Source organism: Primulina eburnea, chromosome 12 (assembly GCF_022965805.1).
Source record: "Primulina eburnea isolate SZY01 chromosome 12, ASM2296580v1, whole genome shotgun sequence".
In the NCBI taxonomy this organism is placed as follows: domain Eukaryota; kingdom Viridiplantae; phylum Streptophyta; class Magnoliopsida; order Lamiales; family Gesneriaceae; genus Primulina; species Primulina eburnea.
Window position 1 is genome coordinate 18,337,006 of NC_133112.1, and position 72,089 is coordinate 18,409,094.

At 38.8% G+C, this 72,089-nt stretch overlaps 1 non-coding gene and 1 pseudogene across 1 annotated transcript; one reads left to right on the plus strand and one right to left on the minus strand.

Annotated features, from left to right (window-relative positions):
• The first annotated feature begins 11,049 nt into the window (after positions 1-11,049).
• LOC140806709 (uncharacterized) lies at positions 11,050-52,828 on the plus strand (annotated as a pseudogene).
• Positions 48,045-48,151, minus strand: LOC140808512 (small nucleolar RNA R71). Its single transcript, XR_012112933.1, has one exon. It is a non-coding gene; the product is annotated as a small nucleolar RNA R71 (small nucleolar RNA).
• Positions 52,829-72,089: the final 19,261 nt, after the last annotated feature.

Here is a 72,089-nt window from a genome sequence, read left to right on the forward strand (position 1 = left end):
TCATAAACGAAAAAGGGAAAGAATCGAGAATTTGGGAAATTGTAAGCTTTTGATTTTAGAATTCGATTTATTCAAGATCCAGCCGTCAGAATAATGATCTGAGTATATTTCCGTAATCCTCGTGTTAGCAGCTTCACACGGACGTTAGTTTTGTTATGCGACACCTCTGACCTCTTTAAATAAAATACACAGCGGAAATTAAAATTTTCTTTAAAATATGGAAGGAGTTTCATAATACATTTCTTTAAACATCTTTACAAAATAACAATACATGATCATTCGAATGACATAACAAAATACAAAACATCATTCCTATGATCATGCCAAAATCTTCCTTCCAACGGTGTATGCATATGACCCCCTGTCCACAGTCAACGTCCCGGGCCTCTACTCTGATCTGCATCACATGAAATAACTGAAATGAGAATCAATCTCAGCAAGTGGAACTCTTACATAGCAATGAACATATACTCTGTAAAACATAGCTTTGAAATCATAAATACCATCAACTCTGAAACATGAATACTGTAGCTATAGCATAGCTATAACATAGCAATAAGATGGTATTTCTCTTTACTCTGGTTGGATTGATATCAATAGTAACTCTGCTCTGGGGTGCTCGTATCCCAAATCGATAAAAACCGATAACTCTGAGGGATATAAGCCTATAGTCGTTGATCAACTAATTGCATGCAATCTCTGACTATGTTTCTATCAATCCAATAAAACATTTGAACTCTCTATAGCATTTAAACCATCACTTTAAAACTCTATCTTTTCTCTTATATTCCCTTTTTAACAATAGTGAGACATACAATGCCTCTAATAGATATACAATCGAATCAATACGTAACTATGGATTAAATGAAGGGAATAACACTTTGAAATCATTAGAACACCATACATATATAATCATGTGAGCAAAGGGATGAAATTCCACTTACAAACCACAATAACACCTTGATATAACTCTTGGTACACCACCTACAACAATAATCCATAAATAACACCAACATCAACTCTATATCCAAAAACTCAAGTCAAATAATACATTAAACCATCAAAACATCCACCTATAACATCTCATCTTCCAAAACCATGAAAGAACACAACCAAAAACTTACCTTAGCTTCCTATCACCAAGGAGAACCACGATCTCAAGTCGAAAATCGAACTAGATCCACGAATCGAAGATAGGAAGCAAAATAAATGGAAGAAAACCCTTGCAAAAGGAGAGAAAATCGGACATTGAAAGAAAGGAAGAGGATAAGGTATGGCCAACAACTCCAAAAAGTAACTAAATATCTCGCCCATACCTAGACCGCGGGTGCGCTGCTACAAGCACCGCGGGTGCGCCTAGCTCACGGCACAACACAATAAATCTGGAACACAGACACCGCGGTTGCGGCGCTGCAACCACCGCGGGTGCGGTCCTTGCACTACCGCGGGTGCGGTCCTGCCATGGCTTCCCAACTCCAAAATCATGAATAGTACACCGCAGGGGCACTCCTCTAAGAGCGCGGGTACACTCTTGCCACGCAATGATCAAAAATCAACCAACCAAAATCGATCCGAAACTCTGAAACGAACAACCAACAACAACTAATACCTCAAGACAATAATAACCAAGCCAAAAAAAACAATAATACCAACTAAACTATAACCCATAACACAACTCTAATCATCTATATCATAAAACCCAAATAACAAGTAAAGCTTAAACCGTACCGTACACCGGGCTCGGCTATTACAATCTCCCCTCCTTAGAGGAATTTCGTCCGCGAAATTGACGTCACTGCACGAACAACTCAGGATACTTCTCTCTCATCTCATCCTCTGGTTCCCACGTAGCCTCTTCGATCAAATGATTCCTCCAAAGGACTTTAACAATGCCGATCTCTTTGTTTCTCAAAACTCTAACTCTGCGATCCAGAATCTGAATCGGAATCTCTTGATAAGTCAAATTCGGCGTCAAGTCCAATGGCTCGTGGTGAAGAACATGGGAAGGATCTGCAATATACTTCCTGAGCATCGATACGTGAAACACATTGTGAACTCTGTCAAGATCTGGCGGTAAGGCTAATCTGTAGGCTCGATCGCCAACTCTGTCCAATATCTCAAATGGACCAATAAACCTCGGGCTCAACTTACCCTTCTTGCCAAATCTCATCACACCCTTGAGAGGTGCTATCTTCAGAAACACATGATCGCCGACATCAAACTGCAACGGCCTACGCCTCACATCAGCGTAGCTCTTCTGTCTCGACTGCGCCGTCTTCATCCTCTCTCGGATCACAGCAACAACATCGGCTGTCTGTTGGACCAACTCTGGTCCCAACATCTTCCTCTCACCAACCTCATCCCAATACAAGGGAGATCTACACTTCCTGCCATAAAGTGCCTCATACGGTGCCATGCCAATCGTCGCCTGGTAACTGTTATTGTACGTGAACTCAACCAAAGGCAACTTAGAATCCCAACTACCTGGATAATCGATAGTACAAGCTTTGAGCATATCTTCTAGAATCTGAATGAATCTCTCTGACTGACCGTCGCTCTGAAGGTGATAAGCTGTACTAAACGCTAACCGCGAACCCATAGCTCTGTGCAAACTCTTCCAAAACTCTGAAGTAAACCTAGGGTCACGATCAGACACAATCGACACAGGCAAACCATGAAGCCTAACAATCTCTGCTATGTAATCCTCGACCTACTGGTTCATGGAATACGTCGTCTTGACTGGGAGAAAATGCGCTGACTTGGTCAATCGATCAACGATAACCCAAATGGAATTGAACCCTCTCTGCACTCTGGGAAGACCAGTCACGAAATCCATCGTAATATGCTCCCACTTCCGCTGAGGAATCGGCAACGATAGCAATGTCCCAGCAGGTCTCTGATGCTCAATCTTCACCTGCTGACAAGTAAGACACTGAGAAATGAACATAGCAACATCTTTCTTCATACCTGGCCACCAGTAGAGTCGACGAAGATCCTGATACATCTTCGTACTGCCTGGATGAATCGAATATGGTGCGGTATGAGCCTCTGTCAGAATGTCTCGTCGAATAACATCGCCAATAGGAACACAGATACGGCCTCTAAAAGTCACCAAACCGTCTCCATTCAAACCAAACTCTGAGTTACCTCTCTCCTCTGCTCTAGCTCTCAACTCTGTCAACTGAACATCGTCAGTCTGCTCTCTGCGGATCCTGTCCGTCAATGTAGCCCGAATAACCAATGCTGAAAGGCGAGCAATGGTCCCCGGAACTACCAAAGCAATCTCCTCTCTCTGCAAATCCATCAACAATGGCCTCTGAATCAAAGAACTCAAGGAAGAACTCGACTTACGACTCAAAGCATCAGCCACAACGTTCGCCTTCCCTGGGAGGTAACTGATCGTCACATCATAATCTTTGACAAGCTCTAACCACCTCCTCTGCCGCATATTGAGCTCTTTCTGGGAAAACAGATACTTCAAACTCTTGTGGTCTGTGAAGATCTCACACTTTTCGCCATACAAGTAATGTCTCCAGATTTTCAGGGCGAAAACCACAGCTGCCAGCTCTAAATCATGCGTCGGATAATTCCTCTCGTAATCCTTCAACTGGCGAGAAGCATAAGCAATGACCTTACCTCGCTGCATCAGCACTGCACCAAGGCCTTTCTCGACGCATCGGTAAAGACAACAAAATCCTCTGAACCACTAGGCAGTGAAAGAATAGGAGTTGTCGTCAATCTATCCTTCAACTCTTGAAATGCGCTCTGGCAACCAATGGACCACTCGAACTTCACAGTCTTCCTCATCAGATTGGACAATGGCAGGGCAATCTTGGAAAAATCTGAAATGAAATGACGATAATAACCCGCCAAACCAAGGAAACTGCGTACCTCAGAGACAGTGGTAGGAATTGGCCACTTCTGAATCGCCTATATCTTCACTGGATCAACGGCAATGCCATCCTTCAAAACGACATGGCCTAGAAAAGAAATCTGATCCAACCAAAACTCACACTTCTTCAACTTGGCAAACAGCCTCCTCTCTCTCAACAACTGAAGCACAACTCTGAGATGCTCTGCATGAAGCTCTCTGGTCTTGGAATAGATCAAGATGTCGTCGATGAAGACAATGACGAAGCTATCCAAGAACGGCTTGAACACTCGGTTCATCAGGTCCATGAAAACTGAAGGGGCATTGGTCAGACCAAAAGACATGACGAGAAACTCATAGTGACCATACCTGGTCCTGAATGCCGTCTTAGGGATATCAGACTCCCTAACCTTCAACTGATAGTAGCCAGACCGAAGATCAATCTTCGAAAAGACAGTAGCACCATGGAGCTGATCGAACAAATCATCTATCCATGGCAACGGATACTTGTTCTTGACAGTCACTTTGTTGAGCTCTCTGTAGTCGATACACAGCCGCAACGACCCATCTTTCTTCTTAACAAAAAGAACCGGAGCTCCCCAAGGCGAAGAACTCGGTCGAATAAAACCCTTGTCTAGAAGATCCTGCAACTGCGTCTTCAACTCCTTCATCTCGGTAGGAGCCGTTCTATACGGAGCCTTAGAAATAGGAACCGTACCTGGGGCTAAATCAATAACGAACTCAACATCTCTGTCCGGCGGCAAACCCGGAACATCATCCTCAAACACATCAGCAAACTCCCTCACAACATCAATATCATCAATATTCAACTTAACCATACCATCCACATCCACAATAGAAGCAAGAAAACCATCGCAACCTCTACACAACAATCTCTCAGCCTCAAGACATGAAATAAAAGGAAGGACCAGCGAAGTACCTGTGCTGGCGAGCGAACCTCCCTTATTGCTATCATCTGCAAAAGTCACCGTCTTAGCAACACAATCGATAACAGCACGATAGGTCGACAGCCAATCCATGCCAAGAATAACATCAAAGGCAACCATCGGGATCACAATCAAATCAGCAAAGACCTCTCTATCATCAATACGAACAGGGCATGCATACACAATAGACGTCGGGCACAAGACATCTCCCGAAGGCAAAACAACATTGAACTGGAGGGGAAGAATAGAAGGAACTATACCCAAAGATCTCAAAAACAATTCAGACATAAAAGAATGAGTAGCACCAGTATCAATCAAAGTCGTAGCTACTCTGCCTGAAATTAAAATAGCACTAGAGATCACAGAAGAATCATGATTAATACCTTCCTTCGTCATCGAAAAGATGCGACCATGCACCTTCTCTTGGCTAGCTCCTCTTGGACAATCTCGGGCAATGTGGCCTGCCGTGCCACAACGATAGCAAGAATGAGTGCCAAATCTGCACTCTCCCCTATGATGTCTCCCACACTTGGAACACAAAGGCTTCTCGGGATCAGATGGAGCAACTGGAACTGTCGGTGGTCTAGGATTCGAATCCATCTTGCCCTTCCCCTTGAATCGATCTCTGCCTCTCTGACTCGAACTCTGGCCTCTCTGAGCAATGGCCTGGTGTCTCGCTTGCCTTTCCCGGGCAATGTCCTTCTCGTCCTGCTCGGCCAACAAAGCCGAACTCTGGCCCCTCTGAGCAATGGCCTGGTGTCTCGCTTGCCTTTCCCGGGCAATGTCCTTCTCGTCCTGCTCGGCCAACAAAGCCTTGGACAATCTCCTTGAAAGTCACGGCCTTTGACATGTTGATATCTCTACGAATCTCTGCTCTAAGGCCTTGAATGAAATGAGCGCCTTTATCTTTGTCGTTGGAAGCAATGTACGGAGCAAACAAGCAACCCTCCTCAAACTTCAGAATATACTCATCAACGTTCAAGCTCCCCTGCCGAAGCTCCAAGAACTCCGTAACCTTCCTCGCTCGAAGTGCGTCGGGGAAATACTTGTCATAGAACAAGTCTGTGAACTCTGACCACTTCAATGTCGAGACATCAACTCCAACTTTGGTCGCATTCCACCAAATGCGAGCAGCTTTAACCAACATGAACACAGCACAGCTGATACGGTCTCTGTCCTCATAGTGGAGATGATCGAAGATCGCCTCTAAAGCCTTGATCCACTCTACAGCAACTAAAGGATCGGTGCTCCCTGAAAATTCCGACGGATCCATCCTCTTGAAAGCAGAAAATATGGCATCAGTGCCAACAGCCTGAGCTACTTGGCCTCTCACTTGACCTCTGCCCTGACCTGCTCCTTGCAATCGGAGCAACTGCTGGATCTGCTCACTATGGACCTTGGCCTGCTCCTTAAGCAACTTGCCGAACTCATCGACAACTCTCGAGGAAGAACTATCCTCACCCTCTACTGCTTTCCACTTAGGTGGCATCCTCTACTCTACAATGGCTCACAAAAGACATATCAATATATAACAATGGATAGATGCAAGAAAACATACCCGGACAGTTGAAAGTAGACGAAGTCATATGCATTGGTCCGAAGAACACCGCTCTGATACCACTAAATGTGACACCTCTGACCTCTTTAAATAAAATACACAGCGGAAATTAAAATTTTCTTTAAAAATATGGAAGGAGTTTCAAAATACATTTCTTTAAACATCTTTACAAAATAACAATACATGATCATTCGAATGACATAACAAAATACAAAACATCATTCCTATGATCATGTCAAAATCTTCCTTCCAACGGTGTATGCATATGACCCCCTGTCCACAGTCAACGTCCCGGGCCTCTACTATGATCTGCATCACATGAAATAACTGAAATGAGAATCAATCTCAGCAAGTGGAACTCTTACAAAGCAATGAACATATATTCTGTAAAACATAGCTTTGAAATCATAAATACCATCAACTCTGAAACATGAATACTGTAGCTATAGCATAGCTATAACATAGCAATAAGATGGTATTTCTCTTTACTCTGGTTGGATTGATATCAATAGTAACTCTGCTCTGGGTGCTCGTATCCCAAATCGATAAAAACCGATAACTCTGAGGGATATAAGCCTATAGTCGTTGATCAACTAATTGCATGCAATCTCTGACTATGTTTCTATCAATCCAATAAAACATTTGAACTCTCTATAGCATTTAAACCATCACTTTAAAACTCTATCTTTTCTCTTATATTCCCTTTTTAACAATAGTGAGACATACAATGCCTCTAATAGATATACAATCGAATCAATACGTAACTATGGATTAAATGAAGGGAATAACACTTTGAAATCATTAGAACACCATACATATATAATCATGTGAGCAAAGGGATGAAATTTCACTTACAAACCACAATAACACCTTGATATAACTCTTGGTACACCACCTACCACAATAATCCATAAATAACACCAACATCAACTCTATATCCAAAAACTCAAGTCAAATAATCCATTAAACCATCAAAACATCCACCTATAACATCTCATCTTCCAAAACCATGAAAGAACACAATCAAAAACTTATCTTAGCTTCCTAGCACCAAGGAGAACCACGATCTCAAGTCGAAAATCGAACTAGATCCACGAATCGAAGATAGGAAGCAAAATAAATGAAAGAAAACCCTTGCAAATGGAGAGAAAATCGGACATTAAAAGAAAGGAAGAGGATAAGGTATGGCCAACAACTCCAAAAAGTAACTAAATATCTCGCCCATACCTAGACCGCGGGTGCGCTGCTACAAGCACCGCGGGTGCGCCTAGCTCACAGTACAACACAATAAATCTGGAACACAGACACCGCGGGTGCGGCGCTGCAACCACCGCGGGTGCGGTCATCACCGCGGGTGCGGTCCTTGCACTACCGCGGGTGCGGTCCTGCCACGGCTTCCCAACTCCAAAATCATGAATAGTACACCGCGGGGGCACTCCTCTAAGAGCGCGGGTGCACTCTTGCCACGGCAATGATCAAAAATCAACCAACCAAAATCGATCCGAAACTCTGAAACGAACAACCAACAACAACTAATACCTCAAGACAATAATAACCAAGCCAAAAAAAAACAATAATACCAACTAAACTATAACCCATAACACAACTCTAATCATCTATATCATAAAACCCAAATAACAAGTAAAGCTTAAACCGTACCGTACACCGGGGTCGGCTATTACATGTTACGTTTTGAGACAATTTGAAATTATTGATAAACATAAAAATTGTACATTAATTAAATGTTTTATAATATAAATATATAGTTTTTGTTTTATTAAATGTTTAAATATTATACGTTTTATAATAAATTGTATTAAATAAAAGTTGTTGTGTAATTACAAGTTTTTACTATTTTTTACAGGTTCGATAAAATAAGAATAAATTTGGCGTTTCAAATGTGATTAAGATGATTCTTGGACCTTTAGAAAGTTGATGTGAATATCTATAATATTGATGGCAAGCATGAGATAAAAATCTTCTCACAAGTGGGATCAAATTAAGCAACAAATAAAGTTACCAAAGGAGTGGCAGTTATACCATGCTCTAGTATTTTGACCATATCTCTCAAATTACTTGGTCAAATGGTTTGAAAAAAATACCACAACTAGACAACTCAATTATCCACATGTTTCTTTTTATGTGAAGAAGCAAATTCGGAGAAGAAGATTTTCAAAAGTGATGTGTAATATAATATAATATCTTTGAACACCAATGAAGACTTTTGTGTAAAAAAATAATATTTTATTTGTGGTTCACTCCCCAAATTTGGCTATAAATAGGGATGCATTGTAATGCATTGAGATATCCCTCATTCTATGGACAAACCTTTTGAGTTCATAATATTTCTCTCTATATTTTTCCTTTATTTCATCATTTAAATATAATTAGCATGTTAATTTCATATTCAAAGTTTTACACTTTGAATAATGAATAGCTAACTTCCTAAAGTTGAGATGAAAAGGTGAAACTCTTGGCATGATAATAAGGTTACTAAAAGGTAAGAATCTATGTTTTATATATTTAATCATTATTTATTGTTTATGTTATATTTATTTCTTTAAGCATTTTTATACCCTACTTATAAGTGGGAGTTTTGATTTATTGTTGCTATATGTTACACTAAATTCTTGGAACCATTTAATTGTTAGTTTGGTATTACCAACCATTTAAAGTGGATTCCTTGATTTATTATATATGAATATATTATAATATTAATTTCTTGGTACCATTTAAATGTTAGTTTGGTTTTACCAACCATTTAAAATGGGAATCTTGATTTACTATATATAAATATATCATAATATTAATTTTTTGGTATCATTTAAATGTTAGTTTGGTTTTACCAATCATTTAAAGGGGGAACCTTCATTTAGTGTTTAAAAATATTTATATAGCACAATAAATACTTGATAACATTTATAAGTTTTGGTATATATTATATACTTATAAGATACTAATATATAACATAATATAAATATGATTATTTAATATATTAGAACCATTTTATTAAGTAGATTTCAATATTGTTTGTTAATGTTAACTTTATTAAAATACCAAGAGTGGATCCTTTAATCTCAACTACTTAAATTAAAATTTAAACAATTAAAATTTACCCATTAAAGATTCAAACAATTAAAATTAAAAATGAACAAAAACAAAACAAAACAAAAAGACATTGTAGTGGACTTGTAATTACCTTAGCTTCCCTGTGGATACGATATCGGACTAACCGAATTATACTACTTGTGGAAAACCTGCCCTTGGGAGTGCAACTAATCAGAGTCGCAACAAGTTTTTGGCGCCGTTGGCGGGGAAGTATAATTTAATTTCAAGTCTATTTAATTTCCTTTATAGTTTATTTTTCTTTATTTGAATTTTTATTGCTTTTGTGTGTTTTTATTCTTTTGCATTTGCATGAGCATTTGGTCACGTACACTTAGTGGTCGACTCATTCGAAATAACCATTTATTTTTACAAAACATGGCGGAAGAACCCATCCAAGAAAATGAAGATGAAATTCAATCTCAACATGATCATGATAGACGAAGAACACTTAGAGATCACATGAATCCTACACGTACTAGTGCACCTTCATGTCTAGTTTTTCCCCTTGATGCATCTCATTTCAATTTTAAGCCTGGTATTATCGAACTTTTACCCAACTTTCATGGCTTTGATTCTGAAAATCCATACATGCATTTACGAGAATTCGAAGAAGTATGCAACACATATAATGATCTAAATTGTAGAATGAACCCCATTTGACTTAAGCTTTTTCCTTTTTCTTTAAAAGATAAAGTTAAACTTGGCTACAAAATCTTAGATCGGGATCCATTCGAACTTGGGATGAATTGCAACAACAATTTTTGAAAAAAAAATTTCCATCGCATAGAACAAATTCTTTCAAATGGCAAATCATCACTTTCACTCAAAAACAAGGAGAAACTTTTTATCAGTGTTGGGATAGATACAAAGAATTGCTTAATCTTTGTCCACATCATGGTTTTGAAATTTGGAGGGTTGTTTCTCAATTTTATGAAGGCTTAACACCTAAAGATAGGCAAATGGTTGAATTTATGTGTAATGGAACATTTGAAGATAAAGATCCAAACGAGGCAATTGAGTATCTCGATTCATTAGCTGAAAATGCTCAAAATTGGGACACTATAGGTACAATCGAACCATCAAACAAGATTCAATATCCTACATCTGGTGGAGGTATGTACACTCTCAAAGATGAACATGATCTTCAAGCTAGATTTACCTCTTTGGCAAGAAAAGTTGAGGCACTTGAATTGAAAAAGAATGGTCAATTAAAATCTGTTCAAAAAATTGTGTGTCACATCTGTGATACAATTGATCATTTTACAAAAGATTGTCCCACTTTGCCCTCTTTTAAAGAATGTCTCCATGAACAAGCCAATGTTTTGAACAATTTCAAAAGGCCAAATTTTGAACCATTTTCTCAAAATAATCCAGGTTGGCGAAATCATCCAAATTTTAGTTGGAGGAATAATAATGCTGCACAATTTCCGCAACCACATTTTCAAAATCAACAAAATTTTCAAAATTAAGCACCTTATGTTCCTCCACCTAAAAGGAATTTGTAAGATTTATTGAATTCTTTCATTGCAAAGCAAGAGTCTATCAATACTCAAACTGCTCAAACCATGACAGATTTGAAAGATACTCTTGCTAAATTTGCATCTGCATTTAATGTTCATGAAAAAGGTAAATTCCCTTCACAACCTCTTCCTAACCCCAAGGATCATCATTCACAAACTGGAACTTCTGGAACTCAACCGATGGATCAGGTAAAATCTGTTATTACCCTTCGAAGTGGTAAGGTTGTGGAAAAATCCATTCTTTAACCTTGTGAAGATGATGATAAATCAACTTCAAAGGGTAAGGAAGTGGAACCCATAACTTGCGAAGAGGAGGTTCAACAGACAGTGTCACCACCATTCCCTCATGCATTGAAAAATAAAAAAAAAATCAAATTTGAATTCTGATATATATGATATTTTTAAACAAGTAAAAGTTAATATTACTTTATTAGATGCAATAAAACAGGTACCATCATATGCCAAATTTTTGAAAGACTTGTGCACTGTGAAAAGAAAATTGAATGTGAAAAAGAAAGCATTTTTAGCCGAACAAGTAAGTGCAATCATTCAAAATAATAATAATTTGAAATACAAAGACCCAGGTTGTCCTACTATTTCTTGTATTATTGGAGAACGAAAAATTAAAAAAGCATTGCTTGACCTTGGAGCTAGTGTGAATTTACTTCCATATTCAGTTTATCAAGAACTCAATCTAGGCGAGTTAAAAAACCTACTTCGGTAACACTTTTACTTGCTGATAGATCTGTTAAAGTGCCAAGAGGTATGGTAGAAGACGTGTTGGTCCAAGTTGATAACTTTGTATATCCTGTCGATTTCACAGTTTTAGATACACAACCTATCGAATCTTGTAATGCAATTCCTGTAATTCTGGGTCGTCCATTTTTAGCAACTTCTAATGCTCTTATAAATTGCAGGAATGGAATAATGAAGTTGTCATTTGGTAATATGACCTTGGAGCTTAATGTGTTTAATCTTTGTAAGCAACCACTAACAAAGGAGATGAAAGTGAAGATGAAAATCTTATTGAAACTCTTGTGGAAGAAAACATTCAAGAAGGAAGTACTCGTGACCAATTATATATTTGTTCAATCGATACTGTTAAAGAAAATATTGAAATTGATCTTGATGATTTTATTATGTATCACCCGTTACCAGGATCAGACAAAGAATTTGAGGCAAAATATGATAATAAAGACGAACCACCCATATTGGAGTTAAAACCTTTGCCAGAAGAATTGAAGTATGCATTTCTTGGAGAAGATGAAACATATCCGGTGGTAATTTCTTCCAAACTATAAAGTGATCAAGAAGGTAAATTAGTTGAAATGCTTAAAAGACATAAAAATGCAATTGCTTGGACACTAAAATATCTCAAGGGCATTAATCCACTAATTTGCACTCACAAAATTCACTTAGAAGAAAATGCAAAAACATCTCAACAACCACAAAGTAGATTAAATCCACACATGAAAGATGTTGTGAAAACTGAAGTTCTCAAACTACTCGATGTTGGGATGATCTACCCTATTTCTGATAGTAAGTGGGTAAGCCCAACACAAGTAGTTCCAAAAAAATCTGGCATCACAGTGATAAAAAATGAAAAAGGTGAATTGTTAACAAGTCGAGTCCCATCTAGTTGGCGGATATGTATTGATTATAGAATATTAAATGACGCCACTGGAAAAGATCATTTTCCATTACCATTTTTGGATCAAATGTTAGAAAGAGTAGCAGGTCATCCATACTACTGTTTTCTTGATGGATATTCAGGTTATTATCAAATTCCCATTGCACTCGAAGATCAAGAAAAAACTACATTGACATGTCCTTTTGGAACATTTTCATTTAGAAGGATGCCATTTGGGTTATGCAATGCCCCAGCAACATTTCAAAGATGTATGCTAGGCATTTTTTGCGACATGGTTGAAAATTGTTTGGAAATTTTCATGGATGATTTAACTGTCTTTTGGAATACATTTGATAATTGTCTTGAAAATTTGGAAAAAGCTTTAAAAAGATGCGAGGAAAAAGGTCTTATTTTAAATTGAGAAAAATATCATTACATGATTACTTCTGGAATTGTTTTGGGACATGTCGTGTCATCTCATGGAATTGAAGTTGATAAAGCAAAAGTTGATGTCATTGCCAATTTACCCCCTCCAAAAACCATTAAAGATATTCGCTCCTTTTTGGGACATGCTGGATTTTATAGGAGGTTTATAAAGGACTTTAGTTTAATCTCTAAATCCATTTTTAACCTCTTAACAAAAGACACTGCATTTGAGTGGACTCAAGAATGTCAAAATGCTTTTGATAAAATTATTCGACATTTAACATCAGCTCCTATCATGCAACCTCCTGACTGGTCTTTACCATTTGAAATCATATGCGATGCGAGTGATTATGTAGTCGGTGCAATACTGGGTCAAAGAAGAAACGGTAAGCCTTATGTGATATATTATGCAAGTAGAAATTTAAACAATGCTCAAATGAATTACTCCACGACTGAAAAAGAACTACTTGCTGTAATATTTGCACTAGATAAATTTCGTTCTTATTTGATTGGATCAACGACTATTGTGTTTACTGATCATTCTGCTATTAGATATTTGTTGACCAAACAGGATGCAAAGCCACGACTGATACGGTGGATTTTGTTGCTCCAAGAATTTGACATTGTGATCAAAGATAAAAAAGGAACCGAGAATGTCGTAGCCGATCATTTATCGAGACTAGTAACAGGATCATCTTGTGAAATGACACCAATTAACGATAATTTTCCTGATGAACATCTATTTTCAGTTACTACTACACCTTGGTTTGCTAACATATTAAATTTTCTTGTGACAGGAAAAATGCCACCGCAATGGAGTTCCCAACACAAAAGAAAATTTTTGAATGAGGTAAAAAACTTTTATTGGGATGATCCGTATCTGTTCAAGTATTGTCCAGATCAAATTTTTCTACGTTGCATACCCGACAATGAGGTAAGTAGTGTCATTAAATTTTGTCATTTAGAAGCATGCGGAGGACATTTTTCTTCAAAGAAAACGGCTGCAAAAATCTTGCAGTGTGGATTTTATTGGCCCACTTTATTTAAAGACACCCACGAAATCTGCAAGATCTGTGAAAATTGTCAAAAATTAGGTGCAATTTCAAAAAGAAACATGATGCCTTTGAATCCTATCATTGAAATTGAAATCTTTGACTGTTGGGGAATTGATTTTATGGGACCTTTTCCACCGTCGTTTGGATACTTGTATATTTTAGTTGCAGTTGATTATGTTTCCAAATGGATAGAGGCAATTCCATGTCGAACAAATGATCATAAAATCGTCATCAAATTTTTAAAAAAAATATTTTTAGTAGATTTGGAATTCCTCGAGCCATGATAAGTGATGGGGGAACTCACTTTGTTAATAAACCATTTGCTTCATTAATGAAAAAATATGGTATTACTTATAAAGTAACTACTCCTTATCATTCTCAAACAAATGGACAAGTTGAATTAGCTAATAGGGAGATAAAGCAAATTTTGGAAAAAACTGTTAACTCAAATAGACAAGATTGGTCTCTGCGACTTAGTGATGCTGTAACGCCCCAGATTTGATGACTGTCCTCAGTGTACCAAGACGAGTCTTTTCAGCGTGCTTATGTCCTCACTCACACGCACCCTAGGAAACTTCCCAGGAGGTCACCCATCCCAAAATTGCCCCAAGTCAAGCACGCTTAACTTTGGAGTTCTTATGTGATGAGCTACCGAAAAGAAGATGCACCTTCGTGATATGAGTAGTACAAATCAAATCTTTTAAGCCCTCTTAAACTGTACAGTTCATTACATAGAACAGTCTCGGAATCTCTCTCATTCCCGTGTGGGTCTGTTCATTCATGTTCCCTCCACCTAGAAGCCTGCCAGGAGCCGCTCATTGTCCGTGCAACTGATGGCACCGGTGATCACCCCCCGCCCTCTTCGGCCCCGGGCCTCACATGCCCACCAGCTTCCGCTTGGTTCGTCCCCGAACCACACCGTGGTAAGAGAGGTTGGCTCTGATACCACTTGTAACGCCTCAGATTTGATGACTGTCCTCACTGTACCAAGACGAGTCTTTTCAGCGTGCTTATGTCCTAACTCACACGCACCCTAGGAAACTTCCCAGGAGATCACCCATCCCAAAATTGCCCCAAGTCAAGCACGCTTAAATTTGGAGTTCTTATGTGATGAGCTACCGAAAAGAAGATGCACCTTCGTGATATGAGTAGTACAAATCAAATCTTTTAAGCCCTCTTCAACTGTACAGTTCATTACATTGAACAGTCTCGGAATCCCTCTCATTCCCGTGTGGGTCTGTTCATTCATGTTCCCTCCACCTAGAAGCCTGCCAGGAGCCGCTCATTGTCCGTGCAACTGATGGCACCGGCGATCACCCCCCGTCCTCTTCGGCCCCGGGCCTCACAGATGCACTTTGGGCATATCGAACAACTTTTAAAACATCATTGAATATGTCTACCTATAGGTTGGTTTATGGAAAACATTGTCATTTGCCTGTGGAATTGGAACATAAAGCTTATTGGGTGATCAAAACTTTAAATTCAAGCATGGATGATGCCAACAAATTGCGTAAATTGCAACTTAATGAACTTGATGAACTCAGAAATTACGCGTATGAGAATTCAAGGATTTATAAAGCAAAAATCAAGTCATTTCATGATAAAACAATTCTTAGAAAATCTTTTGAGATTGGTAAAAAAGTTTTGCTTTATAATTCTCGACTTCACATATTCCCAGGAAAATTACGATCAAGATGGACATGCCCATATGTTGTAAAGCACATATATCCTTATGGAGCTGTGGATATTGAAAATCCTAAAAATGGTGATGTTTTTAAAGTGAATGGACAAAGGCTTAAACCATTTTTGGAAAATGAAATCTTTCAAGAAGAGTTTATTTCCTTTTCTGATCCTTAAATTTTTATGTTGCATTTAATTTTGTTATTTTTTATTTCAGGTTTCTTTAATCTTTTTATTTCTCGGTTAAATGGCGGATAACGGTACTCCGTGACTCTCATAGTCGGTTAAATCAGTTTCCCACAATTGCTGATACAAAAAATTAAAAAAAAAATCATTTCTTTTCTTTTCAAAATGTACGAAATTCTCTCAAAAATTTGTAAATATTTTCCCTCTGTTTCTGAAAATGTTATAAGAAAAATTTATGCAGGAAGGTGTGAAAGATTGAGATTGCTAATGTAAAAAGGAATTCCAGAAGATATTCGTCTTGTAATAGAAGCTAAGGTCCGATTAGGAGGAGAAGTTCCACAATCATTGCTTATTCGGTATTTGCCTGGATTAGGAAAAAGCACTTATGCGAAAAAACGAAGGGCCAAAAGTTTAGGGGTTTGTCATAAATGTGCGAGATGGCCTTGTGACAAACGATGCAGATCTTTGGGATGTGTTTCCAATTACAGAGAAGATAAAATTGGTTTCATTACGAATGGGCTGAGTAAGGAGTCTTTAGATAACATCTTATTGACTCTTGAGACGCATTCTAGTGGACATGTGCATATTGAACTTCTCCGTTTATGGAAACAATTCCAAGATGAGCGTCATAGTCTTGGGAATCCGATTAAAAAAGACCCTGTTTTCCAATTTATAAGAAAATTGGATGGGAAGCATATCCTCGACTCATAGAAGGCGTTGAAGCCGTTTTTGGACGTAAAACCAGAGGAAAATTACCAAAAAGAAAGTAAAAACATGGCTGGATTCTCTACACAAAAATTGAAAAATATTTGTGTATTTTGTGGGTCGAGTCCTGGAAAAAATGAAGTGTTTGTAGAATCAGCGAATAATCTTGGAAAGATATTGGCTGAGAGAAAAATTCACTTGGTATATGGGAGAGGTAATATTGGGTTAATGAGATCTGTTTCAACATCTGCTCATCTTGAGTGTAGTCAGGTTTTGGGTATTATTCCTACAGCTTTAGCTGAAGGAAATATTACAAGTGTTACGATTGGGGAGGAATTAAAAGTTTTTTCTATGTATGAAAGAATCACTCAAATGATTGAAAATTCTGATGCTTTTATCGCACTACCAGGTGGTTTTGGTACATTAGAAGAAATTTTTCACACTGTTTCTTGGGCACAACTTAATATCCATAATAAACCTATAGGCTTGTTGAATATCAATAATTTTTATGACAGTTTGTTGACATTTCTTGATAAAGCTGTGGAACAAAATTTCATTTCAGAAAATTCACGACGGATGCTCATCTATGCTTCGACTGCCGACCAATTAATTGATGATTTGGAAGCTTTTGTTCATAAACCTGATCCGATGATAACAAAGATAAATTGGTCGCAATCAAGCAGTAAGAAAAGGAAGTTGGATCATTGATTCAAAAGTCGTGGATTGGTTTGCGTTTGTTTCAGTTTGTTATATTCAATAAATTCCAGGTGATATCTCTTTAATTATGTACTCTTTATTAATAGTTATTTTGACATTAGGGACAATGTCATATTCTGATTGGGGGGAGAACAAACTTATAAAAAAATTAAAAAATTAAAAAATTTAAAAAAAAAAATTTTAAAAATATAAAAATATATATATTATTTTATAATAAAATCATGTTTATTGCTTGTATCTTTGTAATTTTTGCAAAAATATCATACATTACATATTTGAAAGGTTTAAATTAGAAAATGTATTAATTTATTTAAGGATGTTTAATTTTTATTTGAAAAAAAAGAGTCAATTTTAATATTCTGATCAATATAAAAATATGATTTATGAAATCTTTTTGAGTGATTAACCATTGTGATAAAATCAGGTATGAAAGTATATGGCTCAAGATATACCTTATAAGAGTGCCTAAAATTTTAAACTCACACATATTTTGTGAGTGAGTGGAGAGGACTGAGAAAACAGCTTACGAGCCTTTATTGATCATGAGAGAGACTATTTATTGTTTAGATCTTGAGTTCTTATTTTGAAAAAAAAAAATTGATATTTCCTGAAAAAAAAAAGAAAAATACAAAAAGAAAGATATTGAAGATCTATTTAATTTTTAAGTTATATGCTACGACCCATATATCTCTCATAAAAAAAAAGAAGAAAGAGAGAAATTTATTGTACAAATTAAATAAATATGTGGTCAATAAGCATAAACTTAGTCTCATTCCATGATGTTATGAAAAAAAAAAAATATCAGGAAAAAAATATATAATAAGAACAACTAGATTTTGAATCAATGGATTTTCTATATTTTGATTAGTTTGGCTCGTTTGTCTGTCTGCATTCTGTAAACCATTTTTCTGAGCATATATCTGTATTTCAACTCCATGAGAGAAATCAGTTGTCATAAATTGAAACAGTTATTAACCTGTGACGATATGGAGTTGAGACTCTTACTAGGAATTTCTGAAGGTCGTGTACATTTAACTACCGGAAATAAGCTTTGAATTGATCATCTCAAATTATTTCATAAATTATAATTATGATGATTTTGATATAACTTTGACAGTTTTCAAATTTAATTTAAACACTTAGATAGTTCTGATTACATTTCTATTTAAATTAATCAATATGTTGTATTGCTATTAACGCTTAAATTGCTAGGGACTAGCAATAAGCTAGTTGGGAGGTGTGATAAACATAAAAATTGTACATTAATTAAATGTTTTATAATATAAATATATAGTTTTTGTTTTATTAAATGTTTAAATATTATATGTTTTATAATAAATTGTATAAAATATAAGTTGTTGTGTAATTACAAGTTTTTTACTATTTTTTACAGGTTCGATAAAACAAGAATAAACTTTGGCGTTTCAAATGAGATTAAGATGATTCTTGGACCTGTAGAAAGTTGATGTTAATATCTATAATATTGATGGCAAGCATGAGATAAAAATCTTCTCACAAGTGGGATCAAATTAAGCAACAAATAAAGTTACCAAAGGAGTGGCAGCTTTACCATGCTCTAGTATTTTGACCATATCTCTCAAATTACTTAGTAAAATGGTTTGAAAAAAATACCACAACTAGAAAACTCAATTATCCACATGTTTTTATGTGAAGAAGCAAATTCGGAGAAGAAGATTTTCAAAAGTGATGTGTAATATAATATAATATCTTTGGAACAGCAATGAAGACTTTTGTGTAAAAAAATAATATTTTATTTGTGGTTTGTTTCCCCAAATTTGGCTATAAATAGGGGTGCATTGTAATGTATTGAGATATCGCTCATTCTATGAACAAACCTTAGAGTTCATAATATTTCTCTCTATATTTTTCTTTTATTTCTTCATTTAAATATAATTAGCATGTTAATTTCATATTCAAAGTTTTACACTTTGAATAAAGAATAGCTAACTTCCTAAAATTGAGATGAAAAGGTGAAACTCTTGGCATGATAATAAGGTTACTAAAAGGTAAGAATCTATGTTTTATATTATTTAATCATTATTTATTGTTTATGTTATATTTATTTCTTTAAGCATTTTTATACCCTACTTATAAGTGGGAGTTTTGATTTATTGTTGCTATATGTTACACTAAATTCTTGGAACCATTTAAATGTTAGTTTGGTATTACAGACCATTTAAAGAGGATGCCTTGATTTATTATATATGAATATATTATAATATTAATTTCTTGGTACCATTTAAATGTTAGTTTGGTTTTACCAACTATTTAAAGTGGGAACCTTGATTTACTATATATATGTGGGGACCCGGACGCTAATCAAGTTCTTAATCATATTTGGGACTAATTAATCAATTATAAAACAGGGTCTAAATTTTTTTTTTTAAAATACACAGCGGAAACGTAATGTAATTTACTCAAATTACATATAAACATGAACATACATCTCAGTATGAAAGTACAAGTCCTGTACAACATACATTTATTCAACTAGGGTTTAACAACTAATATCAAGTGTCTAACCCTATTTCTAAACCAAGTCCGGAATCACCACAGCTATCTGTCTTCTCTCATCCTCTTCTTGACCCTGATCCAGCCCCACCTGTTGTCATGCACACATACAAAACAAGACAACAGCCGGATAACTCCGGTGAGATATAAATATCCCAGTATAAACAATGTAAACATGCAGTCATATAAAAGCATATACGAAAGCATATATAAGAAGTATTCATAACATGTCTCAAATCAGAAACATAAATTCATATCAACCTATTCAATAATCATGAATGGCATAAACAATGTAAATCAACATGTCATATCAGACTCAACTCAACTGACGCGTCGTCTCAGACTCGACTCCACTGACGCGTCGTCTCAGACTCGACTCAACTCTATCCTAGGGATCCCGATGTCTGAATATAGGTATTATATCGAATCTCAGTCGATAGGAATGAATCAATCCCTAAACGGCATCGATATAATTCATATATCAGTGTCTGGGCGAATCAGCCACAGAATTGACGACTCAGTCAATAACCTGACGAATCAGCCAGTAATTAGGCGAATCAGCCAATAACCAGACGAATCAGCCTGTAATTAAGCGAATCAGCTTAAGTTTAGACGAATCAGTCTATAACCCGACGAATCAGCCGGTGACTAGGCGAATCAGCCTATAATAAGACGAATCAGTCAATAACCCGACGAATCAGCCGGTGACTAGGCGAATCAGCCTATGACTCAACGACTCAGTAATCCATACATACAGTCAGTATCTAAGCAAATCAGTCAATGACTAGCGAATCAGCAGTCATTACATGCAGTAGCTATAAATCAATAGCTACAAATGTCAATCTTATCACAGTAGCTATAAATCAATAAACTACAATCCTAAGTCTGATTAATTGCAAATATCAATGCAATAAGTAAAAGTATGTAATTTAGGGAAACTCGAGTCAAACCTCACTCGAGTTGTGCAATCCCAACTCAACATTAATTTATACCTTTCTTTCTGATATTCTGGCTCTGTCGAAGTCTCGAACTCAAAACCTGTCACTATCGATCTGACAAGAACAATATCGAGGAGTATAATATCAATACACCACTCGAATCAAATCTGTTCTGCTCAATACTTAACTTACTTCAATATCGATGGCATAACGGTATAATATCAATATACCCAACCATACCATATCAATCAGATATTAATTCTAATATCTCCTACTCAATAACAACTTAATTCTGATATCAACTCGAGTCCAAAACTACTCCGAAAATCATAACAATTCCATAATCAGTCCGTTTCTTAATCTGACTTCGATTCTATGATGTCTACTATGTCAAGCACAACATATATGAGTTCCATTCAATTCTGACAATATCATAATTTCAAAGCATGTCAAAACGTAGTAAAACTTACGTCCAGTTGTAGCCTACGTTGATAGGAACTCGATACCGAAGTCGGATTCAAAATCGGACGGACGGATTTCTCACAAAAGGCGTAAGGATTTTTCAATAAAATGACATAACCCTTTCTCGATTCTTTTTTTCTGAATTCTCAGCAATTCACGCATGTATATATATATATTGCATGCAACCATAAGATACGTGGCATTATTTTGATAACCCACGTCTCTCGCTCGGGCAGACATAAATTACCGCCCGGGCGAGCGACTCTCGGCCCTTCTGCGCGATTCAGTCTCGCTCGGGCGGACAAAAACTTCCGCCCGGGCGAGACACTTTCGGCCCTCTTGCATAATTCCGTCACGCTCGAGCGAACATAAACTTCCGCCCGGGCGAGACACTTTCGGCCCACATCTTGGCTCTTCCTACTTCTTGGTTCGAATTAAATCTCGGACTGGCCCGGCTATAACCACATTAAGTCAATTAATCAACATCTGATTACAGTAATTAAATCTCGGCATTACAATATAAATATATCATAATATTAATTTCTTGGTACCATTTAAATGTTAGTTTGGTTTTACCAACCATTTAAAGTGGGAACCTTGATTTAGTGTTTACAAATATATATAGCACAATAAATACTTGACCATATTTATAAGTTTTTGTATATATTATATATTTATAAGATAATAATATATAACATAATATAAATATGATTATTTAATATATTGGAACCATTTTATTAAGTGGGTTTCAATATTGTTCGTTAATGTTAACTTTATTAAAATACCAAGAATGGATCCTTTAATCTCAACTACTTAAATTAAAATTTAAACAATTAAAATTTACCCATTAAATATTCAAACAATTAAAATTAAAAAGAAACAAAAACAAAACAAAACAAAAAGACATTGTAGTGGACTTGTAATATTACCTTAGCTTCTCTATGGATACGATATCGGACTCACCGAATCATACTACTTGTGGACAACCTGCTCTTGGGAGTGCAACAATCAGAGTCGCAACAATTATGATACGGTTAGAATAAGATATGATTGATATATGATGTTCTCGACATAATAGACATCGTATAATGGAAGTCAGATCAAAGAACGGACTAGTTATATAATAGTTATGACTTTCTGAATAGATATGATTGAAATTAGAAAGATTTGAGATTATGATCTATTATCGGGAGGTTTATAAGTTGTATTGATATCGATTATGCCTCGTGGTATTACATCAGTGATGTTGATATTGCTGGGGTTACAAAGACTGTATTATTATGCCGTCGAAACATCAGTAGATTGGTATCGATCAGATTCAGTATTGATTATGATTGTATCGTTCGATCGTGATATTGATCAAAATATGTTTTGATTTGAGTGTTGATCAGAACAGGGTCTGAATTGAATTGTATATTAATATTGTTTCTGTTCGATATTGTCATTGCCAGATTTGGGTATGGATTGATTTGAAATAGAGACTTTGACTTCGTCAAACGGAGAAGATAAAGGTATAAATTGATGTTGATGTGAGATTGCACAACTCGAGTTTCCCAAAATCACATACTTTATGTTATTGCATTGTTAATTGCAATTGAGTGTGATTGATATCTGTGGTCTATGGATTTATAGACAATGTATGTATTGAGTCATAGGCGGATGTGCCTAGTCGTATACAATTGATCTCGTGACAGGGGTGCCTGATTGTGATGGAATCGTCACTGGCCCATTGCACATTGTCACCGAGGTTTGGCTATATCGAAGTGGATAGAATTGGAGTTTCTTCTATTACTGATGTTCGATATAGACACCAGGGTCGATGGCCCAGTCTGTGGCTGATTCGCCAAGATGCCGGACGTTTGGCTATATCGGAGTGGATAGAATTGGAGTTTCTTCTATTACTGGTGTTCGATATGGAAAGAGCCAAAGTCCGTGAATAAGAACATGCCACCACCCCGATCAAGAGTGTAGGTGGGGGTATGTTCTTTTCCGATCGGGATCCCTAGATTAGGACGAGTCGAGTCTGAGTCCATGAGTCACTGAGTGTGATTCATAGTTTGTGTTGATTCATGTGTCGGATTTGATACATGTTATATTCAGAGTTTATATTGATTCATGTTTCTGATTTTGATACATGTTATGAATGTTTATTTCATGCTTTTATAACTATTTATATGAAATGCATGTATACATGATTTATAATGAGAATGTAATTCTCACCGGAGTTATCCGGCTGTTGTCTTGTTTGTATGTGTACTTGACCACAGGTGGGACATGATCAGGATCAGGAAGAGGATGAGAGAGTATAGTTAGCGTGGAGATCCGGGCCCAGAAGCAGAGTAGGATCCAGCACTTGATGTATAGATGCTGAACCTAGTTAAGATAGATATCTATAGTACATGTGTTGTACTTTTATACTGACATGTATATTAAATAGATTACATTACGTTTCCGCATTTATATTTGAAAAAAAAAAAATTATTCCCACTTTTCTTAATTGTTATTTGGCCTTAATAATGATTAAGACATGAATTAGCGTCCGGGTCCCCAGAACAGGTGGTATCAGAGCAATAGGTCCAGATTTGTAGGTTTTTGAAACTGAAATATAAGCTAGTGAGCGCGGTAGATTGAATTTTCTTTCTTTGCATGTGATTGCTAGCATGTGATTTATTATAATGTGGAATTACATTGTATATGCTAATATTTCAGTATGTTGTTACTGTTTTCGAAGATACATGTTTTCTGAATATCTGAGTTGATTTGGTAACGTGTACTATTTGAAACTGGATCAGAACCAATTCTTGATCAGAGGTAAGCTGATCAGGAAGGGAATGAGACTGATTTGTCTCATGTTATTGATAATTCTGGTGATTATAAGATATACCTCCTCGAAGTATTCCAGAACGAGCTAGTACTTCGACTGATCAGCTGGATGTGTCAGAAACTCTGATGGAAACACAGTTGATGAGGTTTCAGTAATTTTAACCGCTGATTCTGTAGGGTACTGAGATGCCAGTCGATTGTGAGAATTGGCTAGATGACATAGAAATGCTATTTGAATTTCTGGGTTTCACAGATGATTGTAGAGTTAAACTGATTGGGAACCAGTTACGGGAAGTCGCAAGGAGTTGGTGGCTGGTAACTATAGAAGACTTAGAACAGCGTGGTCCAGCGATTACGTGGAAAATTTTTAAAGTTGAATTTTATCAAAGATTCTTCCCTGTATCATATAGACAGGATAAAGGTGCGGAGTTTGCAAATCTGAGACAGGGACTGTTGAATGTTGATGAGTATTTGGCCCAGTTCTTCACCTTGCTATGTTTTGCCCCTCACGTGGTTAGGAATGATGCAGCTGTATTTGATCAGTTCTTCCAGGGATTGAATACGGAGATACGTACATTGGTAAATGTGAAACAACCGAATAACTTTGCTGATACTCTGAACAGAGCCAGAAGAGCAGAAACAATCTGACGAGACAAAAGGAAGCCTCGTATGTTTTTCCAGTACTGAGACCACAATAACTGCCTCCCAGAATCGAGATTGGCAGCAGCAGTGGTGAAAAGAAAGAACAGTTGAAAGCTTGAAAGAAATAGTTCAAGAAGTTAGGGAGCGGTTCATCTAGCTCCAGTGGTTCTAGTCCGAGTTATACGGGGATTTATTGCAGAACTTGCGGAGGGAGACATCCCACGGAGCAATGCCAGGGAGTGACTGGTAGATGCTATATCTGTAGACAGCAGGGACATTTTGCTAGAGTTTGTCCACAGAAAGGTTCCCGGAGATTTCATGGAGCAGAATCATCTGGTTTTAGTGACCGAGGGACAGACCCAGGATGCACTTGATGAGATTGTGACAGGTAACTATTTTTTAATGATTATTTTGAGTATGTATTAAGAGATACTCATATATCCTATACATGATTCTGTATGAATTGCATTGATATATGCTTTATCTGTTGCGTCTGTATGTACTGTAGTATTGATTTCTTTATCTTTTGGGGGAAAGATTGATATCAGTGAATTCTGTAAATATCGTATACTGCAGTAAGATGAGACCGAGATTAAGTTATACTGTGTTGTACTTGTGTTGTCTGATTTTGACCGCATTATTGATATTGATATATTGACCAAGTACAGAGTATTGTAGATTTTTGCCAGGAGATGGTAAGATTCGGACCTGAAATGGCCGAATAATGAACGATGTACGGTAAGGATTCTCGATTTTGAATTCCTTTGACATCCGTATTATTTATGACTCGATGATTATCAAAAGGAATGGAAAGATTCCTTATGTATTTAGTTGATTACCGACACTGAGCGTATAATGGACTGATTTGCCGGTAGCAGGAGCGTTGCTAAAGTCGTCTCAGATGAACTTCCGGGTTTGCCTTTAATCAGGAAGATCGACTTCAGTCTTGACATGATATCAGGTACTGTTTTACTGCTAAAACACCGTACAGAATTATATTGTCTGAATTGGAAGATTTGAAAGATCAGATAAAAGAATTACTAGCCGAGAGTTGCATTTGATTAAGTAATTCTTCTGTGAGATATTTCATTATGATTATGGGTTGATAAACTCTATGATTGGAATATTTTGATGATTTTCTGATTAATTGATCTATGATATTCTGGTAAATTCGAAGATTATAACTGATTTTGTTGAATATCTGAGTATTGTATTGAATATTCTGGGGACTGGAAAGTTATACACAGAAACTGTGGAAATGTGTATTTTGACTGAGACAGTTGTATTCAGGGTTTGTGATATCTGAAGATCATATATATCTGTTTATTCTAGCACAATTGAGACCGTGATCAGTTGGCCGAGATCGATATCCGTGTCAGAATTTATAGTTGCATGAGCTTATCAGACTATTACATCTGACTGTGGTTCAAATCTGATTGAGAATTGTTATTTCTGGGAGTAGTATTTGATACAGATTGTATACGGTTGAGACTCGATATTGTTCAAGTTGAACCAGAATTGATTCCGAGAATTAAAGCAGTCTAGGAATTTGATCAGAATATTCAGAATGTGTTATTGATAGTCAGAGGAGGGTATCAACCAGAATATCAGGTATGTGAGACTGCATTGCATATGAATAACTGAAGTGTTGTGCCAGATTTTTTTGATGTGAAGAGACATGTATTATCAGAAATGTACAAATTTTTTTTATTCAACATTTATTCTGATGATAGAAAAATGTATGATAATTTGAAAATACAGATTTTAGGGAAACAAATGAAACCAGTTGTGACAGAATTTGTATTGAAATGTCTAAATTGCCGACAGATGAAGACTGAATGAATGAAACCAGGAGATTGTTTATATAGCTTATCGACTCCTGAATGGAAATGGGATTACATTTCCAGGGATATCGTGATGAATCTACCGCATTCCTCTCGGAATTGAACATTGATTGAGTTAGGAATGACAGACTGACCCAGTCTGCGAGTGCTAGCTCGTACATGAAGACGTACAAATGTGATTATATTGCTGAGATTTCTGTCAGAAAAGTGATTAGATTATACAAAGTGTTGAGAGTTGATTAGATCATACCATGATTTTGGTTGACTTTGCACGTTTGGCAGAGTGTATAGCAAGAGTTGGGTATAAGATTATATTTGAGTACTGCTTATCATTCAACGACTGACGGACGGTCAGAGTGGATGATCCGGATTTTGGAGAATATGCTTAGAACTGTAGTGCTTGATTCTAGCACTAATTGGCAGGATTCATTGCCATGTGGTGAGTTTTCATACGACTACAACTATCACCAGTTGAGACGTTGTACGGTACTAAGCATGGATCTCCTCTTGATTGGAATGATATCTCGAAGGTTCCGGATATTGCACTTGATATAATTAGAGATATAACTGAGAAAGTGAAGTGGATTCAAGAAAGAAGGAAGGCAGCTCTAGAGAGACATACCAAATATGCCAAGGTTTGATGTAAACCATTGGTATGTGAGGCGGGAAACTGAATATTTTTAAAGATTTCTCCTTTCAGTAATATTTTCAGGTTTGACAGAAAATGGAATTGCCTCCACGGTATATTGGGCCGTATGATCTTCTGAAGAGGATAGGAAATTTTGCTTATTGAGTCATGTGATCGCCTTCTTTATCAAGAATACCCGATATTGTATGTATCGGTATTGAGGAGATATATGTATGGTGCTATGCATATGATTCAGTTCGATGAAGTCGAATTGGATGCAACACTGAGTAACTTCGAGAAGCCGATTCAGATCTTTCGATCGTCAAGAAAAACATTTCTGCACGAAGATTATTCTGCTTGTGAAAGTTCAATCGAATCATTATAGCATCGAAGAAGTTATCTGGAAGACTGAGTAGACATGAGACAGAGATTCCCAGAATTATTTTATCAATGTAAGTATTCTTATTTCACTTCTATTCTCCATTCCTTAGGGTATCTGGTGGATATTGAATTCGATACCTGACTGAATTACCTGTGAGTTCGAGGACGAACTCATATCTAGGAGGGAGAGAAATGTAATGCCCGAGATTTTAATTAATACTTTTGAATTATCTTGTATTATGAATAAGGAAATGGAAGAACAGACATAGAGAAGCGACGTTTCAATTTGAGTTTAATGACAACGAGACACCGCACCCGCGCCAGAAACCTTACCGCACCCGCGGTTGTCATTCTGAAATTTTAGGTGTTGGTACAGTAGAGGCAGCGCACCCGCGGTAAGAACAGGACCGCGCCTGCGGTGGATGTACCGAGACAGGACCGCACCCGCGGTGCAAGACCCAGCGCACCTGCTGTCGTTCCTTCTGAATTGTTGGATGTGTTCCAAACGCTCAGCGCACCCGCGGTGAGAAGGCGAGCTCACCCGCGGCGAGACGTGCAGTATGCACATTGAGCCACATGGTTATTCAATGCAATGATATATATACATATGTATACTATATTTCCTCAGAAATGAAAAAGGGAAAGAATCGAGAATTTGGGAAATTGTAAGCTTTTTATTTTAGAATTCGATTTATTCAAGATCCGGCCGTCAGAATTCTGATCTGAGTATATTTCTGTAATCCTCGTGTTAGCGGCTTCACACGGACGTAAGTTTTTTGTTACCTTTTGAGATACTTTGAAATTATGATACGGTTAGAATCAGATATGATTGATATATGTTGTTCTCGACATAATAGACATCGTATAATGGAAGTCAGATCGAAGGACGGACTAGTTATATAATAGTTATGATTTTCTGAATAGATATGATTGAAATTAGAAAGATTTGAGATTATGATCTATTATCGCTGGGGTTATAAGTTGTATTGATATCGATTATGCCTCGTGGTATTATATCAGTGATGTTGATATTGCTGGGGTTACTGAAACTGTATTATTATGCCGTCAAAACATCAGTAGATTGGTATCAATCAGATTCAGTATTGATTATGATTGTATCGTTCCATCGTGAAATTGATCAAAATATGTTTTGATTTTAGTATTGATCAGAACAGGGTCTGAATTGAATTGTATATTGATATTGTGCCTGCTCGATATTGTCATTGCCAGATTTGGGTATGGACAGATTTGAAACAGAGACTTCGACTTCGTCATACGGAGAAGATAAATGTATAAATTGATGTTGATGTGGGATTGCACAACTCGAGTTTGATGTAACTTGAGTTTCCCAAAAACACATACTTTATGTTATTGCATTGTTAATTGCAATTGAGTGTGATTGATATCTGTGGTCTATGGATTTATAGAATATGTATGTATTGAGTCATAGGCGGATGTACCTAGTTGTACACATTTGATCTCGTGACAGGGGTGCCTGATTGTGATGGAATCGTCACTGGCCCATTGCACATTGTCACCGAGGTTTGGCTATATCGAAGTGGATAGAATTGGAGTTTCTTCTATTACTGATGTTCGATATAGACACCAGGGTCGATAGGCCCAGTCTGTGGCTGATTCGCCAAGACGTCGGATGTTTGGCTATATCGGAGTGGATAGAATTGGAGTTTCTTCTATTACTGGTGTTCGATATAGAAAGAGCCAAAGTCCGTGAATAAAAACATGCCACCACCCCGATCGGGAGTGTAGGTGGGGTATGTTCTTATTCCGATCGGGATCCCTAGATTAGGACGAGTCGAGTCTGAGTTCATGCGTCACTGAGTGTGATTCAGAGTTTGTGTTGATTCATGTGTCGGATTTGATACATGTTATATTAAGAGTTTATATTGATTCATGTTTCTGATTTCGATACATGTTAAGAATGTTTATTTCATGCTTTTATAACTATTTATATGAAATGCATGTATACATGATTTATACTGAGATTGTAATTCTCACTGGAGTTATCCGGCTGTTGTCTTGTTTGTATGTGTACTTGACAACAGGTGGGACAGGATAAGGACCAGGAAGAGGATGAGCTAGTATAGTTAGCGTGGAGATCCGGGCCCAGAAGCAGAGGAGGATCCAACACTTGATGTATAGATGCTGAACCTAGTTTATATATATCTATAGTACATGCGTTGTAATTTTATACTGACATGTATATTAAATAGATTACATTACGTTTCCGCATTTATATATTTTTTTTAAAAAATTTTAGTCCCACTTTTCTTAATTGTTATTTGACCTTAATAATGATTAAGACATGAATTAGCGTCCAAGTCCCCACATCAAAATCAAGATTGCGAACATAAAATGTTCCAACAATCTCCTCCTTTTTATGATAACAAAACTTTAATAGTTAAAGTATTTAATGAGTAAAAATTCAAAAATTTTGCGACTAAAGAAAACTCGGTTTGAGGAATAAACAAAAAGCTCCCCCTAAAAAACTGAATTGAAAAGATTTTAAACAAAAAAATTTCAAAGATAATTTTTTTTAAAAACAGTTCAGTTCGATGGATAAAATATTTAAAAGATTTTAAAACTCGTCCTTAAAAACTGAATTAAAAACTCCTTTTTAAGATAAATTTTATCACCCTTGGACATTCAAGCAGTTTAGGCAACGAAATTGAAATGGCAGTCCAATTACATACAACTTAACTGGATAGACATAATGTTTATTTATTCAAATAAGCGTCCTTTTTAATTACATCATCATTTGTAATGGAAATTGCTATTAGAACAGCATATATTAAACAACATTAAGTATCATCCAGTTTCACACATAAGATATATCAACTACCAGTTGCCTTGAACACTCGAATTGTTGCATTGATTCGAAGTTTCTTTGTCAGAAGAATAGCTAACTCCTTGGACTTGATCTCTGTGCTTACAAACTGGTATAGATGATGCAAACTGGACTCAACTGATGCTGAACCACATTGATTATTTGATCTAATCTGATATGAATGAATCGGCGGCATACTGCGGATGATTAAGCTCCAATCATCTAACAGTTTCAACTATAAGTTGGGTTTCATCTATTGATCGGTTGCACTGGTCGGTTTGCAATTGAAATCTAATCCACTGATCAATTTTGCAAAAATTCCTACAGTTAGGACTCAGAACCCTACAAGCTGATTAAAACACCAAATCTCGGAGTCTAGAGAAGTTACCACAATGTTAGTTGCAGAACCAATCCTCTCTAGTCTTTGCAATACGTGTTCTATAAATTTTTTGAAAGGATTTTGAAAATAATATTAAGTACTTTAAAACAACATAGTAAAATATTTTTAAAGAATACAAATTTAATCTTTTTTCAAATGTCCTTCTTAGTACAGCTAGCTCTGATATCAATTGAAGGATCGGTACCCTTGAAGGTGCTTCAAACGCAATATTCTCCATAAGCTGCAATAGCTTGTGTTTTAAGAATGAATACACCGGTGAATTAAATTGATTTTCGTTTTCAAACCATGCGGATGACACTCGAAATAATCCTTCTTTAAGAAAACTAAACAGTTTAAAGCTTTTAGCTTGTGTAAACTGAATAACTGAAATAATGGGATCAGTTCGGGCTTCAGCTGAACTGGTCAAATCAGTTTTGAAACAATAGTTAAACAGTTAAAGACACAAGATATGTTTATGGATTTTCATAGACTTAAACTGCTCCTATGTCACTCTTTCTACCAACTCGGGTAGGATTCACTAGAAGACTTTGATTTATACAACAACTTTTACAAACCCACTCCAAAAGTGCAACACCCAACTAGAATTCGAAGCACTCAAGATTGCAGGCAGCACCTAACAATCCGAATAATGTTTAACATCAATTATGCAAAGACTGCAAATACAATGTTTAATGTATTTCTGTGAATACTCACTCAGCTAAACAATAAGCTCAACTCTCAGTGTATGAGGGTGAAAGACGCCGATGTTCTCAAGACTTATTTTAGGACTCGTTATGGCTACTTCGAGTTCCTGGTGATGCCGTTCGGTTTGACGAATGTGCCAGCGATCTTCATGGATCTCATGAATCGCGTATTGCAGCCGTATCTTGATCAGTTCGTGATAGTATTCATTGACGACATTCTCGTCTACTCGAAGAATCAAGAGGAACACAGCAGATATCTGACCGCAGTATTGCAGACCTTGCAAAAACACAAGTTATTCGCGAATTTCAGTAAGTGTGAATTCCGGTTAGAGAAGGTGACGTTCTTAGGCCACGTCATTTCTAGTAGCGGTATTGAAGTAGACCCACTGAAAGTTGCAGCGGTAAGAGATTGGGTTATGCCCCAAAATGCATCAGAGATCCATAGTTTCCTTGGACTAGCATGATACTATATGAAGTTTATTCAGGGAATCTCCTCGATCGCAGTTCCACTCACGTCGTTGACCAAGAAGAATGCTAAGTACGTGTGGAGCAATGAGTGTCAGAAGAGCTTCGATTCTTTGAAGCAAGCTCTTATTTCAGCGTCAATATTGGCCATGTCGTCAGGGCCAGGAGATTTGTTTTGTATACCGATGCTTCGAAGCTCGGTTTAGGTGCAATGTTGATGCAGCATGAGAAGGTGATAGCTTATGCTTCACGTCAGTTGAAGATACATGAGAGTAATTACCCTACCCACGATCTAGAGTTGGCAGCTGTAGTATTTGCCTTGAAGATTTGGAGGCATTATTTGTGCGGAGAGAAATGCCAGATCTGTACCGACAATAAGAGCCTCAAGTAATTCTTTACGCAGAAAGAGTTGAATATGAGTCAGAGGCGTTGGTTGGAGCTAGTGAAGGACTATGACTGTGACATTAGCTACCACCCTGGCAAAGCTGATGTAGTTGCTGATGCGTTAAGCAGGAAAGTCATAGTGATGGCTCATTTGGGGATTACGAGGCCTCTTCAGTTTGAGATGCAGAAGTTTGATCTAGAGACATATCCTCGAGGTAGAGTTCCCCGTCTATCAACTTTGATGATTCAGTCTTCTCTTCTAGATCGTATTCACAATGGAAAACCAGCAGATGAGCAGTTGGCGAAGTGGTGGCAGAGAGATGAGGCCAAGGACAGTATCTTCTATACAGTTAGCGACGGTATTGTGAGATATCGAGACAGAATGTGGGTTCCTAGAGGCGAATCTATTCGAGCGGATATTTTATCTGAGGCCCATATGTCGCCGTACTCTATTCATCCTGAGAGTACGAAGATGTACAAAGATCTGGAGTTGTTGTATTGGTCGCACGGGATGAAGAAGGATATCAGACGTTTTGTACCCGAGTGTCTGACGTGTCAGCTAGTGAAAGCGGAACATCAGAGACCAGCAGGTATGCTCAAGCCTCTTCCTATTCCCGAGTGGAAGTGTGAGAATATTATCAAGGACTTCGTTGTCGGTTTGCCGAAGTCAGTCAGAGGGTCAAATGCTATCTGGGTGATTGTTGATCGTCTTACAAAATCAGCGCACTTCTTGCCTATTAAGACGACTTTCACCATGATTCAATATTCAGAGTTGTATATCCGAGAGATAGTCAGACTTCATGGTATTCCCATTTCTATAGTGTCTGACCGAAATCCTAGATTCACTTCCTCATTTTGGAAGATTTTGCATTCAGCTATGGGTACGAAGTTGTTGTTTAGCACAGCCTTCCACTCTCAGATGGATGGTTGGTCAGAGAGAGTTATCCAGATTTTTTAGGATCTTCTCGTGCATGTGTCATCGATTTCTCAGGAAGTTTGGAGCCGAAGTTGCCATTGGTGGAGATCACCTATAACAACAGTTTTCAGTCGTCTATAGGTATGGCTCCATCTGAAGCACTGTACAATCGTAAGTGTGGATCGCCTATTTATTGGGATGAAGTAGGGGAGATATCAGGATTGAATCCGGAGATTATTCAGCAGACTGTCCACCTAGTAGTCAAGATCCGTGATAGAATGAGGACCGCTCAGAGTTAGTTGCACTTGAAAGAAATAACGGCGTGCATCAAAAGCACGCTGCGGAAAGTAATATCCACAGCGTGCAATTATGTATGCTGTAAATATTATATACTTTCCGCAGCGTGCTTTTAATGTGCGCCGTTAATAACATATACATTAACGGCGGGCATTAAAAGCATGCTAAGGAAAGTAATATTATATATTATCCGCAGCGTGCCATAATGTGCGCTGTTAATACCCTATGTATTCACGGCTTGCATTGATAGCACGCTGTAGAAAATGTTGAGAAATTTTAAATTAGCGACGGTTTTAGAGAAACCGTCGCTAATTTAAATATAGCAACTGTTTCGCCCATTTTAAATCGGCGACGCTATAATAAACCACCGTCGCTTTAAGCGACGGTTATTATTATACCGTCGCTAATTGCGTAAATCAGCGACGACTATATCTAAACCGTTGCTAACAGCGATGGTTGTTAGGAAAACCGTCGGTAATAGTCGCAAATTGTCTATAAATTTTTATTTCTGTTCCACTTTCTTACACACTATTTTACAACACTTCAAATTTTTCTTTCTTATACAATTTTAATTTCGATTTAGGTACTTTTTTTTGTTTCTAAGTTTTAGTTAATTTTTTAAGTGTTTTAATTAAGATCATGAGTTTATTTATCATAGGTGTATTGTATTTTTTAAAAAAAACTACTAAATTATAAGTAATTTTTTTTTATTTTTACGCAGATTTTAGCGACGGTTTATAAAACTGTCGCTACATTTAAATACCGTCGTTACAGGTACAAACCGTCGCTAAATTTAAACACCGTCGCTAACATTTAACGACGCTTTTTCACAAACCGTCGCTAATATTTAGATGTTTTTTTAACATTAACGGCGTACATTGCACGCTGTAGATAGTGTATGAACGGCGTACATATGCACGCTGCCAATAGTTTAACTATCAACAGCATACTCTGCACGCCGTTAATAGACTAAACCGTAGCGTAAATCGCACGCCGCCAATAGTGTCAAACTTAAGACGGCTTTCAACTTTACAGCGTGCAATGCACGCTGCGGATACCTTTCCGCGGCGCATATTGCACGCCGCAGAAACCCACTTTTCTTGTAGTGGCTAAGGGAGCCGAAGCCGGTCTGATTAGGCAAAAAGAGCTTCATTTATGCCTCTAGCACTGAGACCACAGCAACCACCTCCCCGGTTTGAGAGTGGCAGCAGCAGTGGTGGAAAAAAGATTTCCTGAAAGCCCGAGGGAAGTAGTTTAAGAGATCTGGAAGCAGTTCGTCCAGTTCTAGTGGCTCGAGACAGATCGGTCAGGGCCAGAGTTATACAGGAGCCTATTGCAGCACTTGTGGAGGAGTACATGCCACAGAGCTGTGCCGAGGATTGTTTAGCTGTTGCCGTATTTGTAGACAGCGGGGACATTTTGCTAGAGTTTCTCCCGAGAGAGATTCTCAGAGATCACAGGCTACCGAATCATCTGGATCAGTAGCTCAGACTGGTAGACGACCACCATCTGCAGTTCACTCTTTCTAGCCAGCACCAGCCCAGTCACAGACGAGGCCAGGAGGAAGCCAGACAGTTAGCCAGCCTCCTAGACAGCAGGCCTGTAGTGCCCAAATTCAGTACACGTATAACCCATGCATTTAATTAATCATTAAAGTATTTATTAAATTTTAAAAATGAGTCTTAGTAGTGCATGATTTATTTAAATGCATTATTTTAAATTAATTATGTTTATGTGATGCACGTTAAAATGTCTTTTCAAGTTTCATGTTTCAGGCGATTATTCGAGGCGGGATCGAGGAAAAGACCGGGGACGATTCTTGGCAAATTAAAATGAGGTATTTTTATTTTATAAGCTAGGAAGGGGCATTTTAAATAATTTATTTAGTTTTGCATTTAAAAACTTTAGTTATGTGTTTAGTGATTTAAGAGTTTAAAACTTTTAAAATTAGCATTTTTGGTATGCGTTATTTTAATTGAGGGATTTTATTAAAGTTTAAAGAGTGTTAGTATTTTAATTAGTTGTTATTTATTTATTTAAGCAATAATTCTCCTAATTTAACTACACAACTCACGCACACACACACTTTTACACACACTTATTCACGCCTATACACACCTCATCTCCCTTGCACTCTCATTATTATATTTAGAGAAAAAACATAGGGATCTAAATTTCAGAGTAGCTGCCCTATCCCCTTAAATTTCCAGCACCTTTTCGTTGAGTTTGTTTCGAGATTCTAGCACCACGTTCGTCCCAGACCAATCCTCGTGCCATCTCCGCTTCGGTATCGTCGTTACGGTATTTTTAAATATCAAAAGGCAAGTATAATCTCTCTTTTCGGCGTCGATCATGTCATATTATGTGTTGCGTTGTTTTTATGCGTAAAATCCATGTGTGATGTGTAGTAGTTTGAGCAAGAAATTTATCGATGCGTTTTGCAATAGTTTTTAGATCTAAAATCCCGTTTTCACTGTATTTTGGGTCACTGCGATTTTTCAGTCGAGAATCTGAGAAAACTTTCAACGCGAAAAATGTATAACTTTTCGATACCTTCGATTTGATATAAAATTAGATTTATTTTTATAAAAAGTGAGTGAGTTATGTCGTTTTTCGTGGGACTGCTCAAACTGCGACTTTTACGTAAATTGTGTTCTTGAAGTTTATTTGTTGCAGGCTTCGTTGGGGATCGACGGGCGATCGTTGCTGCATTTAGGTATATTGTTATTGATGTGGGGATGGTTATTGACATTTCGTTTTGTGTCGTTAGGCATTTGGGAGATTGAATAGTCGTTTATAACCGTTTTGTTGCCAAAGATCGTATTTACGGGTTTATTTTGTACATGTAATTGCGTGGTTGTTTTGGAGACTTTTGGGAGGTTAGGTGGAGTCGAGTCAGTGCCGTAGTATCCTAGGACGGGTCTCGAAGCGTTGTTCACTGTCGGTGTGATCGAATTTGGGGAGATTAAGTTTCTATGTCGTGGAGCACAGTGCACTCGGCGCTCGAGCGGAAATTTCTTACCGCCCGAGCGCCACTCCTTCGGTTCAATGTAGGCGTTCAGTAGACCTGGCGCACGAGCGGTAATTTATTACCGCCCGAGCGCGAACCCTGCTGCTCGAGCGGTCAAGTTTCACCGCCCGAGCGCCACCCCTTCTGTCCAAATATTTTGTTATTTCTTCTTTTCAAGTTCTAATAGTGAGTTTATGTCTTTTATGGTTGGGAAATGTTCACACGGCATCTTAGAGTTTGTTTCGAGGTTTGATGTCCTGGTTAGTATGTTTAAACGAGGTCAAGTCCCGAGTGATCTAGAATGTAATAAGCTATTTATGCACTTCGGTGGTGAGCTCGAGTACCTACGTCTAATTTATGAAAGTTAAGTGTTGAATTCATGTTAGTGCGCAGCAACGGACCCAAATGAAATCCAACGAATCCCTTAACGCCAAGTAAGTATGTTGACGTGCAAGAAAATATTTTATTTTGAGGTATGCTAAATGTCTTGTGACCAATTTATGAATGGGTTTGGAAGTCGGTGAACGTGGCCGAGGACCTTTCCACCCCGTTAAATTATGAACGGGTTAGATCGTGGTTGGAAAGCGTTAAATAATGAACGGGGACCAACCAGCCCGTTAAATCATGAACGGGGATCTCATGTATGTGGCAGTGGATACGTCCCTGTCAGCCCAATACTGTGGTTTGTCTGATCAGGCATTTATTATGTATGGGTCACTTGCTTTGAAACATGCCTCTACGCAAAATGAAGTCACGTATGTTTAAGTATGATCAAGTATGCAAGCATGTTTATGAAAGCTTTTAAGTTATGGCACGTCTATGTATGTATGCAAGCTCAAGCTCATTTCAAATCCAAACTTCAAGTATGTATGTTCTATTTTAAAGTTACATGCGATTTTATTATGTATTACTTGCTATTCTCAGTTTATACGTGTTGAGTCTTTAGACTCACCAGACTTGATCGATGCAGGTGAGGATGTCTATGAGGAGACATGAGGTGGGGACCAAGGAGCAGGCTTGGACTGAGCAGGAGGCTAGACCCGAGGACCGCCCACTCTGTTTTAATTATTTTATGCAATTTTAAAATACTCTGATTTTATGTTGAATGCGAGATGTTTTGAGCAAGCTTTTCTTTTAACAAGATTTTATTGGTGAATAGATGATGTAGTGACGACCGTATTGATTTTCTTTTCCTAATCAAGAAATTTTTTAATTTTTTCCGCAAATTTTAAGTAGTACAAGTACGGTACGTTACAGTTGGTATCAGAGCGGTGTTCTTGTAAAGGGTTATGCCTACTGCCAGTCACAAGAAGCTCACGAAGTCACACCTCAAGTCTGTAAGTTTTAAAGTTTCAAATTTATGTCATGTAGTAAGCGTTGAGTTCTAATTTCAGCATTTCCATATTTTCAAGTTGTAGTACATGAATCTCATGTCATTTATATCATGTTCATGCATATGGGTTTACGTGTTGGGTAAATTGTTGGAACAGTATGACTCCTAGACGTGTGATTGACCGGGAAGCAAGAGACGAGGATAGAGAAGCTCGTGAGGAGGGGAGAGACGCTCCTCCACCTCCACCTCCACCTCCAGACATGCAAGCACAGATTCTTGCAGGTATGACGCAGTTCTTCGTGCAACTTGCGGGGAACCAGGCTACAGCAGCGGGTGTAGGGGCGAGGCCCCAACCGGAAGCAGTGTATGAGAGGTTTAGAAGGATGAGTCTTAAGGAGTTTTCGGGATCTACTGACCCGATGGTGGCAGAGGGATGGATTAAGTACATCGAAGTGATTTTTGACTACATGGAGCTGCGGGATGCAGACCGAGTCCGTTGTGCCATATTCCTTTTAGCAGGCGATGCCAGACGTTGGTGGGACTGTGCGTCGGTGGCAATTAATTTGCCGACTTTGTCTTGGACTGGATTCAAGGAAGCGTTCTTGGCCAAGTACTTCACTGAAGAAGTACGATCCCGTCTTATCAGAGAGTTCATGTCGCTACGACAGGGAGACAGCAGCGTAGCACACTTCGTCAGGTAGTTCGAGAGGGGTTGTTACTTTGTGCCCCTCACAGCTAATGATGCCCAAAGTAAGCTGAGACACTTCATGGATGGGTTGCGGCCGATCTTGTGTCGTGACGTTCGAGTTGCTGGTCCTACTACTTACGCAGTTGTCGTGTCAAGAGCATTGGCAGCAGAGCAAGATCTTGGGGATATAGAGGCTGACAGGCAGGGCAAGAGGCCCTATCAGGCACCACCAAAACACCCGCAGCAGCAGCATCAGAGGTCCCAATTTAAGAGGCCGTTTCAGGGGCCGCCAGGGAAGAAACTCTATCAGGGACCGCCGAAAGGCAAGGGTCTATCCAGCTGCAAGGGGCGCCTTAGAAGCCCGGTAACTTCCTAGTGTGCCAGAAGTGCAATCGCCAGCATCTCGGACAGTGCTTATGGGGATCCGGGAAATGTTTCAAATGTGGAGCTACGGACCACATGTTGAAAGAGCGCCCGCACTGGAAGCAGCCAATCCAAAGGAGAATATTCGCCATGCATGCCCACGAGGCGAATCCAGTGAATGGGATCGATTTAGGTGACCGGAATGCACAACGGAAGCAAAAGTTTTCGATTTTTACATATAAAAATCCGGCCACCCTAGTACTAGTGTAGCATATACATGAAACACCAAATATGTCATACATAGGGTGTTAGAAATAGTTTTAAGGTTGATGAATGGCACCAACTTTGTTGTTAAACAACTAAGCTCTTCAATGGATGACAAGTCTACAAGCCTCCTCCTCCTTCAAAATTAGACCCACCACTAGCAAGGTAAATCCCCTCAAATTTTGCACTAGAAAATATGAGGATTTTTCAAAGAGAAGAATTTTCTTTCCTCAACACTTGAAGAAGAAAAATTTGAGAGAAAAAAGGGAAATCTTCTCACTACAATTTCGGCCAAGGGGGGAGAATGGGAGAGTGAAGTGTATTGTCTAGGTTGTGGGAAAAGTGAAAAAGTAGACTTGCATGCCATGCATTATTTTAATTAAAAGTAATCCACACCCCTTCACCTCCCAAGCATGCAAACCATAGTGGGCTTGTAACTTTTACAAGGCCCATGGACTTTTTAATTGTCTCAAGCATATTTGAGCCCAATTAGACTTTACTTGATTTTACTCAAGCCCACTAGTTAAATAATTATCTCCAATTGGGCTCTACAAGGCCCAATGTTATTTAATTAATCCAACACTTGAATTAATTTAATTATTTGGACTCTACTAGGCCCACTAGTGTTTAATTAATTCAACACTTGAATTAATTTAATTAAGTCCATAATAATGTTTATGAAAAAATCACAATTTTCAAATACATTATTCACTTGGCCAAAGGTACCCAACCAATCATGTTAAACGCCTAGCAGCATCGCTTACATGATTCCCAAGGTATCAAATGATAGTGCCTGCAAGAACCATTCAATTATGGTTAGCGTACATTACGGTCCCTTCAACTCATATATCCCGACCGATTCGACAACCATTGGTTTATCGAGAGTTGTCAATGAATCGATACTATGTGTCATGTTGTAGTTGCATCGATGGTGTAATCTATGAAACTCCTTTCATAATTACCACCATACTCTGATCAGAGATTTCAACCTACACATACATGAGAACACATAGGATATCCATACCCTAAGGTAAGCGGTGAATCCCCGACTACAATGCATCGACTCCTATGTGTTTCGACAGAACACCCAACCTTGCCACCTGATGACCCCATGAGAGTCGGTAAACAAGTCAAAGTGTAATTCTAGCACATAGAGTCTCAATGTTGTCCCGGGTCATAAGAACTAATGGTGTACAACCATAAACTAGGACTTTTCCACTCGATAAGTGAGAACCACTTGGAAAGTCCTTTTATGGAGGGTTGTTCAGTGCACTCTCTACAAGGAGCACCTATCTGCATGTTCGGACATCACAATGTCCCCTACCAATGAAACATGATACTCACATCGCAGATACTAGTCTCTAACTCGAGCGGCCTATATCCTTCTTAGTGGCGGCTGAATCGACTAGGAACCGTTTAGAATATACAGTATTACAAATATGAGTTTCATGATACTCATCATATGAGCATCTCATATTCTTTCTACTATTTGTATATTCAAGGGCTTTATCTATGCAACTAGCATGGGTTTACAGATAAAGAAGTGCCAAAATGATAAATTCAAATATTATTAAAATAAAGACTGTTTATACATTGAGTTTAAACATGAACCCTCGGCCAACACTTGGCTCGACGGGCACCTACTCTAACATCCAGACACTACCCTTTTGACTGGTAATTTATTTAATTCAGTATAGTATTGATTTCTTTGCCTTGCATGTTTTATTTTAATTGGGAATACTAGTGTTTTAGTTGGAATTGTGGGTGTCTTTTGTTGCATGAGGTTTATGGTAGAATTTTTGGGATATAAGTTAGTTTGTTGTGCTAACGTCTCTCAGGGAATATTTTCATTAAGAGATTATCCACAATGACACTGATAGATTCAGGAGCCACTCACTCCTTTATCTCGGACACTTTTGTTAATCATTTGGACATCAAGTCCATTGGCCCAGACATAAATTTTTCAGTGACAGTCCCATCCGGGGAAGAGCTGTTAGCAACTAGCGTGATCAGAGATATCGATCTGGAATTGCATGGCCATCTAGTATATGCAGATTTGATTCTACTGCCGATGCCAGAGTTCGACATTATTTTAGGAATGGACTGGCTGACGAATAACAGAGTTCTGATTTATTTTCAGAAGAGGTCGGTATTGGTTAGACCGCCGGGCAAGGAATAGTTTCTATTTGAGCCAGCCAGATGGAGAAGTTTCCCTCGCATGATCTCTTGCATGGCAGGCTAGGAGACTTATTTCTAAGGGGTTTCAAGCCTTCTTGGCCAGCATTATTTCTGCACCTGACATACCCACTCTGTCTTTATCAGAGGAGTCGGTAGTCAGAGAATTCCCAGACGTCTTTTCTGATGACGTCACAGGCCTTCCACCAGAGACACTGGTGGAGTTTGCTATTGATCTCATTCCAGGCACAGTGCCAATCTCTAAGGCGCTGTACCGATTAGCTCTAGCTGAGATGTTAGAGCTCAAGCAGCAGATTCAGAAGCTTCTCGACGAGGGATTTATCCACCCTAGTTTCTCACCGTGGGGCGCACCAGTGCTCTTTGTAAAGAAGAAGGATGGGAGTATGAGGCTATGCATCGATTACCGAGAGCTGAACAAGGTAACGATAAAGAATAAGTACCCACTTCCTAGCATTGAAGACTTGTTTGATCAGTTGTAGGGAGCTACGGTGTTCTCTAAGATAGATCTTCGATCAGGGTATCACCAGCTGAAGGTGAAAGATGCAGATGTTCACAAGACATCCTTCAGGACCAGATATGGGCATTACGAGTTCTTAGTAATGCCCCTCGGATTGACGAACGCCCCAGCTATTTTCATGGACCTCATGAACCGAGTATTTCAGCCTTACTTAGACCAATTCGTCATAGTTTTCATTGACGATATTCTCATATACTCGAAGAGCCATGAGGAGCATAGCCAGCATTTGAGGACAATGTTGCAGGTTTTGCAGAGTCGCAAGTTATTTGCGAAGTTCAGTAAGTGCGAGTTTTGGTTGCAGAAAGTAGCGTTTTTGGTGCATATAGTGTCTAACAGTGGCATTGAAGTGGATCCAGCAAGGTAGCAGCCGTTAAGGAATGGGTTGAGCCAAAGAATGCCTCAGAGATCCGCAGTTTTCTAGGTTTAGCCGGTTACTATCGTAAGTTCATTCGGTGATTTTCATCCATAGTAGTGCCACTCACTTCACTGACCAAGAAGAATGCTAAATTCGTGTGGAGTGATGAATATCAGGAGAGCTTTGATACTTTGAAGCAAGCTCTTATTTCGGCGCCAGTGCTAGCCATGCCGACAGGGCAGAGTGAATTTGTGCTTTATACCGATGCATCTAAGCTCGGATTAGGCGCAGTGTTGATGCAGCAAGGTCGGGTTATAGCTTATGCTTCCAGGCAGTTGAAGGTGCATGAGAAGAACTACCCGACGCATGATTTAGAATTAGCCGCAGTCGTCTTTGCGTTGAAGATTTGGAGACACTACTTGTATGGTGAGAAGTGTCAGATTTTCACTGACCACAAAAGTTTGAAATATTTCTTCACACAGAAGGAGCTGAACATGAGGCATAGACGGTGGTTGGAACTGGTGAAAGACTATGATTGCGAGATTAGCTACCATCCGGGAAAAGCTAATGTTGTGTAAGATGCCTTGAGCAGAAAGGTTGCAGTCATAACTCAGTTATCAGTGCAGAGACATCTTCAGTCTGAGATTCAGAGGTTTGGTTTGGAAGTTTACCATAAGGGCAGAGAACCAAGGCTGTCTAATCTGACAGTCCAGTCTTCTCTGCTAGACCGTATCCGAACAGGTCAGCCTTCAGATGAACAATTACAGAAATGGAGGCTGAAGGATGAAGCCAATGGCAGTGTTCTTTACGCAGTGGCAGATGAAATTGTGAGATACAGAGGCAGGATGTGGGTGCCTAGTGTTGATTCGATCAGACAGGATATTCTGACAGAGGCACATGCATCTCCATATTCTATCCACCCAGGAGGTACCAAGATGTATAAGGACCTATAGATTCTGTATTGGTGGCCAGGGATGAAGAGAGACATCCGCAGTCTTGTGTCTGAATGCCTCACTTGCGAGCAGGTGAAGGCAGAACATCAGAGGCCAGCGGGATTGGTTAAACCACTCCCCATCCTAGAATGGAAATGGGAGAACATCACGATGGACTTCGTCGTTGGATTGCCTAGATCAGTCAGAGGCTTTAATGCCATTTGGGCTATTGTGGATCGACTCACGAAATCAGCGCACTTTTTGCTAGTGAAGATGACTTTCTCCATGACGCAGTATGCGGAGCTTTATATCAGGGAGATAGTGCATTTACATGGGTTCCCAGTATCGATTGTGTCCGACAGGGACTCGAGGTTTACGTCGTCCTTCTGGAAGAGCTTACATGCAGCCATGGGGACAAAGTTGCTGTTCAGCACAGCTTTTCACCCGCAGACAGACGGCCAATCTGAGCGAGTGATTCAGATTTTAGAGGATTTACTGAGAGCCTGTATGATCGATTTCCAGGGAACTTGGGAATCAAATTTACCTCTAGTGGAGTTTACCTATAACAACAGTTTTCAAGCATCTATAGGTATGGCCCCCTACGAGGCGTTGTACGGACAGAAGTGCAGATCACCAGTTCATTGGGATGAAGTCGGTGAGAGAGCAGACCTTGGTCCAGAGATAGTTCAGCAGACAGCAGATGTGGTGGTCAAGATTTGAGACAGAATGAAGACTGCCCAAAGCCATCAGAAGAGCTACACTGATAAGAGGAGGAGAGATCTCGAGTTTGCCATATGTGATCACGTTTTTGTGAAGATTGCACCCATGAAGGGTGTTATGAGATTTGGGAAGAGAGGCAAGCTGAGTCCGAGGTTTATTGGACCGTTCGAGATTTTGGACAGAGTTGGGACATTAGCTTATCGTGTAGCCCTTCCGTCGAATCTGGCCGGGGTACGGTACACAATGTGTTCCAAGACTCAATGCTGAGGAAATATGTAGCTAATCCTTCGCATGTTCTGAGCTACGAGCCGTTGCAGTTGGCTCCAGACCTGTCTTATGAGGAGAGACCCATCCCCTAGAGAGACAGGAGCGTAAACTTCGGAACAAAACAACTAAGCTCGTCAAGGTCCAGTGGCTAAACCAAGCAGTGGAAGAAACCACTTCGGAGTCAGAGTCAGATATGAGACTTCGCTACCCGGAGTTGTTTGGTAAGACTTAATTTCGAGTACGAAATTTTTTTAAGTGGGGGAGGAACTGTAGTGCCCAAATTCAGTACACGTATAACCCATGCATTTAATTAATCATTAAAGTATTTATTAAATTTAAAAAATGAGTCTTAGTAGTGCATGATTTATTTAAATGCATTATTTTAAATTAATTATGTTTATGTGATGCACGTTAAAATGTATTTTCGAGTTTCATGTTTCAGGCGATTATTCGAGGCGGGATCGAGGAAAAGACCGGGGACGATTCTTGGCAAATTAAAATGCGGTATTTTTATCTTATAAGCTAGGAAGGGGCATTTTAAATAATTTATTTAGTTTAGTATTTTAAAACTTTAGTTATGTGTTTAGTGATTTAAGAGTTTAAAACTTTTAAAATTAGTATTTTTGGTGTGCGTTATTTTAATTGAGGGATTTTATTAAAGTTTAAAGAGTGTTAGTATTTTAATTAGTTGTTATTTATTTATTTAAGCAATAATTCCCCTAATTTAACAACACAACTCACGCACACACATACTTTTACACACACTTATTCACGCCTATACACACACCTCATCTCCCTTGCACTCTCATTATTATATTTAGAGCAAAAACCTAGGGTTCTAAATTTCAGAGTAGCCGCCCTATCCCCTTCAATTTCCAGCACATTTTCGTTGAGTTTATTTCGAGATTCTAGCGCCACGTTCGTCCCGACCAATCCTCGCGCCATCTCTGCTTCGGTATCGTCGTTACGGTATTTTTAAATATCAAAAGGCACGTATAATCTCTCTTTTCTGCGTCGATCATGTCATAGTATGTGTTGCGTTGTTTTTATGTGTAAAATCCATGTGTGATGTGTAGTAGTTTGAGCAGGAAATTTATCGATGCGTTTTGCAATAGTTTTTAGATCTAAAATCCCGTTTTTCACTGTATTTTGGGTTACTGCGATTTTTCAATCGAGAATCTGAGAAAACTTTCAACGTAAAAAATGAATAACTTTTCGATACCTTCAATTTGATATAAAATTCGATTTATTTGGTTAAAAAGTGAGTGAGTTTTGACGTTTTTCGTGGGACTGCTCAAACTGCGACTTTTACGTAAATTGTGCTCTTGAAGTTTATTTGTTGCAGGCTTCGTTGGGGATCGACGGGCGATCGTTGCTGCGTATAGGTATATTGATATTGATGTGGGGATGTTATGGACATTTCGTTTCGTGTCGTTAGGCATTTGGGAGATTGCATAGTCGTTTATAACCTTTTTGTTGACAAAGATCGTGTTTACGGGTTTATTGTGTACATGTAATTGCGTGGTTGTTTTGGAGACTTTTGGGAGGTTAGGTGGAGTCGAGTCAGTGCCATAGTATCTTAGGACGGGTCTCGAAGCGTTATTCACTGTCGGTGTGATCGAATTTGGGGAGATTAAGTTTCTAAGTCGTGGAGCACAGTGCACTCGGCGCTCGAGCGGAAATTTCTTACCGCCCGAGCGCAACCCTTTCTGTTTTAGAGTTCATTTTCGTAAGCTCGGCGCCCGAGCGGTAATTTCTTACTGATAGGACTCGTTTTTACGTGTTTTTAGTGTTGTTTTCGAGTCGCATTCATGCATCATATTAGTTTGTTTTAGTTTAATTTAGCATTTTTCTATCATTATTTAGCATTTGACTGATCTCGTGTAGTTGGTGGTTATTTTGTAGGAATTGAACCAAAAAGTGGGAAATAATTGCCAAAGAAGCGAGAGGTACTAGCTAGGGCGGTCAAAAGTGACCGCCCCAGCGAATCCAGGGACATGGCCGAGGAAATTTCTGCGAGAACGTCTCGCTAGGGCGGACACTTTTGACCGCCCTAGCGAGCTGCGAGATTTGAAAAGATATGTTTCCTTTTTTTTGGACTCTATTCTAGACCATAGACCTAACACACGAGAGAGGCGGCGTTTTGGGCGATTTTTCATCACTTTCATCAGATTTTCTTGGAGAAAAGGCTAGGAGCAAAGGAGATTTCGAAGACTTCGAGATTTCCACGCGTCGTGGCCGTCATCCGTCGTCATCTTTAGTATTTTCATTATTCAGTTTTTAATTCTTAGATTGTTGTTTTTTTTTATTATGAATTTTAGTGGCTAAACTCTAGATTTGTTGGGATTTGAGGGGATCCTACCCCGTACTCGTTGTTTAACATTATTGCTCGACGTTTTTATTAAGTGATTTGTTTATGCTATTGTTCATTCTTATTTCAATCGAAGCTTAGCTAACTTCCTTTGATTATTTCATGTTGTTAATGATGTCGATAGAATAATTAACAATAAGATCACATAGTATAAACCACGGATTTACAATTTTAGTAGATATACGGAATTGGGTACGTGTCGACAGTGATAGTTCACCCGGATGAAAACTAGTGGATTCCATAGGAAGTAATGCAATCTTGAACTGTTAAATACTTGAGGACACTTGAGTACTGCATGTTTATGATTAGTATTAATATCGCTCGACAGAGTATATTAATTAGTCTAGGGAATTCCGTCGAATGCACGAGTAAAAGTCGAATATAATTGTTTAAACACGAGTGGTAGGTGAACTTATAATTTCCCAACAAATTCATTTCTCCTTTGATTTAATCTAAATTAATCATTGCATTCTTGAGCACATTTCCTTTGCATTTTAATTATTTTAATTGTTCAATTACATTAGTTTAATCATCAACTCAATTCATCGTTGCTAAAGAAATTTTACGTGAGAATAAAAATAGTGTAACGCAGTCCCTGTGGATCGATACTCGTATTCACTTACGTTTATTATAACTTGACTATCGTGCACTTGCGATATTTAAATCGAGCTTTCATCTATAAAATAAATTTTGGGACTATTCACTGTGCAAGTTTTGCTCGATCAAGTTTTTGGCGCCGTTGCCGGGGACTGTTGATTCACGATTTTTTTTTATTTCTCATTTAAATTCTTTAGTATTACTTATTTTATTGCTATTTGATACTCTCCTTGTGTTGCAGATTTTTCTGGTGGTGCATGCGAAGATCACTCGAATTTAAGCTTGAGCCTTTTGACCCCGAGATTGAACGCACAGCTAGACGTCGAAGACAACAACAAAGACTCAAAGAACAGATGGAAAGAAACGAGCAAGAACGTGGAGAGGAACAGCGTGACAATAGACAAGTTGAGATACCACGTCGCATTCCAATGTTGGATTATGCACAGCCGTCTCTTGATGGAGCACGTCCAAGCATCGTAAGACCAGTCATCCGAGCTAATCAGTTTGAGATCAAGCTAGCTATCATCCAGATGATTCAGAACACTGTTCAATTTGGGGGAAGTGCACTTGACGACCATAATTCTCATATAGCTGACTTTCTTGAAATTTGTGATACTTTTAAGTTTAATGGCGTGTCTGATGATGCTGTTCGTCTGCGCTTATTTCCATTTTCACTGAAAGATAAAGCTAAGTCGTGGTTAAACTGTTTGCCTGTAGGGTCTATCACTACATAGGAGGATATGGCAAAGGCATTCCTGATCAAGTACTTTCCTCCGTCGAAGACTATGAAGCTTAGAGCCGACATTACTACGTTTGCTCAATATGAGAACGAGTCACTTTACGAGGCATGGGAGCGTTACAAGGACTTGTTGAGGAGATGTCCACACCATGAGCTACCGCTTGGGTTAGTTGTTCAAACTTTCTACTATGGTCTTATTACTCCTAACCGTACTATGATAGAAGCTGCTGCATGTGGTAACTTACTGAGAAAGACGGCTGAGGAAGGATATGAGTTATTGGAGGAGATGGCTGCGAGTAGCTATCATCCTCAGTCTGATAGGCAGAGACGAGGTGCTGGAGTTCATCAAGTTAATGATTTGTCTGCGGTTTCAGCACAGTTAGAGGCTTTGAGTAGAAAGATTGATGGGATGAGCATGAGTGGGTCGGCTATGCGTCTGCAAGAAATTTTCTGTGATAAGTGTGGGGGTGAGCATGACGTGCAGGATTGCCAAGATGGAAATCCATTTTATGTGCCTGAGGGAGCACCGGTGAAACAAGTGGGATTCCAGAACCGTCCTAGAAATGACCCTTATTCGAATACATACAATCCGGGATGGAGGAATCACCCAAACTTTTCGTGGGGAGGCCAAAACAGCCAAAATCGCCAACAAAGAGGTCCACCATATGGGATGCACCAAGGATTCAAACCAGAGCCGCCTCGGGAGGAGAAGTCCAATTTAGAGCAAATGATGACTAAATTTATTTCTGCAACAGAGACGAGATTTCAGAATCAAGATGCATCCATAAAGGGGTTAGAGAATCAGATTGGACAATTAGCAAAGTTGATTTCTAATAGGGAGCAAGGAGCTTTGCCAAGCAACACGGAAACTAACCCAAGAGAGCATGTGAAGGCTGTGGAATTGCGGAGCGGAAAGCACTCGAGTCTCATGAGGAAAAGACCAAGCATGGCAAGGATGAGATAGAAACTCAAGGAGGTAAGTCTTCTAACTCTACATCTACACCTATTGCACAAAATAAAATTGTTATCCCTCCACCTTTTCCTGCAGCGATGAAGAAAGCTAAATTAGATGCACAATTTGGTAAATTTCTTGAGGTATTTAAAAAATTGCATATTAACATTCCTTTTGCTGATGCATTATTGAATATGCCAAGTTATGCAAAATTCTTGAAAGATATCTTAGCAAATAAGCGGAGGCTAGAAGATCATATGACGGTGAATTTGACGGAAAATTGCTCCGCTTTAGTTCAAAACAAGATGCCTCCTAAGCAAAAAGATCCAGGGAGTTTCTCTATACCTTGCATTATTGGTGATATTAATTTTCATAAAGCTCTATGTGATCTTGGTGCGAGTATTAATCTGATGCCTTTTTCTGTGTTTAGGAGACTGGGATTAGGGGAACCCAAGCCAACTAGGATGTCGTTGCAGCTGGCTGACAGATCTGTCAAGTATCCACGTGGGATTATCGAAGATGTTTTGGTGAAAGTGGATAAGTTCATTTTCCCTGCAGATTTCGTGATACTAGACATGGAGGAAGATTTAGAGATGCCTTTAATCCTAGGGAGACCATTTCTGGCTCCAGGGAAAGCGCTAATTGATGTTGAAGAGGGGAAGTTGAGACTGAGAGTTGGAGAAGAAGAAATTATTTTTGATGTTTTCAATACTCTCAAGCACACAATGCACAATGATAGTTGCTTTCGTATTGATGTTTTGGATTCTATTGTTTGTGATTTTGTGCAGGATGGATTGAAAGAACCATTGGAGGCCACTCTCACTACTGAAAAACAGGAGGACGAGCTAGACGAGGAAAAGATGGAGATGGTAGCTCATTTGAATGCCATTCCACCTTGGAGAAAGCAAGTGAGGCTTAGACTAGAGGAATTGGGAGACAGAAAAGATTTAATGCCTCAAAAGTCAAGCCTAGAGGAGCCACCTACTTTGGAGCTCAAACCACTACCTCCACATCTCAAGTACGTATATTTAGGAGAAGATAATAAATTGCCTGTTATTATTTCCTCTTCTTTGACAGATGATATGGAGAGTAAGCTCATGGGGGTCCTTAAGGAGCATAAAGGAGCATTCGCTTGGAAGGTTTCGGACATAAAAGGGATAAGTCCTTCGATCTGCATGCATAAAATTCTGATGGAAGATAAGTACTCACCTCTAGCACAACCACAAAGGAGACTCAACCCAAAGATGCAAGAGGTAGTAAAAGCTGAAACAATTAAACTTCTGGATGCAGGTATTATCTATCCTATCTCTGATAGTGCGTGGGTAAGTCCTGTACAATGTGTGCCTAAAAAGGGTGGGATTACTGTTATTACCAATGAAAAAAATGAGTTGATTCCCACTAGAACTGTTACGGGTTGGCGTGTGTGCATAGATTATAGGAAACTGAATGATGCAACCCGTAAAGATCACTTTCCCTTGCCATTTATCGATCAAATGATTGAACGATTAGCAGGTCATGAATTCTATTGATTTTTAGATGGATATTCGGGATACAATCAAATCACAATTGCACCAGAGGACCAAGAGAAAACTACTTTCACTTGTCCTTATGGTACTTTTGCGTTTAGGCGTATGCCCTTCGGTTTATGCAATGCACCTGCCACATTTCAAAGATGCATGACCGCTATCTTTCATGACATGACTGAGAATTTCCTTGAAATTTTTATGGATGACTTCTCTATTTTTGGCTCCTCATTTAATGAATGTCTAGAAAATTTGAACTTGGTGTTAGTTAGATGTGAGGAGAGCAACTTGGTGTTGAATTGGGAGAAGTGTCATTTTATGGTTCAAGAGGGGATTGTGTTAGGACACAAGGTATCGGAGAATGAAATTGAGGTCGACAAAGCCAAGGTGGAGGTAATCAAAAACTTACCCCCACCTTCATCAATAAAAGGAGTTAGAAGTTTCCTCGGGCATGCTGGTTTTTATAGGCGCTTCATCAAAGATTTTTCAAAAATTGCTAAACCTTTATCTTCTTTGTTGATGAAAGATGCTGAATTTAATTTTGATTCTACTTGTCTGCAGGCATTCGAGATACTCAAGGAGAGCTTGGTGACAGCACCTGTTCTGACTGTCCCTGATTGGGAGTTACCGTTTGAGGTGACGTGCGATGCGAGTGATACAGCTGTGGGTGCGGTGCTGGGTCAAAGGAAGAACAAGGTATTTCATACCATCTACTATGCAAGTAAGACTTTAAATGATGCTCAATTGAATTACGCTACTACTGAAAAGGAATTGCTTGCTATAGTATTTGCTTTCGACAAATTTCATTCATACCTTGTTCTGTCTAAAGTAACTGTGTATACCGATCATTCTGCCCTGAAATACTTGCTTGCTAAGAAGGATGCGAAACCTATATTAATTAGGTGGATTTTATTACTGCAAGAATTTGATCTCGAGATTCGAGATAAAAAGGGTGTGGAAAATGTAGTTGCTGACCACCTATCTAGGCTTGAGCATGTTAGAATTAAGGGCAGTGACGATGATATAGATGACCGGTTTCCTGATGAACAATTGCTTGAGGTAAATGCATGCCCTTGGTATGCCGATTTTGCAAATTTTATTATCACTGGCACACCTCCACCTAATTTATTATTTCACCAAAGAAAGAAATTCTTTTCAGACGTGAAATATTATTTTTGGGAGGAACCATTTTTGTTTAAGATCTGTGCAGATTCTATGATAAGAAGATGTGTGGCGGAAGAGGAAACCAATCAAATTCTGAACCATTGCCATGACCGTGAGGTAGGTGGTCACTTTGGACCCATACGGACGGCGTCTAAGGTACTTGAATGTGGCTTCTATTGGCCAACTCTTTTTAAGGATGCTCGTTTGTATGTTCTTAATTGTGATAGATGCCAACGCACATGTAATATTTCCAACCGTCATGAGATGCCTTTAAATAATATTATTGAGTGTGAAATATTTGATGTGTGGGGGATTGATTTTATGGGTCCTTTTCCTGCGTCTTTTGCGAAGAAATTTATTTTAGTGGCAGTGGAGTATGTTTCGAAATGGGTGGAGGCGGAGGCTTGTGCCACTAATGATGCACAAGTGGTGTTAAAATTTTTGAAGAAACACATTTTTAATCGATTTGGTGCACCACGTGCAATCATAAGTGATGGTGGCACCCATTTTTGCAACAAAATTTTTGATAAACTGCTGGGCAAATATGGTGTCACCCACAAGGTTTCCACTCCATACCATCCCCAAACTAGTGGACAAGTTGAAGTGTCCAATCGAGAGATTAAGAGGATTCTAGAGAAGACGGTCAATGTGAATAGGAAGGACTGGTCCGTTCGGTTAGATGATGCTTTGTGGGCTTATCGTACTGCTTTTAAAACACCTATAGGCACTACACCATATAGGTTGCTTTTTGGTAAAGCATGTCATCTACCAGTAGAATTAGAGCATAGAGCATATTGGGCGACCAAAGCACTAAACTTTGATTTTGCTCTTGCAGGTGAGAAACGATTGCTGCAGTTGAATCAGTTGGATGAGTTTCGAGGAAAAGCTTATGATCTGGCACTATCTTACAAGGAACGCACCAAACGAGCCCATGATAAACACATCGTACGAAGGGAATTTCAAGTGGGTGAGGCGGTGTTGTTATACAATTCTCGCTTACGCCTCTTTCCAGGCAAGCTAAAGTCAAGGTGGTCAGGACCTTTCACTATAGCCCAGGTGTTCCCATCAGGTGCAGTGGTATTGCATGATGGCAAGGAGGGGACGTTCACTGTGAACGCTCAAAGACTGAAGCATTATATCGGTGGCACATTTGAGCCACAAATTGGAGTCACTCGGCTCCATGACAGTCATTAAGGACATGGGTGACAAGTCGAGCTCTAGACTGTAAATTGAGAACTGCTTCTTCTCCTTTTTATTCTGTTTCTTTGTTAATTAATTGAATCATTTGCATTTAGGTAGTTGCATAGCATGTCATTCATTGTTTTTACTTTTAGCTCAGTATTTTCCGAGAATATCTCGCTAGGGCGGTCACAACTGACCGCCCCAGCGAGCCATCGCTTTTTAAAATCATCATAATCGCCGCAAACTCCTTGCTAGGGCGGTCGCTTTTGACCGCCCCAGCGAGCGTTCCTTTTTAAATTTTTTTTTTTTTCGAGATCCTCTCGCTAGGGCGGCCACAAGTAACCGCCCCAGCGAGGACTCGTAAGTTTCAAAAAATTTGTTACCGAAAATGCCTCGCTAGGGCGGTCACTTTTGACCGCCCCAGCGAGAACTCATTTATTTCAAATTTGTCTCGGCGAGAACCCCTCGCTAGGGCGGTCAAAACTGACCGCCCCAGCGAGCACTCGGATGTTTTAAATGATTGGTCACCGAAAACCACTCGCTAGGGCGGACACTTTTGACCGCCCTAGCGAGTCGCGCAGACTATAAAAAAAAAAAAATTTTCTTCCCCTTCTTCCCCACTTCGAACCCTACTCCTCTTCCTCACAAATCGGCGCCTCCTCCATCTTTTATGCTCAAATCTTCTTATTTTGTGATCTTTTCAGGGAAAAGACTCGATCTTGGTTTCTACAATCCACCCGGAAGCACTTAGACTACAATTGTTTTTCCACTCCGGTCATCTTCCACGGACTCCGGCGACCATCTCCGGCGAACTTCAACACTTTTCCGGCGACTTCAGATTTTTTTTTCCCTCCCATCTCGACATGGCACCTAAACGGTCTAAGGTAACTCACGGTGCCTCTAGTTCTCGTTCGAATCCGTCTAATTTTGTTAATGAGAAAGCTCGGGAGCGGTTTGAGAATGCTAAACTACATAGAAAACCAATCCCTGAGCGAGGGATTACTACATCTGCTATTCGTTATTTTCCGGAAGTCTTAGTAGAGGGACGAGGGTGGAGTAATTTTTTAGCACAACCGAATGCCGCGGTGGTTCCGGTTGTGCGTGAATTCTATGACAATGCTCCGGAGGGGAGTGAGCATAAGGCATCTGTGCGGGGGCGTCGAGTCCCATATGATTCGAGAACTATCAATGACTTGCTGGGTTTACCGTCGGTGGATGACTCTGAGTTTCAGGCGTGGGTACTTAACCCGGATTATGATTCGATTATACACACACACTCTGTTATCCGGGCACCACGTGGAAACAATCGGGGACGTATACGGTTTTTCTTGAAAAATTTTTGAGAGTGGAGGCGGCAATGTGGTATGCGTTTCTATCTAAGAGATTGATGCCGGTCGGGCATACCAGTGATGTCCAGCGTGAGCGGGCGGTTGTTCTGTATGCCATCCAGACTGGGATGGCGATTGATGTGGGCAGACTCATCTTTGGACAGCTCAACATGTGCATAAACAGCAGCAATTTGGCGTTTTATTTTCCGACGATCGTGACTGAGCTATGTGCCCCAGCGGGGGTGATATTTGCCGATGATGATGAGTGGCTACCACCGATGAGAGCCATTGATGACGCTCTCTATCGATCCAAGAGGGAGAAGAGACAGGCAGAGCTGCCCGAGGATGTATTTTTCGAGTATGGGGGAGCAGCTCAACCACCTCTGGCTTTAGGACATGCACCGCCACCTCCGCAGCCACGCCGCCGTGCCATGCGAGATCGCATCAACGAATTGGGCGCTTGGGCCACTTATCAGACTGAGTATCAGGCCGTGAATCAAGCTCATATTCAGAACGTCGAGTACTTGGTACAGGGGATCTCCACGCATCTGGGCATCGACCCATCCGGCCGGCCACCTGTACCCGCATACCCGCCACCCTTCCAGTTTCAGTATCATTATCCTATACCCCCAGCTGCTGACGAGGGAGTTGCACCGCCTGAGCATGACGAGGAGGAGGATTTCTGATCAGGGGAGTTTACTGTTTCCCCTTTCTTTTTATTTATTCTGTCATTGCATTTGCATTCATGAGTTTTTTTTTTTAGTTTTTAGTGTGTGTTTCGTTTTGTGCAATGAGGGCATTGAACAACTCTAGTATGAGGGGGTGGGTAGATTGTTTTGATTGTTTAGTTAATTGGTTTAGTTTCGTTGCATTTCTTTTGTTGGGTGTCGTTTATGGTGAGAAGACATCGTTTATGAGCCAATGATGATTTGAATTCGACGGTTTACAAAAGTGTTGATTGGGTCACGTCGTGAATGATACTCTTGATTGTTAAAGCATGAATTTTGGTACAAAATTTGAACCTTTTGAGCACACATGTGTGGGGACTAGAACTTTGCAGGAATAATGGTGAAATTTGAAAGTTTTGTGTGGTTAACTTGAAAGGCACCATTTATGAGTTGATTTGGCATGCAAACCCGTGAAAATAAGTCGCTAATTGGGACCTTGAATGAGAAAATTTGATTTGCCCTGAACTTTACATTTACCTCTTTTCCATTGCACTGAATTACAATGTCATACTCCTAACCAGCCGTGATCCAAAGTATTATATTCTTAGCCTAGGGAGTACATGTGTGAAAATTGTGCAATTAATAAAAACAGAAAAAGAAAGAAAAAAAAGAAGGAGATGTAAGGTGAGGGGGAGCTGAAATAAAAGGAATGAAATTCTATTCCTAGGCTAAAAGTTGGAGATGTAAGGAGACGAGGAAAGTCAGACGAAAAGTCTTGACGATTGCACAATGAAAATGATCGGTGTACTCCCAACTTTTAGCCACTTGAGCTTATTTTCCTTCTTTTCGACACCCTTATCTGTACTTAAAAGCTGAATAAAGTTCAATTTGTGGCTAGTGATGAATGGACACGGGGATGCATGCTAGTGAGACTTGTATTGAAGTGTTAATTGAGTGACTCGCATGATTTGATAATTGATCTATTTGAAGTACGAATGACTAAGACCCATCATGACACACACACACGTTCAAATTAGTGTCGAAATTTATGTGTAGATGAGAATGAGTATTCGGTTGCGATTTGACTTGATTGGTAGTGGGAAAGTAAACTGAGGCATGAACATAAACATTGTTAACTCACCATTGACATTTACTCGTGTTAGTTATTTCTTGTTTGAGTAATTTTGTGGTTGTTGAGTTTGTTTAGTATCTCGTGCTTTAACCTATTTTACTCGAGGGCGAGCAAAAGGTTAGTATGAGGGGGTTGATAGGACTCGTTTTTACGTGTTTTTAGTGTTGTTTTCGAGTCGCATTCATGCATCATATTAGTTTGTTTTAGTTTAATTTAGCATTTTTCTATCATTATTTAGCATTTGACTGATCTCGTGTAGTTGGTGGTTATTTTGTAGGAATTGAACCAAAAAGTGGGAAATAATTGCCAAAGAAGCGAGAGGTACTCGCTAGGGCGGTCAAAAGTGACCGCCCCAGTGAGCATGTTGATCTGGCCGAGGAGTTGCTGCGAAAACGTCTCGCTAGGGCGGTCAAAAGTGACCGCCCCAGCGAATCCAGGGACATGGCCGAGGAAATTTCTGCGAGAACGTCTCGCTAGGGCGGACACTTTTGACCGCCCTAGCGAGCTGCAGATTTGAAAAGATATGTTTCCTTTTTTTTGGACTCTATTCTAGACCATAGACCTAACACACGAGAGAGGCGGCGTTTTGGACGATTTTTCATCACTTTCATCAGATTTTCTTGGAGAAAAGGCTAGGAGCAAAGGAGATTTCGAAGACTTCGAGATTTCCACGCGTCGTGGCCGTCATCCGTCGTCATCTTTAGTATTTTCATTATTCAGTTTTTAATTCTTAGATTGTTGTTTTTTTTTATTATGAATTTTAGTGGCTAAACTCTAGATTTGTTGGGATTTGAGGGGATCCTACCCCGTACTCGTTGTTTAACATTATTGCTCGACGTTTTTATTAAGTGATTTGTTTATGCTATTGTTCATTCTTATTTCAATCGAAGCTTAGCTAACTTCCTTTGATTATTTCATTTTTTTAATGATGTCGATAGAATAATTAACAATAAGATCACATAGTATAAACCACGGATTTACAATTTTAGTAGATATACGGAATTGGGTACGTGTCGACAGTGATAGTTCACCCGGATGAAAACTAGTGGATTCCATAGGAAGTAATGCAATCTTGAACTGTTAAATACTTGAGGACACTTGAGTACTTCATGTTTATGATTAGTATTAATATCGCTCGACAGAGTATATTAATTAGTCTAGGGAATTCCGTCGAATGCACGAGTAAAAGTCGAATATAATTGTTTAAACACGAGTGGTAGGTGAACTGATAATTTCCCAACAAATTCATTTCTCCTTTGATTTAATCTAAATTAATCATTGCATTCTTGAGCACATTTCCTTTGCATTTTAATTATTTTAATTGTTCAATTTACATTAGTGTAATCATCAACTCAATTCATCGTTGCTAAAGAAATTTTACGTGAGAATAAAAATAGTGTAACGCAGTCCCTGTGGATCAATACTCGTATTCACTTACATTTATTATAACTTGACTATCGTGCACTTGCGATATTTAAATCGAGCTTTCATCTATAAAATAAATTTTGGGACTATTCACTGTGCAAGTTTTGCTCGATCACTTACCGCCCGAGCACCACTCCTTTGGTTCAGTGTAGGCGTCCAGTAGACCTGGCGCTCGAAATGTAATTTATTACCGCCCGAGCGCGAACCTCGCCACTCGAACGGTCAAGTTTCACCGCCCGAGCACCACCCCTTCTGTCCAAATATTTTGTTCTTTCTTCTTTTCAAGTTCTAATAGTGAGTTCATGTCTTTTATGGTTGGGAAATGTTCACACGACATCTTAGAGTTTGTTTCGAGGTTTGATGTCCTGGTTAGTATGATTTAACGAGGTCAAGTCCCGAGTGATCTAGAATGTCATAAGCTATTTATGCACTTCGGTGGTGAGCTCGAGTACCTACGTCTAAGTTATGCAAGTTAAGTGTTGAATTCATGTTAGTGTGCAGCAGCGGCCCCAAATGAAATCCAATGAATCCCTCAATGCCAAGTAAGTATGTTGACGTGCAAGAAAATATTTTATTTTTGAGGTATGCTAAATGTCTTGTGACCAATTTATGAATGGGTTTGGAAGTCGGTGAACGTGACCGAGGACCTCTCCCCCCCGTTAAATTATGAACGGGTTAGATTGTGGTTGGAAAGCGTTAAATTATGAACGGGGACCAACCAGCCCGTTAAATCATGAACAGGGATCTTATGTATGTGGCAGTGGATACGTCCCTGTCAGCCCATTACTGTGGTTTGTCTGATCAGTCATTTATTATGTATGGGTCACTTGCTTTGAAACATGCCTCTATGCAAAATGAAGTCACGTATGTTTGAGTATGATCAAGTATGCAAGCATGTTTATGAAAGCTTTTAAGTTATGGCATATCTATGTATGTATGCAAGCTCAAGCTCATTTCAAATCCAAACTTCAAGTATGTATGCTGATGCACTGAGTCGAAAGGTATGTTTTTTATCCTTATCGACGATTGGTGTTTCGAATTTGATAGTAAATTGTTGTTTGTCTGGATTAGCCTTTGAAACAGATTGTCAGCCTCTGAGATTATGTGCTATTCGGGTCGAACCAGAACTGATATTAAGAATCAAAGAAGCAAAAAAGTTGATCAAAATGTACAGAATTCGATTGCTATGGTCAAAGCTGGACATGAATCGGAATATCAGGTTCATGACAATGTTTTGTATGTGAATAACGGTATTGTTGTGCCGAATGTTTCAGTTCTAAGACAGCGGATATTGGCAAAAGCGCACAGCAGTCATTTTAGCATTCATCCTGGTGGCATGAAAATGTACAATGATTTGAAGACACAATACTGGTGGAAGCAGATGAAAGCTGATATTACTACATTTGTATCCAAATGTCTGAATCGCCAATAAGTGAAAGCCGAGAAAAGAAACCAGGAGGTTTACTGCATAGTTTATCTATTCCTGAATGGAAATGGGATCACATTTCCATGGATTTTGTGACGCAGTTACCGCGTTCCTCCAGAGGTTGTGATGCAATTTGGGTTGTGATTGACAGATTGACCAAATTCGCATGTTTTATTCCATACAAGATGACGTACAGACATGACCAGATGGCCGATATTTATGTCAGAGAAGTGGTCAGAGTGCATGGAGTGCCGAAGTTGATTGTATCAGACCGTGATCCTCGGTTTACTTCGCACTTCTGGTAGAGTTTTCAGCAGGATCTATGTATGAAATTACATTTGAGTACCGCATATCGTCCACAGACCGATGGACAGTCAGAGCTTACTATCCAGACACTGAAAGATATGCTGAGAGCTGTAGTTCTTGAATTTAGCACTAACTAGCAAGATGCATTACCACTATGTGAGTTTTCGTACAACAACAACTATCATACGAGTATTGAGATGGCTCCGTTTGAGGCCGGTAAGAAATGCAGATCCCCTCTTTAGTGGGATGATATCTCTGAGGTACCTGAGATTGGACCTGATATGATCAGAGATATGACTAAGAAAGTGAAGCTGATTCAGGAGAAAATGAAGGCAGCGCAAGACAGACAAGCCAAATATGCCAACATCAGACGACGACCGTTGGTATTTGAGACAGGAGACCGAGTGTTTCTGAAGATTTCACCTTTCAGGGGAGTTGTCAGATTTGGCAAGAAAGGAAAGTTGTCTCCACGATATATTGGGCCATATGAAATCCTCGAGAAGATAAAATATCATGCCTATCGACTTGCCTTACCGCCTTCATTAGCTACGATACATGATTTTTTCATGTATCATTACTACGAAAATACATGCCAGATGCTTCACATATTATTCAGCCTGACGATGCAGAACTGGACGAGACACTGAGTTACTTTGAGAAACCGATTCAGATTCTCGATCGTAAAGAAAAGCAACTCAGAACAAAGACAATTCCGCTTGTAAAAGTTCAGTGGAGTCGTCATGGCATTGAAGAAGCTACCTGGGAAACTGAATCAGATATGAGAAAAGGATTCCCAGAGTTATTTCATTGATGTGAGTTTTCTATTCAGTTTCTATTATACATTTCTTTCTGATTTGATTGCCTGTGATTTCGGAGACGAAATCTTATCTTAGGGGGGAGAAATTTAATTCCCGGGATTTTTATTTGATAAGCTACGATTACTGATTTATAATTTGCTATAATTATGGACGGAAAGGATCAGACCGGGAAAGACGAGAAACTACATGAAATGTGTTCGAGGAACAGTACCCCTCGCGCATATGCGCGGCACTGATGAGCACATATGCGTGAAGTGGGCAGAGAACCTCGCGCATAATCGCGGAGTGTGTGCGCGCATATGCGCAAGCGTGTGCAAGGAAAAATTCCGAGTCCAGATAACCTCGCGCATATACACGGAGATGGGGCGTGCATATGCGCGAGCTGCCGAGAAATTTAAGTTTGAGACCAGTAGGTCTCGCGCATATGCGCCGAGGAGAGTCACGCATATGCGCGAGACGTGCAAGTGAAAGTAGAAGCCACCTGGCCTTACATGCATGATATATATATATATATATATATATATATATATATATATATATATATATATATATATATATATATATATATACAACCTCCTTTCTCTTAACATTCAGAAAATAAAAGCAAAGAACGAGAGCTCCGAGAAAAGTTTCACTTCGCGATACTAGAATTGGGATTCGGTACAATCCGCCCGTTAGATTTTGAATCCGACTTCAGTACTGTGTTTCTATCGACGCAGGCTACAACTGGACGTAAGTTTTATTACGTTGATATGATTTGAATTATGATATTGAATGAATCGTATAGGATTCATATATGGTTTTCTGATATGTTAAACATTGTATAATTGAAACAGGATTGAAGAACGTTTATCGTATGAAATTGTTATGATTTTCAGAATGGATTTGATGGAGATTAGATATCAGATTTGTACTGTTATTAATTATGAGATGTTGGGATTGATAGCTGATTGATATTGTATTGCTGGGTATATTGAGATTGTGCCGTTATATCGTTGAAACAGAATTTGAATTAATTCTGATTATAGCCAGTATTGATTTGAGCAGTATATTGATATTGTACTTCTTGATATTGTTATTGCCAGATTGAGTATTGACAGACTTCGAATTCCAGACTTGAACGTTTTCAGAACTGCAACTAAAGAAAGGTATAAGTCAACGTCGAACCGGGAGAATGACTCGAGTGTGATATACTTGAGTTTCCCTAAACCACATACTTATTGTTATTGTGTGCATTGATTTGATTTGATATGCTTGTTCTATTGATTTATACAAAGCATGTATTAGAGGATTGATCATGTTATAGAGGTGCCAGATGGTGATAGAATCGTCAGTGGCACATTGCACATTGTCACAGAGTAGTTAATGGCGGAGGTGCCAAAGTCTTTGACGGATAGGTCAAGAAACTGGATGTTTGGTTTATATCGATGTTTCGTTAGAAGTGGATTTACTTCTATTATTGAGATTCGATATAGTATGCCAACGTCTTGAAACCGGGATCTCTAGACTAGGAATGAGTCTAGTCTGAGATATAGAGTCATAAGTTTATTAACAGATTTATATTGAATTATGTTTTCAGATTTTGATACATATTACTGATATCTGTTTCATGCTTTATATTGATTATATGATTATATGTTTCGTTGATTTATACTGCGATGTATTTCTCACCGGAGTTATCCGGCTGTTGTCGTGTTTGTATGTGTGCATGGCAACAGGTGGGACAGAATCAGGGTCGAGGAGATAAAGAGAGAGATCGTGTTTAGAGTGGATACCACGGACTTTGTTTATAAATAGGGTTTGAGCACTTGATAGGTAGTTGTTGAACCTTAGTGGTAAATGATTGTATATGGCACAAGACTTGTACTTTAATTTTGATATTTATTTCAAAATGAATTCTATTACGTTCCGCACTTGACAATTGTATTTTAAAAATAAAATAAAAATAAAAATTTAGACCCTGTTTATTATAATTTATTTAATTATTCCCACAGACGATTAAGAAATGAATTAGCGTACGGGTCCCTATAACAGTTGTCGGTTGAATGTCCTTTTCAACTGATGATATGTTTAGATGAGTGATCAGCAGATATGAAGACGCTGGTAAGCACTCAACTGAATATTTCAACTGATCGGTCAGTTGACTCTGTAAATCCAGTTCTGCTGGTTTCAGTTGCTTTTAATAAACTGCGCATTTAATCATCATTTAAGCAACTGTCAGTTCGTGATCAGTTAGTCCAATAAATTAGTCTCTTAGTTTGTCAAACCACCGAAACTAAGTTTACAACAGTGTTGTTGAAAGTCTGTTCAACGACAACGGTTTTTATCCGTTGTTGTAGCTCAATTTGCAACGGATTTTAAAAAATCGTCTCTAATTCATTAGCGGTAGTTTTTTCATAATTTTTAGCGATGGAATTCAACCCAAAACCGTCGCTAGTGACATTTTGATAAACCATCGCTAATATTAGCGACGGTTTCCCATCAAATTAGCGACGGTTTTTTAATGATGTGTGTCGCTAATATTTTCATTAAAATAAATAAAAAAACTACTTTTAATAATTTAATAAATCTAAAAAAAAATACTTATAATCTGACTATGCTAACAATATTCATAATCTTAACTAACGCTCAAAAATTAAAAAAAAAACAATTAAAGCGAAAAAATTTACCCTAAATCGAAACTAAAATCGTGTAAGAGAGAAATATTTTAAGTTTTGTGAAGTGGTGTGGGGAAAATAGAATGAGAATGCAGATATTTGTAGACAAATTTACTACTGTTTTTGGTTAAACCGTCTCTATTAGCGACGATAATTTCATTTAACCATCGCAAATTTAAAAATCGTCGCTCATTTTAGCGACGATTTTCATTAAACCGTCGTTAATTAGCGACGATTTTAGAAAAACCGTCGCTAAATTAAAACATGCGATGGTTTTACCTAATATTAGCGACGGTTTAATTAACGACGGTTATAGCAAAACCATCGCTAAATATAGCAACATTTTAGAAAAACAGTTGTCATTTGTCCAAAAAATATGCTAATCGACAACTGTTTTCAAATTTGTTGTCGATTGTCCAAAAAAACACGCCAAAAAACAACGGTTCATAGAACCATTGTCTTTTGCCCTAAAAAAACGCTGAAAGACAAGACAACGATTTTTAGAAAACCGTTGTCGTTGACCCCCTAAAAGACAACGTTTTTAGAAAACCGCTGGCTTTGACCCCCTTAAAGACAACGGTTTTGTAAAATCATTGTCAAAACACACCTACGACAGTGGGTTTCACTAAAACCGTTGTTAAAAACTAGTGCGTTGTCGTTGAGCGTTTTTAATTAAATTTCATGAACTCTTTTTTTTAGACCTTCAATCATATACTATGTATCCTTTAAGCATTTAAAACAATTAAATAAAGTATTTAAGTTATTTAATCAAATTGCATGCATGTGGTTTACATGGGCAATTTCTTTTACGTGAAAAATCCTCCCCTCCTTAAATAAAATTTCGTCCTCAAAATTAAGACTTACCAAATAATTCGGGGTAGCGACTCCTCATCTCTGACTCGGTCTCCCAAGTAATTTCTGTTAGAGTAGGTGCACGTCGAGCCAAGTGTTGGCCGAGTGTCCAAAATAGTAGAACCCACACCCGAAGAGCCAAGAGAGGAGATACAAGCTCCTAGAAGATCCGAGAGAGTCTCGAGATCACCTATGAGGTATGGTCTGCTTCTTGAAAAGGGCCATGATGAGCCAAACCATGGATGTGATCCAAGGACCTTCAAGGAAGCGTTATCTGATGCCGATTCATCCAAGTGGCTTGAAGCAATGGAATCTGAGATGAATTCCATGCATTCGAACCAAGTGTGGAATCTCGTGGATCCACCTCAGGGAATTGTTCCCATAGAGTGTAAATGGATTTACAAAAGGAAACTTGGGGCGGATGAGAAGGTATTGACCTTCAAGGCGCGATTGGTAGCAAAAGGATATACTCAAAGACAAAGAGTTGACTTTGAGGAAACTTTTTCTCCAGTTGCAATATTCAAGTCCATAAGGATATTGCTAGCCATAGCTGCATGGTATGACTATGAGATATGGCAGATGGATGTCAAGACAACCTTTCTTAATGAGGATATTAAGGAAGAGATTTACATGTCTCAACCTGAAGGGTTTACATCTGTCGGAAGTGAGCATATGGTATGCAAACTTTAGAGATCTATTTATGGTCTAAAGCAGGCATCTAGGAGTTGGAACCTTAGATTCGATAGTACAATCAAAGAGTTTGGTTTTACTATGAATCCTGAGTAACTCTGTGTGTATAAGAAGGTCAGTGGGAGTGCTGTGACATTCCTGGTGCTGTATGTTGATGACATTCTACTCATTGGGAATGATGTAGGAATGTTTCAATCAACTAAGATATGGTTAGCGATTAAGTTCTCGATGCAGGACTTTGGTGAAGCATCTTTTGTATCGGGAATACAGATCTACAGAGATAGAGCAAAAAGATTGCTTGGTCTCACCCAGTCCACATACATTGATACCATCGTGAAGCTTCTCGATGGATGAGTCCAAGAGAGGACATCTACCAATGTGTCATGGTGTGTCCCTATCCAATTCTATGTCTCCCAAGACTGATGCAGAGATAGCGGCGATGACAAGCATTCCTTATGCATCTGAGATTGGTAGCATCATGTATGGGATGATATCTACACGTCCTGACGTGGCTTTCGCACTAAGTGTAGTGAGTAGATATCAATCGAACGCTGATCTTCCACATTGGAAAGCTGTGAAAGACATCCTCAAGTATTTGAGAATGACAATTAAGTTGTTCACGGTCTATGGGGGAAAAAAACTTAAATTGGAAGGCTATACCGACTCTAGCTTCCAAAGCGATATCGATGACTCGAAGTCAGCCTCTGTGTTTGTATTCATGCTCAATGGTGCTGCTGTCTCTTGGAAGGGTTCCAAGCAAGACAATATTACGGATTCCAGCACAGAGGCCGAATACATTGTTGCATCAGATGCAGCAAAGGAGGCTGTTTGGATAAGGAATTTCGTCCAAGAGTTGGGCGTCATTCCTAATGATGTTGCTCATGTCCCGGTGTTTTATTGACAACACGGGACCTATAGCTCAAGCAAAGGAGCCAAGGTCTCATCAGAAATCCAAACACGTATTGTGAAAGTACCACATCCTCCGAGAGAATGTGGAAAGAGGAGAAGTGGCTATTGACAAAGTTGGCTCTGCAGATAATGTTGCTGATCCGCTAACTAAACCTTTACCTGGACCATTATTCGAGAAGCATAACGAATCGATGGGTTTGAAGCATATGGGTAGTTGGCTTTAGTGCAAGTGAGAGATTGTTAGAGTAGGTGCACGTCGAGCCAAGTGTTGGTCGAGTGTTCACAATGAAACTCTATGTATAAACAATCTTTATTTTAATAATATTTCAAATACTTAATTTTGGCACATCTTTATCTGTATACCCATCCTAGTTGTATAGATAAAGCCCTTGAATATACAAATAGGAGAAAGAATATGAGATGCTCATATGATGAGTATAATGAAACTCATATTTGGAATATTGTATATTCTAAACAGTTCCTAGTCGATTCAGCTGCCGTTAAGAAGGATATAGGCCGCTCGAGTTCGAGACTATTATCTGCGACGTGAGTACCATGTTTCATTGGTAGGGGACATTGTGATGTCCGAGCATGTAGATAGGTGCTCCTGGTAGAGTGCATTGAACAACCCTCCATAAAGGATTTTCCAAGTGGTTCTCACTCATCGAGTGGAAACGTCCTAGTTTATGGTTGTACACCATTAGTCCTTATGACCCGGGACAACATTGAGACTCTATGTGCTAGCATTACACTTTGACTTGTTTACCGACTCTCAAGGGGTCTTCAGGTGGCAAGATTGGATGTTTTGTCGTAACATATAGGAGTCGATGCATTGTAGTCGCAGATTCACCTCTTACCTTCGGGTATTGATATCCTATGTGTATGTAGTATGAAATCTCTTATCAGAGTATGGTGGTAATTAAGAAAGGAGTTTCTTTGATTACACCATCGATGCAACTACGAAATGACACATAATATCGATTCATCGACAACTCTCGATATACCTATGGTTGTCGAATCGGTCGGGATATATGAGTTGAAGGGACCGTACGGTACGCTAACCATAATTGAATGGTTCTTGCAGGCACTATAATTTGATACCTAGGGAATCATGTAAGCGATGCTGCTAGGCGTTTAACATGATTGGTTGGGTACTATCAGACTTGAGTTCTAACGTTCTTATTATCAAGGAGTTGATAAGTAAGAATGGAGCAATTGAGGTATGCTCGTATAAGGACATGTTTAGTTCGAATCACATGGAGATGTGAACCCACGGTTAGTTGTATCAATGAACCATTGAGGGCCACACAAGTGCTAGCTTTCTAGATCCCATTGAGAAATAAAATAGCTCAGTGTGTTGAACGGCTTATAAATGAGTTTATAATCGTAAATAAAATAGAAGTATGACTTCTATAAGTAGAATGTAACTTTTAATTTGAGGAAGTGTTCCTAAATTAAAAGTTGGCCAAACGAATAATGTATTTGAAAATTGTGATTTTCATATAAATTGTTATGGACAAAATTAAATTAATTCAAGTGTTGAATTAATTAAATACTAGTGGACCTAGTAGAGTCGAAATAATTATATTAATTCAAGTGTTGGATTAATTAAATAACATTGGGCCTTGTAGAGCCCAATTAAAAATAATTATTAAACTAATGGACTTGAGTTAAATCAAATAAATGTTTAATGGTCTCAAATATGATTGAGACATTTAAATAAAAAACTTGGGCCTTGTAATTGTTACAAGCCCAAGTAAAATGCATGCTTGGAAGGTGAAGGGTTCGAGACAACTTTTGAGTTATTGGAATGGCATGCACATGCAACTTTTTGACTCAACTTTTTCCACATCCAAGAAAAGTCTCCTCCCTCTCTCCTTCCCACCCTTTGGCCGAAATTTTGAAGGTTTTCTCCCCAATTTTTCTTCTTTAATTGTTGAGGAAAGAAAACACTTCTCTTTGAAAAATCCTTTTAATTTTCTAGTGCAAAATAAGAGGGGTTCTAACTAGTTAGTGGTGGGCCAAATTTTGGAGCAAGGAGAGCTTGAAGATTGTCTTGCCATCAAGAGCTTAGTTATATATCAACTAAGTTGGAGCCAACATCAATCTTTGAAGATTGATAGGTATATTTTCTAAACACCCTATGTATGACATTTTGGTGTTCTTGTATTTGTTACACCACTTATAGGTGCTCGGTTTTCTTCCCTATGAAATATGATTTTTGAAACTTTCGTTGCGCTACCGGCACCGTAACCGATCCCCTTTCAAGTGGTATCAGAGCTATGGTTACAATTTTGGTGTAGCAAATACATAATATTATATTGAGGTCGATTTCTAACTGCTTGAGATAAATTTTGCAGCAAAAAAATCAAGGTTTTTGAGTGGGGATTTTGGGCAGCTCGGCTGCCTGTGGGGCTGCCCATTTCGGGCAGCAAGGGCAGCAAGAGGGGCTGCCCGAACGTCCTCTTTAAAATAAAAAATAAAAAAATTGTTGGCCGGAATCCGGCGACGGCGATGACGACTAGGGTTTCCAAAAGTGTTTTGGATTATTAAAGTGTCATGGGACTTGATGTTGTTGGGCCATTAAATGGCTAACATATTTGTGAAATTTAAATGGGCCAAAATGTTTTTGGTGAAAATTGATTTTCTGGGCCCTTAAATTTAAATTTACAAAAGCTGCAAATATTTTCTCATGAAATAAATAATTGAAGTTGGACTTTAATTATTTATAATAAATGGTGATTTACAAGAAATTCGGTTATAAATAAATTAATTAGAAAATAGACAAAGGAGTTTGTATACTTTGGTAATTTAGTTTATAATCGTGGCGGTTAGTGATTGGATCAAGATATATAATATGTGATCAATAAATTGTTGTGATAATTAATTGATGGTGTATGATATGTGATATTATGCATGAAGGATGATCAAAAGCCCAAGCCCAATTTGCTAGGTGTATGCTAGGATATTTTGTGTTGAATGATTGTAATAATTATCAATTTAAAATGAGCTTGGTTTATGTCATGTTCCCACCCCATGAGATGTATCTCTATTTGTCATGGATATTTATTTGTAAATATTAGTATAGTGGAAGATCAAGATTGGAAGATGGTGGCCATGATGATTATGAAGATCGAAGACATGTAAATATTGGAAGCATATGTAATAGTTGCATTTGCATCCCTTGCATTTCCCTAGGATTGGACCTAGGGCCGTGTTTAGCTCACACGGGCCATTAGTATTGGGGCGATTGATCATCCTTGTTTTGTTTACTGTTTATAATATATGCATGATATGTTATAAATAATGAGTATGTGCGTTATTATTATGAAAATAATAAAGTTGCATGAATTCGACTAACATACGATCAAACATGGCGAGCTTTTAAATAAAATTAATGATGAGACCTTTCAAAATTTAAAACCCTCATTTTGAATAAGATTCAAAATTAATATCAAGCCCGAAAAGGGGAATTATAATTTTTTTTATAATTTACATGTCTTCCATCAACAATGGGTGCATGATGAACGCTACCAGTGCTCGGGGCTCGACTCATATTATTGGGGGGGTCCTGGGTGCCGGAAAGCTTTGACATCCATTGACATGGTGATGTGAACTACGTGGAACTCCCATGATTTCGGCTTATATTATTGAGGGAACTCTTGACGACCGTCCATTAAGGTTCAACATCGATGGGTAAGGCTTGACACGTGAAGATGAACGACGTCATATTATTGGGTCCTAATCAAACGTGAGACAAAAGTTTACGTAGAGGGTTGCATGGTGATGCAATTGGGAACTACCTTTTAGAAATTGTGATTGGCTGATTTTATTCGTGATCATAATTCGCTAATCGGACCTTGCGTACCAACTGAGGAAAGGAGTTTCCCGGTTTCACTAGTGGGCAGTGAAAGATGTCAAAACAGTGGAAGTAAACATTTATAAAGTAAAAGTCCATACTTTATATCTTACTAAATATTTTAAAATAGTCATTAACATTTATCTGTTTTACTTTTCAATACTTTTTGACAATGTCTTCGATTCGCAATTCGCTATCTGTAATACTCAATAAACACGTATTAACCAGACCTAATTACCTCAATTGGCTAAGAAATCTGAAAATCGTCTTGAATTCGGAAAGGATAGCGTATAGACTTAACTAAGTCGTCTCCTGCTGAGGCTTCGACTTACTGCACTCCTGAGGAATTGCAGACTTACAAGGAATGGTGTGACAATGACTTGAAAGCTAAGTGTTATATGCAGGCTTCTATGAAAGATGCTCTTCATCTGGTACGAAGACTGGTCCACCTAGGAAGGGAAAGAAGCGTTCATTCCAACGTCCCAAGAAGAACGTGCCCTTGAAGAGTCAATCTCCAAGTCCCGCTGTGGCAGCCATACCAGTGAAGGCTGACAAGACTGCTGATGTATGTCATAACTGCAAGAAGCCTGGACATTGGAGGCGTAATTGATGGGAATATCTTGCCCAGAAGAGTTCTGGAAACGGTATGTTCTAAATTGAACTAAACATTTCAATTAACTCTACTTCTTGGGTATTGGATACCGGTTGTGACTCACATCTCTGTAATGAGTTACAGGTGATGGGAAGAAGTAGAAGGCTTAGGGAAGGTGAGACCTTCTTGAGGATGGGCAATGGAGCAAGGGTTGCTGCCAAGGCCATAGGAGATGTTTACTTACCTTTGAACAATGATTTTAAGTTAATTTTAAGAGATTTTTTGTTTGTACCTGATTTGGTGAAAAACATTGTTTCCATTTCTATACTAGATAAAGATGGATATTCTTGTTTATTTAGCAAAGGTGTTTGCAACATTTACAAGAATATATGTTTAATTGGTAAAGGAGAATTTGAAAACGATCTCTATAACTTAAAATTGAAATATATTCCACTAAACAATGTCCAAGCAATAACAACAACAAACAAGCGAAAACAAGATACTCTAAATTCGGCACAATTGTGGCATGCTCGATTAGTACATATTTCCCTAAGAAGGATGAACAAGCTAGTGGGAGTAGGCATGTTTGATATGTCTGATATTAATGCTCTCACGACTTGTGAATCCTATCTGAAAGGAAAGATGACCAAAAATCCCTTTAAGGGCCATGTGGAGCAAGCCAAAGGGTTATTGGATTTGATCCATACCGATGTGTGCGGTCCGCTTAGCATCACCACTAAGCATGGACATGCCTACTTCATCACCTTTACCGATGACTTTTTGAGGTATGGGTATATGTATTTGATGAAATACAAGTCTGAAGCCTTTGAAAGGTTCAAAGAATTCAGATGTGAAGTAGAGAAGCAGTTGGGACGAAGCATCAAGACACTTCGATCGGATCGAGGTGGTGAGTACTTGAGTGCCGAGTTCCAAGAGTATCTTAGGGAGAATGGGATTCTCTCGCAGTGGACTCCGCCCGCTACACCACAGTTGAACGGTGTTTCGGAGCGTCGTAACCGGACTTTGATGGACATGGTTCAGTCTATGATGGGGTTCACGGAGTTGCCGTCATCCTTTTGGGGATATGCGCTTGAGACAGCAGCACTGTTGGTGAACAATGTCTATTCAAAGGCAGTTGATAAGACACCATATGAGATATGGATGGGTAAGCCTCCCAAACATTCTTATCTTAGAATATGGGGGTGCCCTGCTTATGTGAAGCAGGTAGTGGAAGATAAATTGGATAGTCGATCCATTTTATATTACTTAGTGGGTTATCCAAGGAATTCAGTTGGATACTATTTCTATTATATCCAAGAAACAAAGGTGTTTGTTTATAGGAATGCAACCTTTTTGGAAAAGGAATTTCTATTGGATAGAAAAAGAAAAATGATAGAACTCGATGAGGCTCGAGAGACGCCCACAATTGTAGAACCCACACCCGAAGAGCCAAGAGAGGAGATACAAGCTCCTAGAAGATCCGAGAGAGTCTCGAGACCACCTATGAGGTATGGTCTGCTTCTTGAAGAGGGCCATGATGAGCCTAACCATGGATGTGATCCAAGGACCTTCAAGGAAGCGTTATCTGATGCCGATTCATCCAAGTGGCTTGAAGCAATGGAATCTGAGATGAATTCCATGCATTCGAACCAAGTGTGGAATCTCGTGGATCTATCTGATGGAATTGTTCCCATAGGGTGTAAATGAATTTACAAGAGGAAACATGGGGCAGATGGGAAGGTATTGACCTTCAAGGCGCGATTGGTAGAAAAAGGATATACTCAAAGACAAGGAGTTGACTTTGAGGAAAATTTTTCTCCAGTTGCAATGTTCAAGTCCATAAGGATATTTCTAGCCATAGCTGCATGGTATGACTGTAAAATATGGCAGATGGATGTCAAGACATCCTTTCTAAATGGGGATATTAAGGGAGAGATTTATATGTCTCAACCTGAAGGTTTTACATTTGTCGGAAGTGAGCATATGGTATGCAAACTTCAGAGATCTATTTATGGTCTAAAGCAGGCATCTAGGAGTTGGAACCTTATATTCGATAGTACAATCAAAGAGTTTGGTTTTACTAAGAATCCTGAGGAACCCTCTGTGTATAAGAAGGTCAGTGGGAGTGCTGTGACATTCTTGGTGCTGTATGTTGATGACATTCTACTCATTGGGAATGATATAGGAATGTTGCAATCAACTAAGATATGGTTAGCGAGTAAGTTCTGGATGCAGGACTTGGGTGAAGCATCTTTTGTATTAGGAATACAGATCTATAGAGATGGATTAAAAAGATTGCTTGGTCTCACCTAGTCGACTTACATTGATACCATCGTGAAGCGGTTCTCGATGGATGAGTCCAAGAGAGGACATCTACCAATGTGTCATGGTGTGTCCCTATCCAAGTCTGTCTCCCAAGACTGATGCAGATATAGCGGCGATGACAACCATTTCTTATGCATCTGCGATTGGTAGCATCATGTATGTGATGATATCTACACGTCCTGACGTGGGTTTCGCACTAAGTGTAGTGAGTAGATGTAAATCGAACCCTGGTCTTCCACATTGTAAAGTTGTGAAAGACATCCTCAAGTATTTGAGAAGGACAATT